Genomic DNA, 72,089 nt, shown 5'->3' on the forward strand with positions numbered 1-72,089 from the left:
TTCATTATTTTGCGTAGAGATATGTTTCAATGCAAGTGACCCATAACATAATCGCCTGATCAGACTAAACCACAGTATTGGGATGACAGGGGCGAACCCACTGCCACATACATGAGATCCCCATTCATGCTTTACCGCTTTCCAATCCTGATCTAAACCTGTTCATGCATTAACGGGGTGGGTTGGTTCCCGTTCATGATTTAACCCTTTCCAACCCCATACATACATTAGCCACAAAATATTTTGCATACCGCAAAAACTTGAAAATATTTTCTTTGCACGTCAACCATACTTACTTGACGTTAAGGGATTCGTTGGACTTCGATTGGGGCCGTTGCTGCACAAACTAATTGAATTTGTAAGGCCTGAGATTTATTAGTCTTCATTGATGCGATATTTCAAAGATATGAGAATGCATGACATGTAATGAGAAGCAATAAATGAGATGGGGGAAGGAGAGACATGAAAAATTAGAATTTTGAATGAAGGGCAGACCGCACCCGCACCATGAAAGATACCGCACCCGCGGTGCATGGACATAAAATTGGTCATTTTTACAGTAGGGTCACCGCACCCGCGGTCCAAGAAAGAGTGCACCCGCGGTTGATGGACAGAGATTTGGAAATTATTTACCGAAATGACACCGCACCCGCGGTTCAAACGTAACTGCACCCGCGTTGATGTCACCGCACCCGCGGTTTTATATGTAGCGCACCCGCGGTCGTCAATTTTGGAAAATAAATGGACTGCCGAAGCTTGAGCGCACCTGCGGTCTAGAGGGAGCGCACCCGCGGTGCTGCATGCGAGAAAGCCACCTTTGTTTCTCAAGTTGACACATGGCATGTTATATATATAGAAATGTGCTGATTCATTTCTCTCCACTTCCATCAGCTGAGAAACGAGAGAGAGTGGGGAGAAGCTTCAATTCCTTATGCTTCAAGGTTATGATTTTGAAAGAATTACACATCCAAACTTCATTCCAAGTATAGATTCTTACTCCTTGCATCATAGGCTACAAAAGGATGTAAGTATGGTTCAATTATAGCATGTTTCGAAATCTACATGTTGAAGAAATTGTGATTTTAATTTAGATATGTGTTCTTGAGTAGCTAGGAACCGAAATACCGTGAACAGATTTATTATCAGATATTGTATGCGATTTATATGACATTCCAGAATGTATTGGGTGGAACTTATGCAGATTTTCAGAATTTGAAATGGTTATGATATTGATTATGATGTGGAGACATGATTCTTGTAATTGTTATTGTTATGAAATTGACCGGTATCGAGAAATTACGTCGTTATGCCGTCAAATGGTACCGAGGTCAAGTATTGAATTGGATATGTGTTGATTGAGATTAGAGATTGATAGGATACGTATCAACATTTCCATTTCAGATTTGATATTGACAGAGTCGTCATCGAGACTTCGACATCGACAGACATTGTGCGACGAAAGGTATCATTCATGTTTTGTTTGGGGAAGACACAATTCAAATGAGATTCAATTTGAGTTTCCCAACCAAATCACATACTAGAATTGTTGTCTATCTTTTTATATGATTTTGATTTGTCTATAGAATTATATTTAAATCTCTTGATATGATTATGCCTTGTTTATAGAGTTATATTCAAGCATTTGAGATAGGAGAGTCATTGGCAGACTTTCCAAACTAGACGTTCGGTGATATCGACGCTTCGGATCAGATTCAATCCGATTGTAGACATTCGATACAGACAGGGCCGAAGTCTAGGAATAAGACGTACAATTACCCCGATTGGGAGGGTAGGTGACAGACATTGACGTCTTATTCACACCGGGATCCCTAGAGTAGAGTCGAGTCGAGTCAAGACATGATTTGATTTGAATTGCATGCTCATATAGATTGGTTTCATAGACTATGGAACCCATTGTTATTGCTTTCATGCATGATTTATGATTATGTATTAGCATGCATACATATTTTATACTGGGATTTGTTCTCACCGGAGTTTCCGGCTGTTGTTATGTCTGTATGTGTGCATAACAACAGGTGGGGCAGGATCTGGGTCACGACAGAGATGAGTTCGAGATAACGTGGTGACTTCGGGCGCAGAATATTACTAGTTGTTTCTTACTAGACTTGTACTACTTGTGATTGTAGTTTGTATTAAACACTGGTTTATATGAATGTATTAGAACAAGACATGTAATTATGTTTATTGAAATAAAATGAAGAACTATCTTGTGCTGTTTATATACATTTGAATTAATGTTAAAAAGAAAAATTTTGACCCACATTTTTGAATAAAGATCCGATTAATCCCGAAAAGAATTGAGTTAGAGCCCGGGTCCCCACAGAATTCAAAATACTTAACTTGCATTGCTTAGACATAGGTACTCATGCTCACCACCAAACTCCATAAATAACTTAAGATGTTCTAAAACACTCGGAAATTGACCTCGTTTAAATCAATGTACTAAACCCTCACACGAAATCCCAAAGCAAACAATTAAGTTTTCCCAAAACATGAAGTGCACTGACCCCAGGACTGGGTCCATGTACGGGTCCGTCTGTGTGCGCAAAGAAAGTACCAGCAAAAGGAGGGGACACGGACCCCGTGCATAGGTCCGGCTCCGGGTCCGTGTAGACTCGGTAAAATCTGTCGTGCAGAAGGGGAAAGGCACGGACCCCATGCCAAGGTCCATGTAGGGGTCCGTGTGGGCTCGCAAAAATGGCATCAAGGAGAAAACGAAGGCACGGACCCCGTGCAAAGGTCCGTGTCCTGGTCCGTGTACCAGCGGGAAGTGCAAACTCACGAAATTCCAATACATGCTATGCTTATCATTCTAGACTCGATCGTACGGACCATGAACCGACACCCCGAGACCCATCCTAGCATGCCATGACATCGACCCAACTTCGTACAAGCACCCAAAGCAACGATTTCCACCCTACGACACATATAATTCAAAAACGTGGCAATTGACACCAACTTGTTTCCTAAGACTTCTAATGCCTTCACATACCTACCGACACTAAACGACATAACAAATAATATCCCAACATCATACTACGCATACCTAGACGCAGCAGCGATCACCCGTCGATCTCCAACGAAGCCTGCAACAATAAAATATCAAGAACCCATCAATACATAATTTTCTGAAAAACGAAGTTTGAGCAGTCCCACGAAAAACGTCATATATCACTCAATTTTCATCCAAAAATTTTGAATTTACTGTAAAATCGAAGGTATCGAAAGGTTCTACAATTTTTGTGTTGAAAGTTTTCTCAAAAACGCGACCGAAAAATCGCAATATTTAAAATACAGCAAAAAACGAAATTTTAGATCTAAAAATGGTTTCAAAAGTGTTCTGAACATAATTGCTCAAACTCTTACGCATCGCACATGTATTTTTACAAATAAATAACAACACACGCATAATATGACGAGATTGATTTAGCAATAACAGAATATACGTGCCTTTAGATGATTTGAAATACCGTAATGACGATACCGAAGCGGAGATGGCGTGAGGGTTGATCCGGGACGAACGTGGCGCTAAAATCTTTGAGTAAACTCAACAAAACTTACTGGAAATTTAGAGGAGGGGGCGGGTGCACTAGTTCTCCAAAAACCCTAGTGTTTTCTCTCTTAAAGAAAAATCTGAAAAAAAGATGTGTAGGGTGTGTTGTGTGTTTTAGTGTGTGTAAAAACGTGTAAGTGTGTGTGAAGTGTGTGTAACGTGTGTGTGGGTTTTTAATTACTAGAAATTAGTGCTAAATTAACTAATTAAAATACTAATTAAAGGTTAACACACACTAATTTAGTCAAACTCCTCAATTAAAATAATTACATACTAATTTAGAAAGTTCTAAACTCTTAAATTACTAACTACATAAATAAGGCTTTTTAAAACACTAAAAACATAATAAATTATTTAAAATGCCCCATAACCAACTTAAAATAAAATAACACGTTTTAAAATTACCAAAAATTCGTCCCCGGACTCATCTCCTCAATCCCGCCTCGAATAATCGCCTGAAACATGAACTCGAAAAAATTTTAACGTGCATCACAAAAACATGAATAATTTTAAAATAATGCATTTAAATAAATCATGCATGGTTAAAAATCAATTTAAACTTAAATAAATGCTCTAATAATTAAATAAATGCATGAGTTATACGTATACTGAATTCGGGCACTACAGTTTCTCCCCCCTTATAAAAATTTCGTCCTCGAAATTAAATCTTATCGAACAACTCCGGGTAGCGAATTCTCATATCTGCTTCGGCTTCCCAAGTGGCTTCCTCCACTGATTGATTTAGCCACCGAACTTTGACCAGCTTGGTCACCTTGTTCCGAAGTCTACGCTCCTGTCTGTCTATGATCTGGACAGATCTCTCCTCATAAGATAGGTCTGGAGCCAACTGTAACGGTTCATAGCTCAACACGTGTGAAGGATTAGCTAGGTACTTCCTCAGCATCGAGACGTGGAGCACATTGTGTACCCCGGCCAGATTCAGCGGAAGGGCAACACGATAGGTTAGTGTCCCAACTCTATCCAGAATTTCAAACGTTCCATTAAACCTCGGACTGAGCTTGCCTCTCTTCCCAAATCTCATAACACCCTTCATGGGCGCTATCTTTACAAAGACGTGATCACCCACAGCAAACTCTAGATCTCTTCTTCTCTAATCAGCATAACTTTTCTGACGACTCTGGCCAGTCTTCATTCTGTCTCGGATCTTGACCACCACATCTGCAGTCTGCTGAACTATCTCCGGACCAAGTTCTGCTCTTTCTCCAACCTCATCCCAATGAACTGGTGATCTGCACTTCCTTCCATACAACGCCTCGTATGGAGCCATACCTATCGATGATTGGAAATTGTTGTTGTATGTAAACTACACTAGAGGTAGCTTCGATTCCCAAGTGCCCTGAAATCGATCATACACGCTCGCAGTAAATCCTATATAATCTGAATCACTCGCTCAGACTGGCCATCTGTCTGCGGGTGAAAAGCGGTACTGAAAAGCAACTTCGTCCCCATGGCTGCATGTAGACTCTTCCAGAAGGACGATGTAAACCTCGGGTCCCTATCGGACACAATAGAAACAAGGATCCCATGCAATCGCAGTATCTCCTTGATATAAAGCTCCGCATACTGCGTCATGGAGAAAGTCGTCTTCACTCGCAAAAAGTACGCTGACGTAGTGGGTCGATCCACTATAACCCAGATAGAATTTGATCCCCTGACTGACCTTGGAAACCCAACCACAAAGTCTATTGTAATATTCTCCCATTTCCACTCTGGGATGGGGAGTGGCTTAAGCATTCCTGCTGGCCTCTCATGTTCTGCCTTCACCTGCTGACAAGTGAGGCATTCAGTTACAAATCAACTGGATGTCTCGCTTCATCCCTTGCCACCAATACAAAATCTGCAGGTCCTTGTACATTTTGGTACCTCCTGGGTGAATGGAATACTGAGATGCATGTGCCTCTGTCAGAATATCCTCTCTGATCGAATCAACGCTAGGCACCCACACAGAATATCCTCTCTGATCGAATCAACGCTAGGCACCCACATTCTGTCTCTGTATCTCATGATACCATCTGACACTGTGTAGAGTACACTTCCCTTAGCCTCGTCCTTCAGCCTCCATTTCTGTAACTGCTCGTCTGAAGGCTGACCTGCACGAATACTGTCAAGCAAGGAAGATTGGAATGTCAGATTAGACAGCCTCGGAGCTCTACCCTTGCGATAAACTTCTAAACCAAACCTCTGAATCTCACACTGAAGAGGTCTTTGAACTGACAACTGAGCTATGACTGCAACTTTCCGGCTCAAGGCATCTGCCACTACATTAGCTTTCCCCGGATGGAAGCTAATCTCACAGTCGTAGTTTTTATCAACTCTAACCACCGTCTCTGCCTCATATTCAGTTCTTTCTGTATGAAGAAATACTTGAGACTCTTACGATCCGTGAATATCTGATACTTCTCGCCGTACAAGTAGTGTCTCCAAATCTTCGATGCAAAGACAACGGCGGCTAATTCTAAATCATGCGTCGGGTAATTCTTCTCATGCACCTTTAATTGTCCTGGAAGCATAAGCTATCACCCGACCCTGCTGCATAAAGACTACGCCTAAACCGAGTTTAGATGAATCGGTATAAAGCACAAAATCACCTTGCCCCGTTGACATGGCTAACACTGGTGCAGAAACAAGAGCTGGCTTCAAAGTATCGAAGCTCTTCTAACACTCATCACTCCACACAAACTTACCATTCTTCTTGGTCAGTGAAGTGAGTGGCACTGCTATTGAAGATAACCTCTGAATTAACTTACGCTAGTAACCGGCTAAACCCAGAAAACTGCGGATCTCAGAAGCATTCTTTGGTTCAACCCATTCCTTAACAGCTGCTACCTTTGCTGGATCCACCTCAATTCCACCGCTAGACACTAAGTGACCCAAGAACGCTACCTTTTTCAACCAGAATTCACACTTACTGAACTTCGCGAATAACTTGCGACTCTACAAGGTCTGCAAAACTGTCTTCAAGTGCTAGCTATGCTCCTCCTGGCTCTTCGAGTAGATAAGAATGTTGTCAATGAACACTATGACGAATTGATCAAGGTAAGGCTGAAATACTCGGTTCATCAAGTCCATGAAAATTGCTGGAGCATTCGTCAGTCCGAACGGTATCACTAAGAACTCGTAATGCCCATATCTGGTCCTAAAGGCGTCTTGTACACATCTGCTTCTTTCACCTTCAGCTGCTGATACCCTGATCGAAGATCTGTCTTAGAGAACACCGTGGCTCCCTGCAACTGATCAAACAAGTCCTCGATCCTAGGAAGTGGGTACTTGTTCTTAATCGTTACCTTGTTCAACTCCTGGTATTCGATGCACAGCCTCATGCTCCCATCTTTCTTTTTCACAAACAGCACTGGTGCGCCCCACGGCGAGAAACTCGGATGGATGAATTCCTTGTCGAGAAGCTCCTGTATCTTCTACTTGAGCTCTAACATCTCAGCTGGAGCCAATCGGTACGGTGCCTTAGAGATTGGCACTGTGCTGGCATGAGATCGATTGCAAATTCCACCTCTCTCTCTTGTGGAAGACCTGTAACGTCGTCAGAAAAGACGTCTGGGAAGTCTCTGACTACTGGCACATCTGATAGTGACGGAGCTGGTATGTCAGGTGTTGAAATGATGCTGGCGAAGAAAGCCTCACACCCCTTGGAAATAAGTTTCCGCGCCTGCATGCAAGAGATCATGTGCGGGAAACATCTCCACCTGTCTGGCTCAAATAGAAACTGCTCCATTCCCATCGGTCTGACCAACACTGATCTCTTCTGAAAATCAATCAGGACGCTGTTCTTTGTCAATCAGTCCATACCCAAGATAATGTCAAACTCTGGCATCAGCAATATTATCAGGTCTGCATACACAAGGTGGCCCTGCAGCTAGATCAATGTCTCTGACCACGCTGGTAGCTACCAGTTCTTCCCCTGATCGGACTGTCACTAAATAATTCACATCAAGGCCGATGGACTTGATGTCCAAATGATTAGCAAAGGTCTCCGAGAGGAATGAATGAGTGGCCCCTGAATCTATCAGGGCCTTCGTGGATAACCTCTTGATGAAAATTTTCCTGAGGGACGTTAGCACAATACAAAACTTATGTCCCCACTATTCTAACATTAACCTCAACATAGCAGAAAATTAATATCTCAAGTCACACAAAATATCACTATCACACTAATAATCCCGAATAAGATTACAACATGCAAGGCATGAATTTAATATTGTACTGAATTAAACAAGTTACCGGTTAACAGTGTAGTATCTGGGTTCGCCTCCTGTGCATGCATGGCGAACACTCTGCCCTGGGTTGGCTGCTTCCACTGTGGTTACTCCTTTAGCATGTGGTCACTAGCTCCACACTTGAAACACTTGCCTGACCCATACAAACACTACCCTGGGTGCTGGCGATTGCACTTCGGGCACACCGGATACTCTCTCGGCCTCTGAGGAGCCTTTTGCTGAGGAACAGGGCCATTGCCTTTCGATGGTCCCTGATAAGGCCGCTTCCCTTGCTGCCCTTGGTAAGGCTTCTTAAATGGGGGTCGTTGTTGATGCTACTGTGGTTGCTGTGGGGCCTGATAGGGCCTCTTGCCCTGCCTGTCGTTATCGATATCCCGCTGATCCTGTTCTGCCGCCAAAGCTCTAGACACGGCAATTGCATAAGTTGTAAGACCAGCAACTCGGACGTCATGGCGCAAGATCGGCCGAAAACCATCCATGAAATGCCTCAACTTTCCCTGGACATCATTCGCGATGAGGGGTACGAAGTGACACCCCCTCTCAAACTTCCTAACAAATTCTGCAACACTATTGTCACCCTGTCGCAGCGTCACGAATTCCCGGGTTAACCTGGATCGTACTTCTTCAGTGAAGTACTTGGAGTAAAAGATCTCCTTGAAGCCATTCCATGATAGTGTCTGCAAGTTTACTGACACGAACGCACTATCCCACCAAAGTCTGGCGTCCCTTGACAGAAGAAACGTAGAGCACCTGACCCTGTCTGCATCGGTCAGCTCCATTAAATCAAAGATTACTTCGATGGACTTGATCCATCCCTCAGTTATCATCAGGTCAGTGGTACGCGAAAACTCCTTCGGACTCATCCTCCTGAATCTTTCATACACCAGCCTCAGGTTGGGGCCTCGCCCTTGCATCTGCTGTTGCCTGGTTCTCCGCAAATTGTGCGAAGAACTGAGTCATACCAGCAAGCATCTGAGCTTGCATATCCGGAGGTGGAGGTGGAGGATTGGCCCTCTTCTCATTTCGGGCCTCTTTGTCCTCTTCCCTTGCCTCTCGGTTAATCAAGCGTCTAGGAGCCATACTGTTCCAATAAATTTCCCAACAGGTAAACCCAATGTGCATGAATATCATAACAATAGCATAGGATGCACGTAATTTGAACTAAAACGTGAACATGCTGAAATCAGAACTTCATGCTTACTACATAACATAAATTTAAAACTTACAGACTTGAGGTGTGACTTCGTGAGCTTCTTGCCACTGGCAGTAGGCGTAACCCTTTACAAGAACACAGCTCTGATACCAACTGTAACGTACCTAACTTTTACTACTAAAAAAATTTTTGCGGAAAAATTTAAACTTTTCTTAAACATAAAATCCCCTTTCAAATTGCTATCAGATACAAAGTTTGCTAAAGATATTACTTGTTCAAAGCATCATAAATCAAGACATAAAATAAGAGTTTTTGATCATTTCATAAAAATTTCAAAACGTGGGCGGTCCTCGGGTTTAGCCTCCCACTCAGTCCAAGTCTGCTCCTTGCTCCCTACCTCCAGCCTCCTCATAAACATCCTCACCTGCATCGATCAAGCCTAGTGAGTCTAAATACTCAACTTGTATAAACTGGGAATAACGAATAATACATAGTAAAACCACATGCAGCTTAAGAATAGAACATACATACTTGAAACTTGAACTTAAAGTAACCTTGAACATTCATACATAACATAGACGTGCCATAATGTGAAAACTTTGATAAACATGCTTGCATACTTGTGTATACATAAACATACATGAACTTCATTATTTTGCGTAGAGATATGTTTCAATGCAAGTGACCCATAACATAATCGCCTGATCAGACTAAACCACAATACTGGGATGACAGAAGCGAACCCACTGCCTCATACATGAGATCCCCGTTCATGCTTTAACGGGTGGATTGGTCCCCGTTCATGCTTTAACGCTTTCCAATCCTGATCTAAACTCGTTCATGCTTTAACGGGGTGGGTTGGTCCCCGTTCATGATTTAACGCTTTCCAACCCCATACATACATTGGCCACAAGACATTTTGCATACCTCAAAAACTTGAAAATATTTTCTTTGCACGTCAAACATACTTACTTGGCGTTAAGGGATTCGTTGGACTTCGATTGGGGCCGTTGCTGCACAAACTAACTGAATTCAAAATACTTAACATTGCATTGCTTAGACATAGGTACTCATGCTCACCACCAAACTCCATATATAACTTAAGACGTTCTAAAACACTCGGGAATTGAACTCGTTTAAATCAATGTACTAAACCCTCACACGAAATCCCAAAGCCAACAAATAAGTTTTCCCAAAACATGAAGTGCAAGGACCCCGGGACTGGGTCCGTGTATGGGTCTGTGTGTGTGCGCAAAGAAAGTACCAGCAAAAGGAGGGGACACGGACCCCGTGCCTAGGTCCGGCTCCGGGTCCGTGTAGACTCGATAAAATCTGTCGTGCAAAAGGGGAAAGGCACGGACCCCGTGCCAAGGTCCGTGTGGGAGTCCATGTAGGCTCGCAAAATGGCGTCAAGGAGAAAACGAAGGCACGGACCTCGTGCCAAGGTCCGTGTCCGTGTCCGTGTACCTGCGGGAAGTGCAAACTCACGAAATTCTAATACATGCTATGCTTATGATTCTAGACTCGATCGTACATACCATGAACCGACACCCCGAGACCCATCCTAGCATGCCATAACATCGACCCAACTTTTTACAAGCACCCAAAGCAACGATTTCCACCCTACGACAGATACAATTCAAAAACGTGGCAATTGACGCCAACTTGTTTCCTACGATTTCTAATGCATTCGCGTACCTATCGACACTAAACGGCATAACAAATAATATATCAACATCATACTACGCATACCTAGACGCAGCAACGATCACCCGTCGATCTCCAACGAAGCCTGCAACAATAAAATCTCAAGAACCCATCAATACATAATTTTCTGAAAAATGAAGTTTGAGAAGTCCCATGAAAAACGTCATATCTCACTCAATTTTCATCCAAAAATTTCGAATTTTCTGTCAAATCGAAGGTATGGAAAAGTTCTACAATTTTTGTGTTGAAAGTTTTCTCAAAAACGCTACCGAAAAATCGCAGTATTTAAAATACAGCAAAAAACTAAATTTTAGATCTAAAAATTGTTTCAAAAGTGTTTTAAACATAATTGCTCAAACTCCTACGCATCGCACATGTATTTTTACACATAAATAACAACACACGCATAATATGACGAGATCTGTGGGGACCCGAACGCTAATTCATTCATTAATCGTCCTTAGGAATAATTCAAACAATTATAATAAACAGGGTCTAATTTTTATTTTTTTTTAAAATACAAAGCGGAAATGTAATGTAATTCAATTCAAATTACATATTAAATATAAACATACAAATCTTGTATTATCTACAAGAATTTAACTAGGTTCAACTATATATCAGTGCTGAATCCTAAGTTGCTTCGAAGCCCGGATCTCCACGCTATCTAGTCCAGCCTCGTTCTCTTCTTGACCCTGATCCTATCCCACATGTTGTCATGCACACATACAAACAAGACAACAGCCGGATAACTCCGGTGAGAATTACATTCTCAGTATAAATCATATATACATGCAATTATAAAAACAATACAAAAGCATATAACAGATATGTCTAACATGTATTCAAATCAGAATATAAATTCATATCAAAAATAAATCTTATTCTAAACATGTACCATCATCAGGAACATAATTCATCATGTACCATATTCAGGAACATCATCAATATAACTCCATATAAAGTGTCAATTAAACTCATGACTCCACATTTAAGACTAGACTCAATCCTAGTCTAGGGATCCCGGTTTCCAGAAGTTGGCATTCCCATATCGACCAACAGTAATAGAAAAGACTCCAGTTCTATCCACGTCGATAGGGTATCGATCACCAGTAACAGAAGAAGCTCGGATTCTATCCACATCGGTATAGTATCGATCACCAGTAATAGAAGAAACTTCGATTCTATCCACATCGATATGATATCGATCATCAGTAATAGAAGAGTTACGATTCTATCCACATCGATACGGTACCGATCACCAGTAATAGAAGAAGCCACCTTTCTATCCACATCGATAGCCAAATATCCGGATGTAACGATGTCGGTATTCCTATATCGACCATCAGTAATAGAAAAGACTCCAGTTCTATCCAAGTCGATATAACCAAACATCTAGTGTCCTTACCTAACCGTCATGGACTGTGGTCCTATCGGCAATACACTATCTTGTGACATCGTGCAATGTTCCCGTGGCGATCCCACCACTATCAGGCACTTCTGTCACAAGATTACTCATCTAATACCTGCTGTCTATAAATCAAGAGAACAAGTACATCAATCAAATCAATACAATAAGGTAAAGTATGTGATTTAGGAAAACTCTATCCAAACCTCACTCAAACTGTGCAATCCCAACTCAACAATAATTTATACCTTTCTCTTCTAAGTCTGACGAAGTCGAAGTCTCAAAATCAAATCTGTCCATATCCAATCTGAAATGACAATATCGGATAGACTATGTCAATATACAGCTCAATTCACGGCCTGTTCTGATCAATACGCAAATCAAGACATAATCTGATCAATATCGAATCACGATACAATCTAATCCATATCGACGATATCACGATATAATCGAAGTCACTACTGAATCTGATCAATACCAATCTACTGATATTTCGACGGCATAATAATACAGTCTCAGTAACTCCGTCAATTTCAATATCACAGATATAATATCACGAGACATGATCGATATCGATACAACGCATAATCCCAGCAATAACAGAATATAATCTCAAATCTGTACAATCTCAGTCATATCATTTCAGAAAATCATAACAATAATATATACAATCTGCTCTTTGATCTGACTTCGATTATACAATGTCTGATATCGCAATAACAACATATATGGATTATATCTGATTCCGGCAGTATCATAATTTCAAGACATATCAAAACGTAGTAAAATTTACGCCCAATTGAAGCTTGCGTCGATAGGAACACAATACTGAAGTCGGATTCAAAATCGGACGGGCGGATCGTTCACAAATCACAAATCTATACGCTAAAACGCGTAAGGATTTCTTAGAGAAAATCCTCGACTCCTCCTGATAAATTCTAAAGAAGGAAACTTATATATATATCTCATGCATGTAAAGATACGTGTCCCATTCTCCCTGATTTTCAGTCGGCGCTCGGGCGGTTATAAACTACCGCTCGGGCGCCGAACACTCTGCCCGGTACTCGGCTTGTTATCCATTGGTGCTCGGGCGGTAATTTTCTACCGCTCGGGCGCCACAGGTTCTGCCCGAATGGTATTCTTATTGAACACTAGCGCTCGAGCGGTCATTTCCTACCGCTCGGGCGCCAACAGTTCTGTCCAAACATTGTACTTTTCATATGTTTTGCCTAGTCTGGTCTCGGAATGGCCCGGCTATAATCACCTTAGTTCATAATCAATAAATCATCTCAAATTACAATAGTCAAATTCTCGGGCATTACAAGATCGATGCAGCAATAACAGAATATACGTGCCTTTAGATGATTTGAAATACCGTAACGACGACACCGAAGCAGAGATGGCGTGAGGGTTGATCCGAGACGAACGTGGCGCTAAAATCTTTGAAGAAACTCAACAAAACTTGTTGGAAATTTAGAGCAGGGGGCGGCTGCGCTAGTTCTCCAACAACCCTAGTGTTTTCTCTCTTTAAAAAAAATCTGAAAATAAGATGTGTAGGGTGTGTTGTATGTTTTAGTGTGTGTAAAAATGTGCAAGTGTGTGTGAGTCTGTGTAACGTGTGTGTGGGTTTTTAATTAGGAGAAATTAGTGCTAAAGTAACTAATTAAAATACTCATTAAAGGTTAACACACACAAATTTAGTCAAACTCCTCAATTAAAATAATTACATACTAATTTTGAAAGTTCTAAACTCTTAAAAAACTAACTACATAAATAAGGCTTTTTAAAATACTAAAAACTTAATAAATTATTTAAAATGCCCCATAATTAACTTAAAATAAAATAACACGTTTTAAAATTACCAAAAATTCGTCCCCGGTCTCATCTCCTCGATCCTGCCTCGAATAATCGCCTGAAACATGAACTCGAAAAAAATTTTAACGTGCATCACAAAAACATGAATAATTTAAAAATAATTCATTTAAATAAATCATGCATGGTTAAAACTCAATTTAAACTTAAATAAATGCTCTAATAATTAAATAAATGCATGGGTTATACGTCTACTGAATTCGGGCACTACATCTATGGTGGAAGAACCCTAGGTTTATCTTTTTAAAAAAAAATGAAATTCTGAATTGTAATATGTGTGTGTGTGTGCATACGTAAATGTTGGTGTGTGTTAGTTGTGTGCGTGCGTGTGTTTAGTGTAGGTAATTAGGGTAATTAGAGCTAATTGGGTTATTTAAATAAATAATAACAAATCACAAGATAATTAAAATGCCAATACCCCAAAAGTAAAATAATGCACACAAGTGTTTAACTTTAAAAATTTGAAACTCTTAAATCACTAAATAAATAAATTTAGGCTTTTAAAATGCTAAAAAAATAAATAAATCATTTAAAATGCCCCCAATTCTAAATAAAACACCACATTTTAAATTGACAAAATCGTCACCGGTGTCTTTTCCTCGATCCCGCATCGAATATGAAACATGAAACTCGTGAAATATTTTAACGTGTATCACATAAGCATAAGTAATTTAAAATAAAGCAATTTCATAAATCATGCATCGCTAAAAATCATTTTAAAATTAAGTAACGATTTAACAATTAAAAAAGTTCATGGTTTTACGTGTACTGATTTTTGGCTCTACAGATGCCATATATGCCAACTGTTGGTTAGGGAATATATTGAATCAATTGTAATAAACAATCTTTATCTTAATATAATTCATTAATTCATGGGTTTTTATTTCTTTATCTATATACCAATTTGATCAGCATAGTTAAAGACATTTATTATACTTTAATAAAAGTAAATCGTAGTTCGATGTTGAAACTCATTTGTAAACATTGTATAATCTAAATTCGTTCTTAGTCGATTCAGCCGCCTAAAACATGTATAAAGGTCGCTTGAGCTAGAGACTAGCATCTGTGATGTTGTGTACCGCGTTTCTTGGTAATTGCATAGAGATTTCCAAACATGCAGATGTGTAGTGATATGATGATTATACCGAACTGCCCTCAATAAGATTTTCCAAGTGGTTATCATTTATCGAGAAGATAAGTCTATGGTTATGATTCTACACCATTAGTCCTTATGACCTGAGACAACAATGAGACTCTATATGCTAGAGTTGTGCTTTGACTAGTTTACCGACTCCATGAGGGTCATCAGGTTGCGAGATTGGGTACAGTTACGAAAAATGTAGGAGCCAGTACATTGTAGTCGGGAATTCATCGCTCACCTACGGGTGTGAATATCATGTGATCTGATGAAATAAAAGTGTATGAAATCTCTAGCCAGAGTAAGAGATGTACGTCATAGAAAGGGTTCTCCAATTGTACATGTGATGACACTATTTATTCTCAAATTTGTGACACATGGTTATCGAACGTCTTATACAACCCTCGATTAACCAATGATTGCAGATTCGATCGAGATAAATGAGATGAAGGGACCTTACTTTACGTTAATCATAATCGACTTGTTTTTGTAGAAACTATTAGTAATAACTAGGGAATCATGAGGCAATGCCACTAGACGCTCTTACCATGATTCGATGGGTTTAATCAGAGATATTAATTATGAAATTTTAATGATCAATTGTTCATACATAGAATGTGAAAAATTAAGGTAAGCCCGAATAAAGGATTATGTCCTGAATCCCAAAGATTTGTGAACCAACGGCTAGCTATATCCCTGAACCATTGAGAGTCACACAAGCACTGGATCATTTTTTCCCGTTGAGAGAATAAATTCAAGAAGTTGAATTTATTAAAATTATGATATAGTAAATTCAAGGAGTTGAATTTTTGATTTATTAAATTTTTAGAAAATAAATTCAAGGAGTTGAATTTATGAGATAGTAAATTCAAGAAGTTGAGTTTATGAATTTATAAAATTTGGAGAGAATAAATTCAAGGGGTTGAAATTATAAAATTTGAGAATTTAAATTATTAAATTCAAAAGTTGAATTTATTAAATATTAAATTATATATAATTGGAAGTATGTTTAATTGGTTTGTAAGAGTACAAGTCCAACATACCAAATAATTAAAGTTCTTAATGGTATTTGATTAATTAATTAAATTAGTTGGACTAGTCCAATTAATTAATCAAGTCCAATAATGTTAAATATGGAAACTAGGTAATGGTCTGACTATAAAAGATAGTAGAGAGTCCACAAACCCGAGCCTCCACACCATAATTTCGAAAAACCTCATCCCTTCTTCTCTCCAATTTTCTGCCATTGTCATAAATTTAGGGGATTGAGCCGTCTCTCGAATTTTTCTTTCCAACGTTAGAAGTTCTTCCATATATTCTAGTGTTATTTGAATGAACAACTAATCTTCTAGTCGTAGACCTAATTCGAAGATTGAAGAAAAAATTATTGAAGAACGTACGTAGAGATTTACAACAAGAGTTACGTTCGCTCATACCGGCGTAGATGGAGCCAAGTGAAAAATTCATTAAGGTAATAGTTTTAAACATCCTATGTATGTTTATTCGATCCAAACCTTACGAGTATCCAAATATTTTGATTGTCAAAATAAAATAAAAATTTTAAAGTTTTCGCTGCGTTTGGGCACGAAAAAACACGATTCACAACATGAAACTCAATTTCTGTGTCCCAAAAATCTTGCATGCTCTGATACAACCTAATGTAACGTCATACTCAGAATTCTACCATTGATTAAATGATGAATGCATAATTAATACTTAAATAACATAATCCAAGACTCAACATCAATATAAAAATGTTAAACCTACTTCTAATTAGAGTATGATCTCGTCTAGGCGATGCTATGTTCATCTGGCTCGTTTAACCTAAAACATGGAAAAAGTGTTTTTATTATATAAAAAATGATAAATATTGACTTTTGATATTTTAATTTTCTACATAACAGCGTTTAGCATTTGTAAACGCATAAAAAAGTTTGCATATCACAAAAAAATTGCAACGGAAGGCTTTAACTCCATCGATCTTTTAACCATGCAGGAGGATCTCAACTCATTAATTTTTTTTTAAATCTTCATTATACGTGATAAACAGTAAATTTTACTCACTAATTTTTCATGAAGTGTTTTAAAATGTTTAAAACAGCACAAGAGGTTTATTTTGCAAGTTAACCTTAGATATATAAAACTCGTGGTTAATACCATACTGACTGTCGACGAACAAAATTCGGCTGCTTGCGTTGAAAAGGGACTAGTAACTTTCCATGGCTTTGGGAAAGAGTTTTGGGCTCTAACTTTATTTAATTATTTATTAAAAAAAATGTAGAAGACAAAGAAGTATAGATTTTTTTCCGATTTAGACATTTGTATAATTGCATGTTCAATGCTGAAAAAGTCAATAATTTTGTTACACAAGGATTCTCTTTGTTTTATGATTCCTAAATCCTACTATACGTACGCAAAAATCGATAATAAATTGCTAGTCATGTGGCCATTCCGATTCTGATCACCCGAACATAATTAATTTACCGAAAAAAGATATTTTTTATATTGATGGGAAATTATATGCTATTTTTAGAGTATTACTTGAATAATATACTTAAAAATGAATGACGTGTTCCGGTTAAATCAGGTGAGTAAAGTCGGGACAATATACCAGATGGTGATATAAGTGTGATGTTTTAGGAAAATGAGCAGGAAGATATATCTTTGATGAAGGAATATCTCGGGCTTCCACCGCAACCTGCAAACAAAAAGATAAACTCGTGAATTGGCGTCGGAGGGGTATCCGACATATCTACCCCGATGCTTAAGTCAGCAGGTGAAGAAGAAAAATGAAGTGTCTTGTATATGTTTTGATATACGTGAAAGACTCAAGAATTCAGAAATGAAGAATCTGTAAATGAGAAATATACCTGCTATTTATAGTAGGAATCCCATAATTACCTAGTTTTCAGTGCTCATCTGCTAAGTATGGTAAGGCGGCTGCCCATAACCTACTTCTGATGACTTCTATGAGACGCCAAACCCATGTAGCTCTGACAGTAATGATTGTCAAACATAAGGTAGCCCATACTGATACACTCAAGTGAGGTGCTTTTCTCGAGATAGCCAGGGTAGAACGTTCGTGGGAGCTTGCATGAGAGCCCGGGCTCTTGATTGTCCGGGGAGAAAATATCCCGGGGTTTCCTTGCCCAGATGCTGAAGAAAACACTCTGCATATCGGCTCTGATTTGGGCTATCCCTTTAATTTCTCGGGTCATGGACTCGGGCTCTTATGGGGTTATCGCTACCCATCCTCTAAATAGTCGGTCTAGAGTCTTACTCGTTATACCGCTCAGTCACGCTTCGGCTTTGTAATGCTCGAGATTTTTATTCTGTTAATCGAAAATTATTGATTTGTGAATTGATTTGATTATAGACGGAAAGGATAAGACCGAGAAAGACAAAAGAAGACTTGAATTATGTGCGAGATAGGCAGAGAACCTCGAGCATATGCGCGGCAGAGAACCTCGTGCATATGCGCGACCAGGACCCGCGCATATGCGCGACCAGGACCCGCGCATATGCGCGAGTATGGCAGAGAACCTCGCGCATATGCATCGAGAGAGAGCGCGCATATGCGCGAACTAAGGAAAGGAAGACGATAATAAACTCGTCAATAGGAACACGATAATAAACTCGTATTGGAATTCTGACAGTTGGATCTTGTACAATCTAATCTCTAATGCTTGAGAATTCTCCAGAGCTTCCTTCGTTTTCCTCTTTTCCTTTCTAATTTCTGAAGGAATTACGTTGCTTATTATATATAACATGCATGGGAATGACCAAGTGGCTTGTTCTACACTCTGCACGTCTCGCGCATATGCGCGACCTCCTTCGGCGCATATGCGCGAGACACTATGTCTCGGCGCGTGTAGTCTCGGCAGCTCGCGCATATGCGCATCCTCACCCGGCGCATATGCGCGAGGTTCTTCACAACTCTCTTCCATCCTCGCGCATATGCGCCGGTCCGTGCCGTGCATATGCGCGAGGTCTTCTGCCTACCTCGCGCATATGCGCTCGGCGCGGTCGCGCTTATGCGCAAGGGCTCATACTCGCACATAATTTCAATCTTCTTTCCGGCTTTTCCGGTCTGATCCATTCCGTCTATAATCACCTCAATTTATCAACAAATCATTTCAGATTACCATAATCAAAATCTCGGGCATTACAGCACGCATATGCGCGAGCTGAAGAAAGGAAGATTTGCCGAGACCAGTAGGTCTCGCGCATATGCGCCGTGGGAGGTCGCGCATGTGCACGAGACGTGAAGGACATGGAATGAGCCACATGTCTTCACCATGCAAATGATATATAAATTTTTGAATCTTTCCTTCAGTTCATCGGCAAAGAAGAAAGAAAGAACTGAGCAAAAATCTTCAAAGCTTTTCCTGGTAGAAATTTGAATCTTGCGAAAGATCTGTCCGTCCGATTTTCAATCCGAGTTCAGTACCGTGTTTCTATCGACAAGACTTCACGAATATGTAGTTTTCTTATGATTCAGCATGGTTTGAAAATATGATATGGAAGAAATACTGATATGACTGATATTATATGTTCTTGAGATTGTTGTCATTGTATAATTGAAATCAAATCAAAGAACGGATACCGTATGAAATTGTTATCATTTTCAGAATTGATTTGATTGAGATTATACAGATTTGGTATCAGATTATGTCTGTTGATTGATTATGAGTCAAGATTTATATTTGTTGATATTTGTATTGCTGGGTATATCGAGATTGTGCGGTTATGCCGTTGAAACAGAATTAGATTGAGTTCTGATTATATCCAGTATTGATTTGAGTTGTATATTGATATTTTACTCCTCAATATTGTCATTGCCAGATTGAATATTGACAGATTCGAATTCGAGACTTCGACTTCGTCAGATCGACAGAGAAATGTATAAATCAATGTTGAACCGGGAAGATACGACTTAGATCTTACTTGAGTTTCCCAAAAACCACATACTTTATTTATTGCATTGATGTTTGCAATTCATGAGATTTATATGCTTAGTCTATTGATTTATAGTAAAGTATGTATAGAGTCTTGGGCAGATGTGCCTAGGCTTTGGCAGAGCCGCCAAGACACTGGACTTTTGGTGTATCGATGTTTCTTAGGAGTAGATCGACTTCTATTGCTGAGATTTGTTACAGAATGCCAATGTCCAGGAACCGGGATCCCTAGATTAGAGATGAGTCGAGTATGAGAGTATGAATCAAGAGTTTGAATTACAGTTTTATATCGATTCATGTCTTTCAGATTACGATACATGTTATTGATATCTGTTTCATGCTTTTATATATGTTTATATGATTGCATGTATACATTGTTTATACTGGGAATATATTTCTCACCGGAGTTATCCGGCTGTTGTTGTGTCTGTATGTGTGCATGACAACAGGTGGGACATGATCATGGTCAAGAAGAGGATGAGAGATCAAGATTAGCGTGGAGATCCGGACTTAGAAGTAGATTGGCTTTCAAAACTTGATGTATAGTTGTTGAACCTTTGTTTGAGATAAATGTACTTTGTACAAGACTTGTACTTTACCGTTGATATGTATATCAGAGTGATTATCATATGTTCCGCACTTACGTATTTTAAAAAAAAATTTAGACCCAGATTAATTAATTGATCCACTTAATCCCAGAAGATGAATTAGGTTCGGGTCCCTACAGCAAGTGGAATCAGAGTAGTAGGTTCCTTAGACTGAGATAGAAGCTAGTGAGCGGGGTAGATTGAATTTTCTTTCCTGCTTTTGTGATGCTAGCATGGTTATTGTTTTGTTAATGCATGTTTACCTGAATATCTGAATTGATTGGAAACATGTGTTGTGGAGAATGAATCAGAACCGATTCTTGATCAGCAGTAAGATGAGCAGAGGAGGAGTGAAACAGATTTGTTGTATTGGGTTACTAATCTTTTTGATAATCAGATATGCCTCCTAGAAGAATCCCAGAACAGGGTAGTACCTCGACTAATTAGATGGATGTTACAGCAACTCCGATGGAAACACTACTGAAGAGATTTCAGTCGTTTAAACCGCCGACTTTGAATGGCACAGAGAATTCTGTTGAGTACAAAAGTTGGCTAGATGATATAGAGATGTTGTTTGATTCATTGGATCATACAGACGAGCAAAGAGTTATATTGATTGGGCACCAATTGCATGATGTTGCGAAGAATTGGTGGCTCACGACGGAGAGGGCTTTGGAGCATCGAGGTACAATCATTACTTGAAAAATCTTTAAGACTGAGTTTTATCAAAGATTTTTCCCAGTATCGTACAGGAAAGACAAGGGGGCAGAGTTTGCCAATCTGAGACAGGGTCAGTTGAATATTGAAGAGTACGTGGCCAAGTTCTTTACCTTGTTGCGATTTGATCCACATGTTGCTGAGAATGATGAAGCTGTTGCTGATCAGTTTATCAATGGGTTGAATGCTGAGATTTTTATATTGGTAAACACTAGAAGACCGAATAACTTTGCTGATGCCTTGAATAGAGAAAAAGGAGCTGAAGCTGGCCTGATTAAGTAGAAAGGAGCTTCGCATGTTCCTCCAGTACCGAGACAGCAACCACCTTCTACTCAGTTTCAGCAACTTCCGCCTAAATTTTATAGCAGCAGTAGCAACGATGGAAAGAAATATTATCTGAAAACCCGAGGAAAATAGTTTAAGAAGTCAGGGAGTAGTTCATCTAGCTCCAGTGGTTCCCGACACAGCCAGAGTAGTACAGGGGTATATTGCACAACTTGTGGAGAAAGACATCCTACAGAGCAATGCCAAAGAGTATCTGGTAGTTGCAACATCTGCAGACAGCAGGGACATTTCGCGAGAGTATGTCCATAGAGATTCTCAAAGATCCCAGGGAGCATAATCATCTGGATCAGTGGCTCAGACTGATAGACGATCATCTGCTGTTCACTCCTTCCAGCCACCACCGACTACTATTCAGTCACAACAGAGGCCAGGAGGGAGCCAGACTGTTAGCCGGCCTCCGAGACAGCAGGCCAGAGTATTTGCTTTTGTATACTACAGTATGACGGGCATGAGATCGAGTTAGACTGTATTGTACTTGGTTTGTCTGATTTTGACTGTATTATTGGTATCGATATGCTGACCAAGTACAGACCTATCATAGATTGTTTACAGAGGATTGTAAGATTCAGACATGAAATGGACGATGAATGGAAATTGCACGGTAAGGGTTCTAGATCTAGAATTCCTTTGATATCTTCATTATCTATGACTTGATTATTACAGAAAAGAGCAGAGGGATTCCTTTTGTATTCAGTAGACGTACTGAAATCGAGCCCATCATTGGCAGATTTACTAGTGGTATGTGAGTTTGCTGATGTCTTCCCAAATGAGATTCCGGGTTTGCCTCCAGTCAGAGAGATAGACTTTAACATTGAATTGGTACCAGGTACAGTTCCGATTTTTAGAGCTCTATACAGAATGGCACCGATTGAACTGAAACATCAGTTAGAAGATTTACTGGCCAAGGATTACATCAGAACGAGTGTTTCTCTTTAGGGTGCTCCAGTACTGTTTGTGAGAAAAAAGGATGGTTCAATGAAACTTTGCATTGACTATCGGCAACTGAACAAGGCAACTGTAAATAACAAATATACTTTGCCTCGTATAGATGATTTATTTGATCAGTTGCATGGTTCTTTTGTGTATTCCAAGATCGATCTGAGATCTGGATATCATCAGCTGAGAGACAGAGATTCTGATATTTCGAAGACAGCTTTCAGAACCAGGTATGGCCATTATGAGTTTATTGTCATGCCGTTTGGTTTAACAAATGCTCCAGCTGTATTTATGGGTTTGATGAACCGGGTGTTTCAGAAGTATCTCGATGATTTTGTGATTATCTTTATTGATGATATTCTGATTTATTCGAAGAATATGATTGATCATGCTGAGCATTTGAGAACTGTATTGAGAATTCTAAGAAATGAGAAATTATATGCTAAGCTTCCTAAATGTGAATTCTGGCTAAAGAAAGTTGTATTCTGGGACATATTATATCTGGAAATGGTATTTCTGTTGATCCCAGCAAAGTTGAGGCAGTGATCAGTTGGCCTAGACCGACATCAGTGCCAGAAATACGCAGTTTTATGGGTTTAACAGGCTATTAGCGTTGATTTATTAAAGATTTCTCGAGCATTCCTATGCCGATTACGCATCTGACACAGAAGAATGCACCATTTGTTTGGTCTGAAGAGTTTGAGTCCAGCTTTCTAGAGTTGAAGAAGAGATTGACCAGTGCTCCAGTGTTGACTATTCCGTCAGGTACTGGTGATTTTGTTGTTTATTGTGATGCTTCTCACAGAGGATTGGGTTTTGTTTTGATGCAGCGAGGACATGTTATTGCCTATGTCTCAAGACAATTGAAGCCACATGAGTCTCGCTACTCAATTCATGATCTTTAATTGGCAGCTATCGTGTTTGCACTGAAGATTTGGCGACGCTATCTATATGGTTAGAAGTTTGAAATCTATTCTGATCACAAGAGCCTGAAATATTTTTTTCACAGTCAGAACTGAATATGAGACAACGAAGATGGCTTGATTTATTGAAAGATTTTGATTGTGAAATCAAATACTATCCGGGAAAATCTAATGCAGCAGCTGATGCACTGAGTTGAAAGGTATGTTCTTTATCCTAATCGACGATTGATGTTTCGAATTTGATTGAAAATTGCTGTTTTTCTGGATTAGCATTTGAGACAGATTGTAAACCGTTGAGACTCTATAATATTCAAGTCGAACCAAAACTGATTTTGAGAATCAAATAAGTGCAAAAGGTTGATCAGAATGTTCAGAACTCGATATCGATGGTCAGAGCAGGGCATCGATAAGAATATTAGGTACGTGATGATGTACTGTATGTGAATAATCGTCTTGTTGTGCCAGATGTTTCAGATTTGAAACAATAGATATTGTCAGAAGCGCACAGTAGTCGATTCATTATTCATCCTGGTGGCAGAAAGATGTATAATGATTTGAAAAGACAGTTTTGGTGGAAACAGATGAAAGCAGATATCGTAGAGTTTGTATCAAAATGTCTGAATTGCCAACAGGTGAAAGCAGAAAGAAAGAAACCAGGAGGTTTGTTGCACAGCTTGTCTATTCCTGAATGGAAATGAGATCACATTTCTATGGATTTTGTGACGAAGCTACCGCGATCCTCCCGAGATGGTGATGTGATTTGGGTCGTGATTGACCATCTTTTATTCCGTACAAGATGACGTACAGACATTACCAGATGGCAGAGATTTATGTCAGAGAACTGGTCAGATTTCATGGAGTGCCGAAGTCGATTGTATCAGACCGTGATCCTCGGTTTACTTCGCACTTTTGGCACAGTTTGCAGCAAGCTCTAGGTACTAAATTGCACTTGAGTACCGCATATCATCCACAGACTGAGGGATAGTCAGAGCTGACTATCCAGATATTGGAAGATATGCTTAGAGATGTAGTGCTAGATTTTGGCACTAGTTGGCAAGATTCTTTGCCTCTTTGTGAGTTTTCATACAATAACAGCTATCAGACGAGTATAGAGATGGCTCCCAACCCACAATAACAGTTATCAGACGAGTATAGAGATGGCTCCGTTTGAAGCGTTGTATGGCAAGAAGTGCAGATCCCCTCTTTATTGGGATGATATCTCCGAGGTACCTGAGATTGGGCCTGATATGATTCGAGATATGACAAAGAAACTGAAGCTGATTCGTCAGAGAATGAGAACAGCTCAAGACAAACAAGCCAAATATGCGAATATACAACGTCGACCTCTAGTGTTAGAGGCAGGAGACAGAGTATTTATGAAGATTTCTCCTTTCATAGGTGTTGTCAGATTTGGCAAGAAAGGAAAGTTGTCTCCACGATATATTGGGCCATATGAGATTCTCGAGAAGAAAGGAGATCGTGCCTATCGACTCGCCTTACTGTCTTCTCTATCTGGAATACATGATGTCTTTCATGTATCTTTATTGCGGAAGTATCTTCTTGATGCATCTCATATTCTTCAGCTAGACGAGGCAGAACTTGATGAGACACTGAGTTATTTTAAAAAGCCGATCCAGATTCTCGATCGTAAAGAAAAGCAACTCAGAACGAAGACTATTTTGCTTGTGAAAGTTAAGTGGAGTCGTCATGGCATTGAAGAAGCTACCTGGGAGACTGAATCAGATATGAGACAGAAATTCCCGGAGTTATTTCACTGATGTTAGTTTTCTTATTTAGCTTCTATTCTCCATTTCTTATGGTATCTAATTTGCTATCTGATTTGATTACTTGCGATTTCGAGTAAGAAATCAGATCTTAGAGGGGGAGAATTGTAATGCCCGATATTTTTATTCTGTTAATCTTAAATTATTGATTTGTGAATTGATGTTATTACAGACGGAAAGGATCAGATCGGAAAAGACAAAAGAAGACTTGAATTATGTGCGAGGTTGTAATGCCCCGAAAATTTGAAGGTCCACGCGAACCACATGCACGAATTATTAAATTCTTTTGTATTTTAATTGAATGTTTTAATTGCATAAATTAATTATGTTGTACATATTTGTATGTTTAAAATGTATTTTCTAGATGGTTGCATTAAATGTATTTTTAAAGGTTATTCGAGTTGCGATCGAGGAACTGAGATCGATGGCTGAAAAAATATAAAATGTTTTTATTGGTTAATTGTTTTTTTTATTATTTAAAATATGGGTGATGATTTTTCTTATTTTTTAAAAATATAGGGTTTTCAGGTGATTTTATACGCCGTGATGTAAATTTTATCGGTGTTTGATTTTCAACAAAAATACGAACTTTTTGGCAACCCGACTAATAAATTCACAAACTTATTTAAGCAAAATTATTTTTAATATTTTAATTAAGCACTAATGGGCTTAATTGGTCTAATTAAATTTATTATTGGGCTTAAGCCTTATTAGTAGATTAATTAAGTATATAATATATAAATTAAACCCCAAACCAAATCACAAACCCTTCCCCACCCTCATAAACTCACGCCCCTTCCCCAACAAATACCAACCCCTTTGTTCCCCAAGTACACGGCACACACAATAGTTTGGAAGGGTGGAGTTCGAAAATTGCAAAGGTCTTCAAGCCATCGTCTTCGTGCCACAGCTCTTCGCAATCGTCAACGTTTATTCGTGCTTAAAATACGCAAAGGCACGTCTATTTTTTTCTTCAAAACATCATCACACCATAGTATTTGTTTATGCATGAATTTTAAGGAAAAACATAGCACACAAGTTAAATTTTCGTAACTACCATTACAAGAATAAATGCTTATGGTGACATTCATAAATGTCATCATATTCAATATTTAGTGACATTTAAGTTTTAGTGACATCTCCAACAAATGTCGTCTATTCCAATGTCGTCTTAAACTTCCTGAAATTTTTTTATGTCATTATAAGAAATTAATGACAACTTCATACGTGTTACTAATTATTCATATAATGACAATTTTAAATGTCAAGAAAACTCATGTTTTAAAGACATTTATACATGCCTTGCTATTATAGCAATAATGACAAATTTATATGTCAGGTAACATAATTTATAATGACAACTAAAAGTGTCGTGTATATTATTTATAATGACAACTAAAAGTGTCGTGTATATTATTTATAGTGACATAAAAAATGTCACTAATGATATGTTGTAAGGTTAATTTAAAATGTCTCATTATGTAATCTGTAATGACACTTACAAATGTCTTCTATACTAGTATATAAGGAGAAAATTGTCATTAATAGTTGTTTATAATGACTTTTTGAAATGTCTCCATATGAGCTTTACAATGACATTTTTTATGTACATGATTTAATGTTCTATTGTGACATAAAAAATGTCATATTTTATGAAATGCCATCGATTTTCAATATTTTCATGATATAATATTCAAGGATATAACAAATTAACATAAATACAAATACAAAGTTTTAAAATAGAAATTAAATTGCTAATCAATAATTGTCATTAATTTTGCAATCATTAATGTATAAGACTGAAAAATTTGTTATCTCGAAAAACATCTATATCACAACAAATGTACCAAATATATTTAGTTTAAGAACTAACAAACAATTAAGACTTCTAAAGCAATACATAAGCAAACTTGTGACGCATCTTCATTATTCAACCATCTCATCTTAATCAAAATCCAATATTCTTGTCACCTACAATAAAAATTCATATATTTGTATGAATGAAATAAAATTAAAGAAACACAAAATAAAAAGATTAAAATTTAATTCCAACTAGTGAATATCATACCAAATGATAAACTGGAAAATTATTATTTATCCAAATGCACCTAGTAGAAATCTTCCTCATTAACTGTCAACTGCAAATATAATTGATATTGGTTTAAAAAGATACTAACATGACGGACATAATAAGAAATACTAGTTAATTGAAAAGTTGAATATCATACCAAATGACAAGGCCAAGCTATCATTCCTCCAAGTGTATCCCCAACCTTTTGTAAAAGATTATATGGCCTAATCAAACTCTCTTCCCGTTCTAGGACAACTAGAACTTGTATTTCACACCAATTTGGTCCCAATGTCTGTCTTCCTACTTCGGTATTTGGATCCATGCTACGAACCACTCCTTTTGCCACAATTTTCGTCGAATCAAATAGACTTTTTATTGAGACAGAACATCCAATCTATGTGAAAGTGCAAAAGAGAAAGTTTTGATAAAAACAATTATAAAGTACAATCATCAACAACCATTATGCTAATGAGTATATCCAGCTAGCCAGAAAACAAAAAAGCATAAAGAAACATCATTCAAATTAGTTAACTCATGACAGCAAATATACATGTAATATATATTCTCAACCAAAATATACTATCTTAATCAATAAATGGCTAACTCGAGATAATTATAAGCTCACACAAAACATAGCTTACAAAAAAGCAATGCAGTATTAAGAAAGAAGACTTGGAAGGGATCTTAGCAATAAATAAAGAAACTTGTCATCATCATACGAGATCAATGTTGGAATTTATTAGTCTTCTTCATATATACTATATACATATATATCCATTATCTGTAATCGAATTAATTCCTTCTTATTAAATTAGTACTATTAACACAGATTTGTACTCTACTATGTACTGTGAGGACAATCAACAAGATGATATTGCAAGATGATATTGGAACCACCTTTTCTGATGATTTTCCCCATCTTCAAGATTTATATGGTGAATTTGATGAAGATGACACTAAAGTCTACTTGATTTTCCCCATCTTCAAGATTTATATGGTGAATTTGATGAAGATGACACTAAAGTCTACTTGTCTTCGTCACTTACATTGGAAGAAAATGAATGGAGTCTTTGCTTTTCCTTGCAATCTAGCAAGAATTCAGAAACATGTTTACTAGTGGATGAAATAAATCTGGACAAAGAATCCAGTCTTCTTCACCTACTAAAGGCTTATGGAGAGGCTGTTGAAAAAGGCGAGAGTGAGTTAGCAAATAAGTTTCTAAAGATGGCCAAGGACTTACTAGCTAATTTTGCAGGAATTGTAATTATTGGTGATGGAGAAGTGCAGGATATGAACACTTGTTCTAGTTTCAGTTCATTTTTTGACAAATTTGTGAGACACCACAATGCTCTCTATGAAGCTTTAGAGAGTAGTTTCTCGGTTGATCTTGCAGAAGCAAGAACAACCATTGAAAGTCTTTTTCAATAGGCCAAATTTTTTTTTAAATAGGCCCGCCTAGGCGCGCCAGGCCTACTAGATGATCTAACGTATATTCTTAAACCAAAAAGCCAATGCTAATCAATAAAGTACTAACTCAATATAATAATAAAGTAATAAAACTAGAAAAAAGACTTTACCCTTGGAGATAATGGACTACTAGAGGATGCTGTGTGTTGTATATTGTTGTAATTTGAACCAAGGTTTTGGTTTGGTTGATTGCAAATCTTTGATTCTAACATTGCAATGTGTTAGCCTTGTTTTCTAATTTGCTCATCCATTTTTTCTAACTTTGTTTTTTGCTCCATCACTATTCGATTGCATGTACTATGGCTTGGAACTTCTCCCCATAAATCAGATGGGTTAACACCATCACCAAGCATACGCACTCGGCCTGATCTATCTGGTCCAATGATTTGAGCAAATACGTCATTTTGACCAATTTGATCATCCTCATCTTTAGGAAGTTGATTTTCTAGTTCTTTCATTGCAGCCTTCACCAAAAAATCAAAATCCGTAATTTATTCATAATGATTATGAAAACAAATATCTTTGAAAGTAATCTAGTTAAAGTTTCTAAAACAACTTACCAATTTTTCTGCCACAATGTTGCCTGAGGGACTTCCATTAGCATGAGTGAAACAGGCATGAAATAATTCAACTCTTGATGGAGGTCGTCCTTTTTCTTTTTTCTAATATGTAATTGGTTAAAAGTTTATAGATTCTAATGCATGTAGAATTATAAGATTAATAAGATAAATTACCAATTTTTGTTGCACTTGAGCGAAAGATCTTCTTCAAGTTGTCTGATTCATTATCTTTTGGTTCCGAGCAATCTTATTTTTTTCACTTCTCTCCTGATACATTAAATTCAACTTGGTACACAAGACAAATGTCTACATGAACATTTTTCTAAACATATAAAATATTGTATACCTTTGATTTTTCAGAGTTCCACTGAGCAACTAGTTTCACATATTGTTCTACAAAAGCTCTTTTATCTCTTTCTTCAAAAAGAACTTGCATTGGCAACTCAGGATCATAATACTTCTTTTTTAGTTCTGCCTTCCAGTTTCTCCATTTTGTTGCTATTAAACGTAGCGTCCAACTTTCTGTTCCAGGAGGAAGGTCGTACTTTTCCTACAAAGGAATTTAAACAATTTACCATCATAGTAAAAAATTATTTAATAATAAAATTATTCAATAACATTTCAATTACCTTTATAACATCTAGCATTTTTTTCTTACTATCCAGGGGCATTTTATGCCAATCTTCCACGTCAATCGGACAAAATTTACCATTTCTTGCCAAAGTACCCAAAAAATCAGTAAATTTATTTCTTCTTGATCCAATAGGACGTCCCATATCATCACATCGAATCTTAATACGTGGCAGCGTGCTAGGTCTACCCCAAATTTCTTTCATAAATGTAGGGCCTCTAGTTTTCTTCTCAGCGTTAAGAGATTCACTTACGCTATCTACATCTAGATGCAAAAAAGAGAAATAAATGATTGAATAAATAAAGTGAAATGAGTTATTACATTTTTCGTATAGGTTACCTTGATCAGATTCTTCGTCCATAAAATCATTTTCAACATGTGGGTTATTGTTGAATGTGATCCTAGAAGTCAAACCTGTATGTTTTTTATATGGATAAATAAAGGATGAAGTAAGTATTATAACAAGTTATATCTAAATGTAATCATCGGAACTAAAAAACTATAATTTCATGTCTTTCTATATCTTAATTTTTAGGATGTTACCTTGTAATTCAATGTCGATTTGAAGCTTCATCTATTTGGTTTCTTGATGCACCTTGAATGCTTTGACAATCTGCACAAGCATTATTTCAACAAAATATATGCAAATTGAGTTTATAATTATAAATAATATGCTACCTCTTTCTTTTGAATTTCGAGTTGTGTGATTGTCAATCAAAATCAGTGGTTGAGTATTTGTCTCATCTTGAAGTTGAAAATGAGTTTTTCCAACATTTTTATTTTTAAGAGTCATTCCTATCAAAAGCAAGTTATATAAGATAAATAAAGCATTAATAAGCAATATACCGAATTATATCAAAATTTAATCTTCTGAAATAAAAAATTCTTAAGTTTCATATATTTTTATATATCATACCTTGTACTCATTGTGTTGCTGCTTTGAAACTTTATCCTTTTGGTTATTTAGCATACCTTGTATGTTTTGACATTCTGCACAAGTATTGACTCCACCAAAATATAAGCAAGTTAAGTTTTAATTATAAGCAACAAAGTTCTAACTTTTTTCGCTAGCTACCATGTTGTTACCAAGTTCTCTTGCAAGACTGACTTGAACAAAGTATACAACATTCATACAATGCAAAAGGTCAAATAAGAGTTATACACAAGCAACAAACATATTGTTTTTGTGTAAAATGCAATGATACCTCTTTTTTTTGAATTTCGAGTTACATGATTGGCAGATATAATACGTGGTTGTGTATCTTCCTCATCTCGAAGTTGAAAATGAGATTTTCCAAAAAATTTACTCTTACGAGTCATTCCTATCAAAACAAAAGGTTAAAAATTACAAATGCTTTTATATAGAATAAATAAAACATGTAGTAAGCATTATACATATCCAAACTTAATCGTTTCAAATAAAATGCTATAAGTTTCATATCTTTTTTATATTTATTACCTTGTAAATCATTGTGTTGGTGCTTTGAAACTCCATCCATTTGGTTATTCAACATACCTTGTATGTTTTGAATTTCTACACAAGTTTTGATACCACCAAAATATATGTAAGTTGAGTTTTTAATTATAAAAAGAAAATGCTAACCTTTTCCGCTATCATTCATGCTACTGAGTTCTCTTGCAAGACCAACTTGAACAAAGTACATAAAATTCAGACAAAATCAAAAGGTCCAATAAGAGTAATACAAAATCAGCAAACATATCCTTGATGTATAAAGTTACATGCTACCTTTTTTTGAACTTCGAGCTGCGTGATTGGCAATCATAATTCGAGATTGTGTATTTTCTTTATCTTGATGTTGAAAATGAGGTTTTCCAACAGTTTTACCTTCACTAGCCATTCCTATCAAGAGCAAGAACCACAACTTGAAGATAAAAAAAGTTAGTTATATCCTTTGATATGATAAATAAAAGATCCATAGTGAAAAATGAAATTAAAATATATAATGTTATTATTATTCTAGTATCCGGCAAATCCACTCTACTAGTTTCACTTTATATCATATTAACTAAACATAAAAAATTATATATGCAAGAAAAAATCTCATCATTATCTAAATCTCATCATGCATCAACGTCAATTTCAACTCCTGCAACATCATCCCGAACCCAAACGACTTCTTCATGTTCATTCTCGTCTTCAGGATTACAAATACAACTTTGAAGATATGTATCAACATCTGCTATAGGTTGCATTTTATACTTTGCTCGTGCATCGGTGGTGATAATTACATGCCAATTACAATCAAATGGATCTTCCACATAAAAAACTTGCATGGCTTGGGATGCTAATATATAAGGCTCGTTGTGACGCTTCACATTTGTAAAATTGGCCAACATAAAACCATCTTCATCCAGTTTTAGTCGTTTGCCTTTGGAGACCCAATCACATTCAAATAAAACAACTCTTCGACCTCCCTCATAATCTAACTCAATCACATTTTGCAAAATCCCATAATAATCAAGTTCACTTGATACTGGATTCTGATATCTTATACTCGAATAACTTGAAGTGGTAGCCCGAACAATTACACCACAATTCTGAGTTTTTCTTTTGCGTTCCACTTCTTTTGTAAGAAACCTAAATCCATTGGAAATGAATTTTTCATATCGTATCCCTATGAAATTTGGGCCTCTGGCAAGTGATTTCAAATCCTTTGATACTGGATCATCTTGTGAAGGATTTTTATTTTCAATCTATCACACAAGAAAAAATTGATAAATTATGTATAAAAATCATAATATTTAACCTTAATGACAATTACAAAAGAAACTTACATGTTTGGCAAACCAAGAGGCAAAAGACTCACTATGCATGCGTTCAATTTGGTGTGGTGGAAGACCGGAATGTGTAAGATTCAAAATCTGACGGTGTTCACTGCAAATTAACAAAGATGATTTGATAAACATCGATGATTATATATTTAAACACAATGAAATATATAATCACATACTCTATATAAGATTGTACGTGATGACAGTTGAATAACACATATTGATGTGCCTTCTTTAATGTCTCATCATCAAACTTAGTTGCAATGGGCTTTCCAAGTGCATAACCAGAGGCCATAAACACGTCCAATGCGAATGTTGAGCCGATAGTTGTCTCATCATTTCTTTTTGATTGATTGAATTTTGTCTCTACATAATCAGCTAAATAAAAAGAACAGAATGTCAAACATTCCTCAGCCAAATATCCCTCAGCAATGGATCCTTCTGGCCTACTTCTATTTCGAACATATGACTTCAATGTCCCCAAATAACTTGTACCAAAAACATAAATTTTGTATTATTTAGTGAAAATAATAATTTAAATAAAACAATATCAATAATATTTGTTTTTACCTTTCAATTGGATGCATCCAACAATAATAAACTGGTCCAGCAAGTTGTACTTCAGTAGCCAAATGTACAGTCAAATGAATCATTATGTCAAAAAATGAGGGAGGACATGTTTAGACATTGTTTTACATGAGTTTAGAGTCCTAAAATAAGCCACAAACAATGCACAAAACCGAACACGCAAAGCTGGAAGCTAGGTTGCTGTCTTATGGAGTCTAGGTTCGTTTTTCGGTTCTTCATGGTCCGGCTGGGCGTTGGCTGGTTCCAGGGGCTAACCAAGGTCATGAGGGAGTCAAGGGAAGAGTCCTAGCCATGCTAGGACTCGAGACAAGAGGCTGGGAAGGAGTCCTACCCGTAAGTTACAAGAGAAGCTGCGCAGGTACAGCAGCTGGTTCAGGGAAGAAGGGGCTTGGCCTGGGGGTTCTGGGTTCGGCTAGGTCGACTCTTTAGGGTCCTAAGATGGTGCTTGAGGGGCTGGTGCAAGGGTTGCCTCGGTGTTTTGGACCCTAGCAGCAAAAACGTAGACTCCATGTTAAGGGGGTTTCTCCGCCAGTTTGTGTTGCTGGTTGGTGGGCTCGGTTTTGGAACTTAGGTTCAGGCCCTATGGATTCTAAGGGTCCAAGGGGGTGCCTAGAAGGGCTGGTCAGGGATGGGCTTGGTGGTGGCTCGGCTGGGAGAGTCCTAGTTGGGTTAGGAGTCATAAACATGCAAGGAAGCACACACACTCAAACATGCAGAAATATGGGCCGAGTTTCAGGAGCTTTTTGAGCGGGCCAGGGCTTATTTTACGGGCTGGGCTTGGTCAGTAGGGTCCCTAGGTGGGTTGGCTAGATTTTGGCTCAAGGTAGCTCGGGCGTGGCTCGAGTAAATTAGGAGATGGCTCGGTGTGTTCGGTTAAGGGTCAAAAACGAGATTTAAGAAATAAAAATTAAATCCATGGGTCCAAGGGTGTGGCTCATGATTTGGAAGGGTAGAATAAATTCTAAAACGGTTATGTTTAAAATTTTGGGTCAAAATAACGAGTTTTGGATTTATCCTGGATTTAATCGCTGCACGAAACGCTAATTAACGAGTTAATTGAAACGTCTAGTTTTATGCTTTATAAAATTATGAAAAAATAGTTTTAAGCTTAAATAATTATTATAAGTCTAAGTTTTTAGTTTGGGAATTATATATTAAGGTTTGGTTTAATTCGGGATTAAAACGCATTAATAAGTCACATTTAAAGATTATTTTAAAAGTCATCGATTTAAGCTAAATAAAAATATGAAAAAATTCATATATACTTAAATATTTATTTGGGACATGTTAGAGTCAATGAAATTAAGAAAATGTCAAAAACGTGAAATTTTACGTCCAGGGGTAAAACGGTCATTTTACACCTAGAAATTAGTAAACGTCATGGCAATGTCCTGAAGGCTGTTTTATATGCTAAGATGATTATTTTAAATGTTTATGGATGCTTTTATAATTTCATATTTTAAAATGTTATTTTAAAATTATTATGGAATTTTATACGTTTATGGATTTTTATGTCAAAATGTTTATTTTAAATGTTTATGATATAAAATGTTAAAATGTTCATTTTAAATTTCTATGGATTTTTATGATGAAACGATAACGTTAAAAGACATGTTGCATGCTTGGTTTAAAATGAAAAATGTTATATGCATGATTTTATTAAGTGATGATAACATGTTGAAGGATGTGAAAGGATTCTGACTCATACTCTCTGACTCGACTCATTCCTAGTCTAGGGATCCCGATCTGAATAAGAACATAACAATCTCCCACCTACTCTCCCAATTGTGGTGGCGGTACATTCTTATTTACGGACATTGATCCTGTCCATATCGAATCTCGACAATAGTAGTTGCTCCACTCCTAGGCAACATCGATATGACCAAACATCCGGTGTCTTGGCATATCCGCCACAGACTTGGCATATCCTGCCAATTGGCATCTCCGCCAAATATCAGGCACATCAGCCCAAGTACTAGGCATATCCGCCCATGACTCCTCACATAACATATGCTTAACTATAAATCAATAGAATCTGCATATCATTCTCAAATATTGCAACTTATCGAGGCAATGACACTTCAGTATGTGATTTTGGGAAACTCTAGTTAAATCAAACTCGAGTTGTGCAATCCCGGATCAATATTGATTTATACCTTTCTCTTCTCGGTCTGACGAAGTCGAAGTCTCGAATTCAAATATGTCCATACTCAATCTGGTAATAACAATATCGAGGAGTATAATATCAATACACCAGTCAAATCAATACCGAATATAATCAGAACTCAATCAAATTATGTTTCAACGTACGGCATAACTGCATAATCTCAGTATACGCAGCGATACAATATCAATCAGATATCAGTCCCAACATCTCATAATCGATAGAAATACAAATCTGATATCAAATCTCAATCAAATCAATTTTGATAATTCATAACAATTTTGTGTGGTATCCGTTCTTCAATCCGGTTTCGATTATACGATGTCTACTATGTCAAGAACAACATATATCAATCATATCTGATTCTTGCAATATCATAATTTCAAAACATATAAGAACATAAGAAAACTTACGTCCAATTGAAGCTCTCGTCAATAGGAACACGATAATAAACTCGTATTGGAATTCTGAATGTTGGATCTTGTACAATCTAATTTCTAATTCTTGAGAATTCTCCAGAGCTTCCTTCCTTTTCCTCTTTTCCTTTCTAATTTCTGAAGGAATAAAGTTTCTTATTATATATATCATGCATGGGAATGACCAAGTGGCTTGTTCTACACTCTGTACGTCTCGCGCATATGCGCGACCTCCTTCGGCGCATATGCGCGACCTCCTTCGGCGCATATGCGCGAGACACTATGTCTCGGCGCGTGTAGTCTCGGCAGCTCGCGTATATGCGCGCCCTCACCCGGCGCATATGCGCGAGGCTCTTCACAACTCTCTGCCATCCTCGCGCATATGGGCGAGGTCTTCTGCCTACCTCGCGCATATGCGCCCGGCGGGGTCGCGCATATGCGCGAGGGCTCATCCTCGCACATAATTTCAATCTTCTTTCCGGCTTTCCCGGTCTGATCCGTTCCGTCTATAATAACCTCAATTTATCAACAAATCATTTCAGATTACCATAATCAAAATCTCTGGCATTACATTTCTCCCCCCCTAAGATCCGATTTCGTCCCCGAAATCACAGGCAATCAACTCAGATAACAAATCAGATACAATAAGGAATGAAGAATAGAAGCTAGATAGAAAACTCGCATCAATGAAATAACTCTGGAAACCTCTGTCTCATATCTGATTCAGTTTTCCAAGTAGATTCTTCGATAACTTTCACAAGCGGGATAGTCTTCGTTCTGAGCTGTTCTCATCTCTTGACAGATTAGTTTCCCTCTCTCTATCATATCTCTCGTATCATATCAGGTCCAATCTCAGGTATCTCGGATATATCATCCCAATACAGAAGGGATCTACACTTCTTGCCGTACAACACTTTAAATGATGCCATCTCAATACTCGTCTGATAGCTGTTGTTGTACAAAAACTAACAAAGTGGCAAAGATTCTTGCCAACTAGTGCTAAAATCAAGCACTACAGCTCTAAGCATAACCTCCAATATCTGGATAGTCCGCTTCGACTGTCCATCGATCTGAGGATGATATGCGGTACTCAGATGTAACTTCATACCTAGAGCCTGCTTTAACTCTGCCAAAAATGTGAAGTAAACCGAGGATCACGGTCTGAAATAATCAACTTCGGCACTCTATGCAATCTGACCACCTCTCTAACATAAATCACTGCCATCTAGTCATGTCTGTATGTCATATTGTCCGGAATAAAACATGCTGATTTGGTCAATCTGTCAATCAAAACCCAAATCGCATCACAACCTTGGAAGGAACGTGGTGGTTTCGTTACAAAATCCATGGAAATGTGATCCCATTTCCATTCAGGAATAGACAACTCTATAATAATCCTCCTGGTTTCTTTTTTTCGGCCTTCACCTGCTGGCAATTCAGGCATTTGGATACAAATTCAGCAATATCAGCTTTCATCTGTTTTCACCAAAACTGTCTTTTCAAATCATTATACATCTTCCTGGTACCAGGACGAATAAAAAATCGAATGCTATGCGCTTCTGACAAAATCTGTCGTTTCAAATCCGAAACATCTGGCACAACAATACGATTATTCACATAAAACACACTGTCACCAACCTGATACTCGGGTCAATGCCCTACTCTGACCATCAATATCGAGTTCTGAACATTCTGATCAACTTTCTGAGCCGCTTTAATTCTCAAAATCAGCTCTGGTTTGACTCGGATAGCATATAATTTCAACGGTTGACAATCTGTCTCAAATATCAATCCAGAAAGACATCAATCTTCTATCACATTTGAAACACCAAGCGTCGATAAAGATAAAAAACATGCCTTTCGACTCAGTGCATCCGCTGCTGTATTAGATTTCCCCGGATTGTATTTGATTTCATAATCAAAATTTTTCAATACGTCAAGCCATCTTTGCTGCCTCATATTCAATTTTGATGGTGAAAATGATATTTTAGACTCTTGTGATCGGAATAGATTTCAAACTTCTCACCGTATAGATAGTGTCGCCACATCTTCAGTTCAAATACGATGGTTGCCAATTCAAGATTATGAATTGGGTAGCGAGATTCATGTGGCTTCAGTTGTCTTGAGACATAAGTAATAACAATATTCTCGCTGCATCAAAATACAACCCAACCCTCTGTGAGAAGCAATGCAATAAACAACAGAATTACCCGTACCTTACAGGATAGTCAATATCGGAGCACTGATCAGTATCTTCTTTAACTCAAGAAAACTGGACTCACAGCCTTCTGACCAAACAAATGGAGCATTTTTCTGAGTCAGTTGCGTAATAGGCTTAGCAATACTCGAGAAATCTGTAATAGATCAATGATAATATTCTGCTAAACCCATAAAACTGCGTATCTCTGATATAGATGTCGGTCTCGACCAACTGATCACGGCTTCAACCTTACTGGGATCAAAAGAAATACCGTCTCCGGATAAAATATGCCCAAGAAATACCACCTGTCTCAACCAGAATTTACATTTCGACAGTTTAGCATATAATTTCTCAGCCTTCAGAATTCTAAACACAATTCTCAGATGTTCGGCATGATCAATTCATATTCTTCGAATATATCAAAATATTATCAATAAAAATAATCACAAAATCATCGAGATATTTCTGAAATATACGGTTCATCAATCCCATGAATACAGCTGGAGCATTTGTTAAATCGAACGACATGACAATAAACTCATAATGTCCACACCTGGTTCTGAAAGCTGTCTTCGAGATATCAGAATCTCTGACTCTCAGCTGATGATATTCAGATCTCAGATCGATCTTGGAATAAACAGAATAACCCTGCAACTGATCAAATAAATCATCTATACGAGGCAAAGGGTATTTGTTCTTTACCATAGCCTTGTTCAGTTTCCCGTAGTCAATACAAAATCTCATTGAATCGTTCTTCTTTCTGGCAAACAATACTGGAGCACCTCAAGGAGAAACACTCGATCTGATGTAACCCTTGGCCAGTAAATCTTCCAACTGTTCTTTCAATTCTTTCAGTTCAATCCGTGCCATTCTGTACGGAGCTCTAGAATCGGAACTGTACCTGGTGCCAATTCAAAGCTGAAGTCTATCTCTCGAATCAGAGGCAAACCCGGAATCTCATCTAGGAAGACATCAGCAAACTCATATACCACTGGAAAATCAGCCAATGATAGGCTCGATTAAAGTAAGTCAACTGAATACACAGGGAACCTCTCCGCTCCTCTCTGTAATAATCGAGTCATAGGCATAATAGATATCAAAGGAATTCTCGATCCAGAACACTTACCGTAAAATCTCAATTCTTCAGCCATCTCAGGTCTGAATCTCATAATCTTATGGAAACAATCAAGGGTCACTCTGTACTTGGTCAGCATATCAATACCAATAACACAATCAAAATCAGATAACCCATGTACGATACAGTCTAACTCAATCTCATGCCCGTCATACTGTAGCATACAATATTTCACAGTATTCACTGATATCAAACCTTTCCCCAAAGGAGAAGAGACAGATACTACAGCAGATAAAAACTCAACAGGTAATGCATGAATCAATGCAAATCGCTCAGAAATAAATGTATGGGATGCACCCGTATCAATCGATACATAAGCAGGATAATCGCACAATAACAGTTACTTGCAATAACGTCATCTGGTGCTTCCTGAGCCTGTTCTTTAGTCAAAGCAGATACTCCGGTCTGCTGTCTCGGAGGCTGGCTAACAGTCTGGCTTCCTCCTGGAAACTGCTGTGACTGAGGAGTAGTCGATGGTTGCTGGAAAGAGTGAACAACTGGTGATCGTCTACCAATCTGTGCCACTGATCCAGATGATTCTGCTCCCTGAGATCTTCGGGAACCTCTCTGTGGACATACTCTCGCAAAATGTCCCAGCTGTTTGCAAATGCGGCAACTGCCATATACTCCGTAGTATTGCTCTGTGGGATGTCTCCCTCTACATGTGCTAAAATAGAGTCCGGTATAACTTTGGCTTTGTCGTGAACCACTAGAGCTGGATGAACCACTACCATATTTCTTAAAATGTCTTTTTCTGGCTTTCAAATGATCTTTCTTCCTCCAAGTGCCACTATCACCACTCTCAAAATCACCAGATGTCTCAGTGCCCTTCAAAATCGACGGTTCAAACAACTGAGAGCTCTGCGGTAGTGTTTCCCTCGGTGTTACTGTCTCATCCATCGGATTATTCGAGGTACTTCCCTGTTCTGGGATTCTTCGAGGAGGTATATCTGATTACCAAAAGGATTAGTAACCAAATACAAAAAACTTGTTTCAGTCCTCCTCTGATCATCTTACTGCTGATCAAGAATCGGTTCTGATTCATTCTCAAATAATACATATTTCCAATCAAATCAGATAATCAGATAAACATGTATTAAAGCAGTAAATAATGCTAGCAATCAAAAGCAAGGAAGAAAACTCAATCTACCCCGCTCACTAGCTTCTATCTCAGGCTAAGTTAACCTACTGCTCTGATACCACCTGCTGTGGGGACCCGGACGCTAATTCATTTCATAATCGTTCTTGGGAATAATTAGATCAATTAAGATAAACAGGGTCTAATTTTTTTTTAAATACAAGTGCGGAAACGTAATGTAATCAATCTGATATACATATCAAAAGTAAAGTACATGTCTTGAATTAAATACATTCATGTCCAACTAGGATTCAACTACTATATATCCAGTGCTGAATCCTATTCTACTTCTGGGTCCGAATCTCCACACTAACTGTAATCTCTCATCCTCGTCCTGACCCTGATCCTGTCTCACCTGTTGTCAAGCACACATACAAACACAACAACAGCCGAATAACTCCGGTGAGAAATACATTCCTAGTATAAATCATGTATACATGCAATCATATAAACAGATATAAAAGCATGAACAAATATCAATAACATGTATCAAATCTGAAAGACATGAATCGATATAAAACTATAAATCAAACTCTGACTCATACTCTCTGACTCGACTCATTCCTAGTCTAGGGATCCCGATCTGAATAAGAACATAACAAACTCCCACCTACTCTCCCGATTATGGTGGCGGTACATTCTTATTTACGGACTTTGGTCCTGTCCATATCGAATCTCGACAATAGAAGTTGCTCCACTCCTAGGCAACATCGATATGACCAAACGTCCGGTGTCTTGGCATATCCGCCACAGACTTGGCATATCCTGCCAATTGGCATCTCCGTCAAATATCAGGCACATCAGCCCAAGGACTAGGCATATCCGCCCATGACTCTTCACATAACATATGCTTAACTATAAATCAATAGAATCAGCATATCATTCTCAAACATTGCAAAATATCGAGGCAATGACACTTCAGTATGTGAATTTGGGAAACTCAAGTTAAATCAAACTCGAGTTGAGAAATTCCGGATCAACATTGATTTATACCTTTCTCGTCTCGGTCTGACGAAGTCGAAGTCTCGAATTCAAATCTGTCCATACTCAATCTGGTAATAACAATATCGAGGAGTATAATATAAATACACCAGTCAATTCAATACTAAATATAATCAGAACTCAATCAAATTCTGTTTCAGCGACATAACTGCATAATCTCAGTATACGCAGCGATACAATATCAATCAGATATCTATCCCAACATCTCATAATCGATAGCAATACAAATCTGATATCAAATCTCAATCAAATCGATTCTGATAATTCATAACAATTTTGTGTGGTATCCGTTCTTCAATCCGGTTTCGATTATATGATGTCTACTATGTCAAGAACAACATATATCAATCATATCTGATTTTGACAATATCATAATTCCAAAGCATGTCAGAACATAAGAAAACTTACGTCCAGTTGAAGCTCTCGTCAATAGGAACACGATAATAAACTCGTATTGGAATTCTAACAGTTGGATCTTGTACAATCTAATTTCTAATGCTTGAGAATTCTCCAGAGATTCCTTCATTTTCCTCTCTTCCTTTCTAATTTCTGAAGGAATTAAATTGCTTACTATATATTATGCATGGGAATGACCAAGTGGCTTGTTCTACAGACTGCACGTCTTACGCATATGCGCGAGACACTATGTCTCGACGAGTGTAGTCTCGACAGCTCGCGCATATGTGCGCCCTCACCCGGCGCATATGCGCGAGGCTCTTCACAACTCTCTGCCATCCTCGCGCATATGCGCCGGTCCGTGCCGCGCATAAGCACGAGGTCTTCTGCCTACCTCGCGCGTATGCGCCCGGCGGGGTCGCGTATATGCGCGAGGGCTCATCCTTGCACATAATTTCAATCTTCTTTCCGGATTTCCCGGTCTGATCCGTTCCGCCTATAATCACCTCAATTTATCTACAAATCATTTCAGATTACCATAATCAAAATCTCGGGCATTACAGCGCGCATATGCGTGAGCTGAAGAAAGGAAGATTTGCCGAGACCAGTAGGTCTCGCGCATATGCGCCGAGGGAGGTCGCGCATATGCGCGAGACGTGCAGTACATGGAATGAGCCACATCTCTTCACCATGCAAATGATATATAAATTCATGAATCTTTCCTTCAGTTCATCGGCAAAGAAGAAAGAAAGAACTGAGAAAAAATCTTCAAAGCTTTTCCTGGTAGAAATTTGAATCTTGCGAAATATCTGTCCGTCCAATTTTCAATCCGAGTTCAGTACCGTGTTTCTATCAACAAGAGCTTCAGGAATATGTAAGTTTTCTTAAGATTCAGCATGGTTTGAAAATATGTTATGGAAGAAATCCTGATATGACTTATATTATCTGTTATTGAGATTGTTGTCATTGTATAATTGAAATCTGATCGAAGAACGGATACCGTATGAAATTTTTTTCAGAATTGATTTGATTGAGATTATACAGATTTGGTATCAGATTATGTCTGTTGATTGATTATGAGTCGAGATTGGTATTTGTTGATATTTGTATTTATGGGTATATCGAGATTGTGCGGTTATGCCGTTGAAACAGAATTAGATTGAGTTCTGATTGTATCCAGTATTGATTTGAGTTGTATATTGATATTTTACTCCTCAATATTGTCATTGCCAAATTGAGTATTGACAGATTCAAATTCGAGACTTCGACTTCGTCAGATCGACAGAGAAAGGTATAAATCAATGTTGAACCGGGAAGATAAGACTCGAGTTAGATCTTACTTGAGTTTCCCAAAAACCACATACTTTATTTATTGCATCGATGTTTGCAATTCATGAGATTGATATGCTTAGCCTATTGATTCATAGTAAAGAATGTATAGAGTCTTGGGCAGATGTGCCTAGTCTTTGGTAGAGCCGCCAAGACACTGGACTTTTGGTGTATTGATGTTGCTTCGGAGTAGATCGACTTCTATTGCTGAGATTCGATACAGAATGAAAATGTCCAGGAACCGGGATCCCTAGATTAGAGAAGAGTCGAGTATGAGAGTATGAATCAAGAGTTTGATTTACAGTTTTATATCGATTCATGTCTTTTCAGATTACGATACATGTTATTGATATCTGTTTCATGCTTTTATATCTGTTTATATGATTGCATGTATACATTGTTTATACTGGGAATATATTTTTCACCGAAGTTATCCGGCTGTTGTTGTGTCTGTATGTGCAGGATCAGGGTCAAGAAGAGGATGAGAGATCAAAATTAGCATGCAGATCTGGACTTAGAATTAGATTTGTTTTCAACACTTGATGTATAGTTGTTGAACATTAGTTTGAGATAAATTTACTTTGTACAAGACTTGTACTTTACAGTTGATATGTATATCAGAGTGATTATCATATGTTCCGCACTTACGTATTTAAAAAGGAAAAAATTAGACCAAGATTAATTAATTGATCCACTTAATCCCAGAAGATGAATTAGGTTCGGTTCCCCACAGGCTTAAATAGAAAGATAATAAATTTAGATTACAAAATCATCGGGAGCTTTGAATATCCCAGAGATGGGATGAGGTGCCGGGATGTCGGGTCCTTATGTCTCTTGGACTTTGAATAAGATGCCGGGGCCTCATGTCTCTCAGAATGTAAATAATTTTGTTGTTTAGTATTCTTCGAGTAGTCAGGTTGATGTCATGATGACGTATACCCTGGAATTCCATCAGTTGGAAAAGATTCGTATTCCGAGAATTTTGTAAGTCTTACGCTTTGATATCCTTGCACGTCATTTCATATTCTTGCACAATTTCCAAGATGCATCCTAGCCATCCAATTCAAATTTAGATCAATGGTGGAGATCACACCTCCCTTTTCCTATTTATAACAACTCACACTCTTCATTTGTCACTTTCTGAAATTCAAATTCTCTCCAGACCTCTCCGACGAACGGCGCTTCCCTCCGGTCTCCGACGAACTTCAACCACTGTTATCTTCATCTCCAATCTACTCACATAAGTTCCTTCTTTATTTCTAAAATGTCAAACTCTACCTCCTCTACCTCAAGAGCGAACGCGCAAGGTTCATCGGAGTATGAATCAGCGGCGGTTCGCTCTGATTCCTCCTCTTCCCCTTCTCCCAGAATTTCTTTAACTATCCCTCCCCCGAAATCGAAGAAACCGAGGGATGAGCCTTCTGCTGCGGGCCCCTCTAGAGTTTCTAAGAAGGGGAAGGGCAAAGCCCTAGCCCCCAGCCCACCCTCTTCTGAGGCCTCGGGTGTCCCGTGGTTTTCTACCATGGTAAGAACTCTTCGTCCCGGGGACGAATAGGAGCTTAGAACCCTATGATCTATCCTTTTTTCCTTCTTCATTCTTATCCCTAGACTTCGGATAGGGCAAACAAGCCCTTGAAGGGTTTCTATACTTTCTTTAAATACTAGCTCCATAGTTGTCTTAGATTCCCCATCCCTTCTTTCTACACTAATGTGGCCAATTTCTTTAGGGTCCCCATAAACCAACTCCACCCCAACTCATTCTGTATAATGGCCTCAGTATTCATTCTTTTTAAAATGCACAGCCTCCTTATCAACCCCCTCATCCTCTTTTACATCTTCATTTGTCGCTTCGGTGACAATGCTTTTTCACTCTCAGCCGGGATGAAAAGCCGATTCCTTGATGACATCCCTTCTTCTCAGAAGGAGTGGAAAGGCATATTCTTCTTCATAACCCTTCTTTCCCATCCTCCCTGTCTAACAGGCTTCTTACCCACTTTTCCTCCCCAACCCGAGCTTCCTCGCGACTACAAACTCGGAGAACTCTACACCCGGAGCCATGATCTGGTTGGGGAAAGAAAATTTGGTTACAGTTGGTATCAGAGCAAGGGTTCTGTATAGGGTTGTGCCACTGTAAGCTTTTGCCCCTCGGTCTTCAAGCCTCAAGTCTATAAGCTTTTATGTTTAAAATGATATAAATGATTTACTTTTATCACCTGCATGTTACATGATTTATGCTTTACGATGATTTACTGTTCTTGTTTAACTACTTTTACGATTTAAGAATTTACGGTTTTAAAAACTAGATTAATTGCATGATGTGTTACGTTTATAAATTGGACTGTATTCAGTTCATGCCAGACATGACCCCAGTGTTGAAAGACAGGATTTTATTCCAGGAGATGGCAGAGGCCCACCACCTCCACCGCCAGGGGACCCAGCAACCCGAGTTTCGGAGGGTATGGCTTGGCTACTGAAGCAAGTACAGCAGGCTCCTAGGCCTCAGACTGATGTTTTTTAACAGTTCCACAGGCTCAACCGGAAGAGTTCGGGGATACCACTGATCCATTCGTTGTAGAGGGATGGATTAGGTTTCTGGAGTTACATTTTGATTATCTAAAAATGAGAGATGGCGACCGGGCCGGGTCCGCAATTTATATGCTGAGGGATGATGCGTCCCTACGATGAGAGTGAGCTGCACATGCTGTGGATGTGACTACTCTCACGTGGGCCAGATTCAGGGAGATGTTTTTCGGGAAGTATTTACAGCTTATGTTTGGTGCCGCCTGACCAGAGAGTTCATGAGCCTCCCCCAGGGGGACTTATCTGTGGCGGAGTTTATCCGCAAGTTTGATAGGGGGTTCCATTTTTTGCCCATGATAGCAGTAGATGCCGCCTAGAAGCTGAGGCATTTCCTTGATGGACTAACACTCACTCTTCGCCAGGACATCATGATCATGAGGCCGACAGATTATGATGAGGCCACTGCCTGTGCTTTCACGCATAGCAGGCACTACAAGACATAGACCATGAGATGCATAGGAAGAGGCAGCAGTCTCAGTCCGGTTCCCAGCCTCACAAGTATTAGTTTACTGGGCCACCGAGGCAGCAGGAACAGCAGATACCCCAAGGACAGGGTAGGAGGCCACAGCAGCAGAGACCTCATAAAGCGCTAAGGGCGCCTTAGACATATGGCAGGTAGCCGTGCCCTCAGTGAAGCAGGTTCCATTTCGGCGATTGCAGATGGGGAACTTTCAAGTGCTTTGTTTGTGGATATGAGGGCCATAAAGGAACAAATTGCCCTAGGAAAAAGGGCCCCACTATTGGCCGGGCTTATGTTATGCACGTCGAGGAGGCAAAGGTAGCACCAGACATGACACTAATTACCGGTAACCATTTGGTTTAAGATTTTAAATTACTGCACAATTCCTTAGGTTTTATGCTTGTATGAGGATTTAAGTATTGGAATTGATGACTTAGAAGGAATTAGGTTGCATGCTCTACCTAGTTGAGAATAAAAATATAATTATTTGATTTAGAACAAATTTATCGACCAATGATTTTATGGGGTCAAATTGCAATATTCGAATAAATCAAGGACCAATGTGCAATTTTCTTAACTGTAAGGGATATTTTGCAGTTTTCGATTTTTCTAAGGTTGAATTTCTAATTTTTGGGATTGATGTTTCGTTTAATTCAGGGATTTTACGAGGACTTTGAGTTAATCTCCGATAAGAAATTCCTTAAGTTCAACACTATTTGATTTGATGGTATGTTTTGTCGCAGGGAGGATATATATTGCAGGTGTAGCCATGCTTGCATTGCTAGATTCAGGCGCTATGCACTAGTTTATATCCGAATCTTTCGTGAAGCGACTAGGTATCATACCTACAGTGATTGATTTGGGTTTCAAAGTATATATCCCATCTGGGGATCAGATGTTCACTTCTCAGATAGTGAAGAGATTGGAGCTCCGATTACAGAAGTATGTGGTGCACGTAGATTTGATAGTGCTACCACTATCGGAGTTTGACATCATCTTGGGCATGTACTGGCTATCTTCTCATGGAGCAGTCATAGATTTCTTACAGAGGTCAGTGTCTGTCAGACCGCCCAGTGGGAAGCCATTTGTTTTCGAGGCAGCTAGACATCAGCAGATGCCGCACGTCATTTCCTGCTTGTGCACGAGGAAGCTGATGAAGAGAGGCTGCCAGGTGTTTTTGGCCAGCATCGTGTCAGTGTCTGAGCCAGTCGAGCGGAGGCTAGAGGATGTTGATGTGGTTAGGGAGTTCTCCGGTGTTTTCCCTGACGATGTTTCAAGCATCCCACCAGACAGAGAGGTGGAATTTACGAATGAGCTTATGTCATGCACAGTCCTGATATCTTAAGCGCCCTACCGGTTAGCACATATAGAGATGAAGGAGCTCAAGATCAAATTCAGGACCCCCTAGATAAAGGTTTCATTCGCTTTATTATTTCTCCTTGGGGTGCACCAGTGCTATTTGTTAAGAAGAAGGATGGTAGCATGCGACTGTGCATTGATTACCGAGAGCTGAACAGGGTCACAATTAAGAAAAAGGATCTGCTGCCGAGTATCGTTGACTTGTTTGATCAGCTTCAGGGTGCCTCAGTGTTCTCTAAGATAGACCTTCGATCTGGATATCACAAGCCGAAAGTGAGGGATTCATATGTTAATAAGACAGCCTTCTGGACGCGATACAGGCACTACGACTTCTTGGTGATGCACTTCAAACTGACAAACGCGCCAGCGATCTTCATGTGTTTGATGAATTGTGTGTTTTTGCCATTCCTGGATTTGTTCGTCATAGTCTTCATTGACGATATTCTGATTTATTCGAGGAGGAGGGAGGAGCACAGTCAGCATCTGAGGACAGTGTTACAGACTCTACAGGATAGATGACTGTATGCCAAGTTCAGCAAGTGTGAGTTCTGGCTTGATAGAGTGGCATTCTTGGTCCACATTGTATCTCAGGATGGCATAGAGGTCGACCCTAGCAAAGTGGAGTTAGTCAGAGATTGGCCAGTTCCTAAGAGTGTGAAAAAGATCCGCAGATTCTTGGGATTGGCGGGCTATTACAGGAAGTTTATCCAGGGTTTTTCTTCTATTGCGGTGCCTATGACCGCCTTGACGAAGAAGAATACCAAGTTTATCTGGGGACTTGAGTGCCAGGAGAGCTTTGACAGACTGAAGCTAGCATTGACCGCTGAACCAGTACTAGCTATGCCATCAGGCAAAGAGAGTTTGTGGTCTATACATATGCATCTAAGCTTGGGTTGGGCGCAGTTCTGATGCAGTAAGACAGAGTGATAGCCTATGCATCCAGACAGCTGAAGGTTCATGAGAAAAACTATCCGGCTCATGACCTCGAGATAGCAGCAGTGATATTTGCCCTGAAGATCTGGAGACATTATCTGCATGGAGAGAACTGCAAATATTTACCGACCATAAGAGCCCGAAGTACTTCTTCACACAAAAGGAACTGAATATGCGACAGAGGAGGTGGCTTGAGCTGGTGAAGCACAAGTAGAAAAATCGCTTTTTACTTCGCGTATTCAATGAAGTAATAAGGTAGTTAAGTGCCGAAGTATATGGACGTGAAGTAATAGATGTACCTTTTACTTCGCATAATAACCGAAGTTGTATGATTGAAAATACTGAAGTCTTTGGCCGGTTTTCCTTCGAAAACCGGTCCAGAATTGGACCGGTGCCGAAGTAGAAATGTGTTTTACTTCATCGATTATTGTAAGTAATGAAGTAATATATTATATATAACTTCGTCTTAATTATTATTTAGCGAATTAGTTTATAATATTTTACTTCACAATTTACATTGAGTGACGAAGTAATTCATCTGAAAGACTTCGTAGTTATGTATTTTGGTGAGGCAATAGTCACAAACAACTTCACAATTTATCCTTTTTGTTGAAGTAAATATAATTTATAACTTCAGCATTTATCCTATTTGTTGAAGTGTTTTATATTATGTTACTTCACAATTTGCAAATAACAACGAAGTAATTTACCTGTTACACTTCATTATTTTTTATTTTGATGAAGTAATTGTTAAAGAAGACTTAGCAATATATGACTTAATACTATAATATAATTAAATTCATAAATTATCCATCTAAAAATTATGAATATCCACGAATCCACAATTACATATTGATCAATCCACAAATAACACAAAAATATATCAACAAAACTAAAAGTATATCCAAATATCCACAATGACAAACAAAATATTTATCCCAACATACACCATCCATTTAAGCATCTACATAGGAGTAAACAAATTCACTCCATTCACTTCTCACCTCGTCATATTGAGATTGGGTGTAATATTGGTTCTTGATGCATCATGCAAACTGAAATTTGAAAAATAAAATTCATTAGATTCTCCTTTTTTTATCACTAATATAAAATATATCACAATGACAACAATTCATCTCAAGCAATTTTCTCAACAATAAAACAGCAAAATCTAATCTCCACCCAAGGATCATTTTTGCACAAGATTGACTCCATATCAACCATTTTGTAGAGGTAGACAGATGTGGCAAAGATATCTGCAATCCTCTACATGTACAAGTGGAAAATAGGGAAGGCACACAAACAAACATACACAGTTGCATAATACATTGTTAACACTTCAAAAAAATTAAGGGTGAAACAAATTTAACAAGTTAAAACTTCATATGAGGAAACTAACACAAGCTATGATACATCACTAAGAATAAACAGGTAAATTAATATCATGTTAATAACTTGTCAAGTTTAAATGACAGTGAACATAAAGCATAAAAGATAAGTGTAGTCATATGAAACCATTTAACAAACCTCGCTGATTACTTCATTAACCAACTATTTAGCAGCCTCAATCTCTTCACTAGTGCCATCAATCTGTACGGTCCTTTCTTTGGATGTATCACCAGGTGGCAAGTGGAGAGGTATAACCTGAAATATTTGGTAACAGGCAACACTCACGGCACCAGAAAAAAATCAAAACACAGATACAATATCAGGATTTTAAGAAAACTAGAAGTAGCAGCTCTATCAGATATTCAAACCACATAATAGCATTATAAACCGAAAGGAAAACCAACCTGAATGCGAGTGCCAATCCTTGCTTGCATGTTCTTAATGGTTTCACCTCCTTTGCCAATAACAAGACCCACCTAAAAATTGCCATTGACCCTAATTAAATGAGTAAAAATAACATAAAAAGAAGCATCATTGTTACCTTGTTGTTGGGAACCATAAACACGTATGGATCAGTTCCTGATTGTTGCCCAGTCATTCTTCGAGAAACAACACCAGAACCACCTGCTTCAGCCTGTTCAAGCAAATGTTAGCCATAGTGATGTGGCAAGAGAATATTAAGCAAAAAAAATTCCAGCTTAGTAAAAATAAAAATATTTCATCAGTTTGATCCAAAAATTAGCAGTCGAATTGTTTTGAACTACACAAACCTCAGAAAGAACATCATTAATCAACTACTCAGCCCTTGCTACCTGGTCAGGAGTACCCATGAGCTCAACACCTCTTGAAACAGAATTTGGATCGGCATCCATGTCTCTGGTCACCTGAATCTTGGCACCAGACTGAAGCTAAAGGTATTTAATGGTCTCCCCGCCTTTTCCAATAATCACACCTACCCTTCCATTTGGTATCTCAATTTTCTTGCTTGGACCTGGATAACAATAGGATGCACCTGTTGGTGGACCACTCAGACCCATGCCCATAGGCTTATGAACAAAACCTACATTCAAACCAAATGACATCAGGGTGCAAGCCCTGTAATCTGATCCTCATGTATGGCATCGCATGCATACTTGAACATATACGTATAAACTAAAGTAAGACTAAAAGTAATATTAATCAATGCATAAATTATAAACCAAGTAGCAAAAGATCCAAGCCCGGTAAAAACTATATTCTCGGAGACCAAGAAACGTAAGCTCATATCAAAGCAATACGAGATTAAACAGTTAAGTATAAACTCATCGATACATTAAACTCGAGTTTATTAAGCACAAGAATAGAAGATCACCACGTAATCCGAGCACAAAGCTTGTGTTAAAACATTGGATACCAAAGATGAGACGATGTGTGAACATAAAATGGTACTAAAGCAAGTAACGGATCAATTAAGCAGAAATCGAATGGAGAATCACGTAATGTAAGTGACAACGAAAACGAAAACGAAAATGAAAACAAAAACGTAAACACTAGTTAAAGAGAAAACCGTCACCAGCATCAGTTGAATTAAATCCCGCACCCCCAGCTCCGTTTTCAACTCTCGCTCTTTTCATTGGATCCACGTTATTCAAAAGCCTAGCGGCAATTTCTTGAGCCTTCTGTTTCGCCAACTCGATCTCGCTCATAGGAGGCGGAATGCTGTTATAAGATGTAGAGGGGGCGGATGAGTCCGGGCCTGACGAAAACCCCGTAGCCCTAGGCGGTGCGGGTGAAGTCGAAGTCTGGTGATCTTCGTACTTGAGCTTGTTCGATTCTCCACCGGCTGACGAATAGTGCACATCATCCGCCATTTGAGTAGACACGGAGGAGCAAAAACCCTAGATGGCGAATGGAGAGGAATAGATAGTGATTAGTGTGTGTGGACATATTTTTAATTAAACTTATCGGTTCATCTTTTTACTTCAGTATGAACTTATTTTCCTTATTTTTTACTTCATCAACATTGATATGCCGAATTAAAATATAATAAAAAAATACATTGAATCCCGTGTTTTTAAACATCCGAAGTAAAATATATTATTTTACTTCGCTTGTGTTATTACTGAAGTTATTGGTAATGTATTACTTCGTAATTTATTATTGCCGAAGTAACGCCTGCCGAAGTAAAATCTGATTTTTCTACTAGTGAAGGATTATGATTGTCACATTAGCTACTATCCGGGTAAGGTTAATGTGGTTGCAGACGCTTTGAGCAGGAAGCACGTAGTGATTTCTCATCTGCCAGTTCAGAGACCGCTCCAGACAGAAATTCAGATATTTGAGATTGCAATTTATTCCCGGGGCGAGGCCCTAAATCTTGCTACTCTACCAGTACAGTCGACTTTGAGAACTAGAATCCGGACAAGGTATACTTTTGACGAACAATTACAGAAATGGAGACAAAGGGACGAGGCTAAGAGCCAAAGAATGTATACAGTTGTGGACGGAATAGTCAGATATAGGCACCGCCTATGGGCTCTTGATAGTGATACCCTTCGAGCAGATATCTTGAGCGAGGCCCACAACACCCTGTAATCCATCCATCCAGGGAGTACAAAGATTTATAAAGATCTACAGACTGTATTGGTCGCCGAGCATGAAGCAGGATATTCTCCGTTTCGTCCGAGTTTTGACTTGTCAGCAGGTCAAAACAGAGCATCAGAGTCTTGCAGGGAAGCTGAGACCACTCCCAATTCCCTAGTGGAAATGGTAGAACATTAATATGGATTTTGTGACAGGGCTTCCGAGGACTACTGGATGGTTCAAGGACATCTGGGTGATTGTTGATCGGCTCACTAAATTAGCTCATTTCTTACCGATTAGGAAGACATTCACCATGACTCAGTACACAGAGCTGTACATCAGATATATAGTTAGACTGCATGGGATTCCACTGTCCACCGTGTTAGACCGGGACCCGAGATTCACGTCTTCATTTTGGAAGAGTCTCCGCTAGGCACTGGGGACGAAGTTATTTTTCAGTACTGCCTTCTATCCTCAGATAGATGGTCAGTCAGAGAGGATGATTCAGATTCTGGAGGACCTACTCCGAGCATGCATGATCGACTTCCATGGCAGTTGGGAGCCGAAGTAACTTCTTTTGGAGTTCACATACGACTACGGTTACCAAGAATTGATAGGTATGGCTCCATATGAGGCACTGTACAGGAGGAAGTGTAGGTCGCCAGTGTATTGGGATGAGGTAGGAGAGCGAACAGAGTTGGGTCCGGATATTGTCAAACAAACAGCAGATTTAGTGGTCAGAATTTGGGACAGGATGAAGACTGCACAGAGCCGCCAGAAGAGCTATCCTGATCAGAGGCGGCGAGACCTTGAGTTCGTAGTAGGGGATCATGTGTTTCGGAAGGTAAAACCGATGAAGGGTGTGATGAGGTTCGGGATGAAGGGCAAGCTCAGCCCTATATTAATCGAACCATATGAGTTCCTAGAGAGAGTGCGGACACTTGCGTACAAAGTTGCCTTACCACCGAATCTGGCTGGAGTTCATAATGTTTTCAATGTCTCCATGTTGTGGAAGTACATGTCGAATCCTTCGCATGTGCTTAACTATGAGCCACTTCAGCTGATACCCCACTTATCATTCGAGGACAAACCCACTCAGATGGTCAAGATCAAGTGGCTCCGGAATAAGGTGATCCAGATGATCAAGGTCAAGTGGCTGAAGCATTCCGAGGAGGATGCTACTTGGGAGACCGAGACAGAGATGAGGAGTCGCTACCCGGAGTTATTCGGTACATTTTAAATTTCAAGGACGAAATTCAGTTTAAAGGGGAGAGAGTTTTAAGGTCCAGGAATTTAATTCACGTAACCTAAATGCATGCAAACTAGGGTTTAATTTTAAATTATATGTTTAATTATTTTTATGCATAATGCATGCATGGTAGGATTTATTTAATGAAATTTTAAAAGTTCATGCATTAGGGTTTCTAGATGAATTTCGTGCTCGAACGAGAATCGGAGACCGGAGAATTTTCAGGAATTTTTTTTTTAATATACGATTAATTTTTGTTAATTATTTTAAGATGTTTTAAAGGAATTTTTTTCAAAATATGATTTATTGGTTATTTTTACCCGCATGATTTTAAATTTTAACGGCAAGTAAATTTTATCGAATTGAGGGACTTTTTCAGGGCTCGGCTAATATATTCATGAACTTCCCATCACGAAATATTTTTACAGAGTGTGTTTGGATTTAATGGGCCTAATTTTAAGCTTATTGGGCTTAAACCTCTTTTAATTCTTTTAATTTAAAATTTGGGCTCATTAGCTAATTTTAACCTATATATTCAACACTTAATTATTCCCCTAAGCACTCTACTAAACCTAATTACTCTACATTAGCCGCCCACCTCTTTCCACTCACAAACCTCCTCTTGAGTTAATGCTGCAAAGAAGTCGTTGTCCCCATCTCCTTTCAAGCAAGAGCCTTCCCTTCGGCAGTGTGCTTCATTTCATCTTCTGTTCATAAAAACATCAGGCATGCCACGTATCATCATCTTTGCATCCTACACGTTATATGTATGTCGTCATTTGTTTTTTTATGAAGCTTTTTCGATCTAACATAAAGCATGGAGACTTCACGTCAGATTGCAAGTTTTCTCTTTTTTTTTTTTGTTATCATCCATTCACATTTCTGGTTTGTTGTGCAAGGGATTGAGGTTGCTAATTCTAGGGGGTGAATCACAGCATGATTTATGTGACTGGGTGTTAGGGTCGAGCATGAGTGCAAGGGCCGTCGGATTTTGGGGCTAAGCTTCGGTCGCATCACGTTGGGGACTAGATCGGGTGTTTGGGGAAGCCTCGACCGTGATAGGGACATCCCAAGCCCTGGGACAAATCAGTAGGGGTTAGAACCACGGCCAAAGGTGGTTAAAACATAGCTGGAACTAGGCTAGGAGTCGCTTGAGCATAGGCTCGGAGTGGTGATCAGGTGCACTTCGTGAGGGGATAGAGGTTGCGTGAGTTGTGGGGGTTGCATGGGGCTGAATCCTTGGGTTGCTTCAGTCCAGTAGAGTCCTAGGGTGGTCTAAGAGAGGTGAGTCTGGAGCTGGTTTGCTTGGTGGTGGACTAAGAGCGAAATCGTGGGGAGGCGTTGAGCTTAGGGTTCGAGTGGGGCTATGGTGAAGGGCACAACAGCTTTTGGGTTTTGAGGAGTTAGGGTGTCTATTATTGAAGAATTTAAGGCAATATAGATGTTTATTAAGTGTGGAGAAAATTTGGTTAAGTTTCGAGTCGATTCGGATTAAAACATGTACCCCTGGTTCAAGTTTTAAAACGAATCGAGTAAGTTTGATATCGAGCTCAAGTTTACGTCCAGGAATACTTTCAAATATGTTTTGGGATATTTTAAAGAGTTTGGTAAGCTTCGGGTCAATTCTTGAGGTCTAGGGGTAAAATGACAATTTTTGGGTTTCAAGGGGCAAATTGGTCATTTTGCACTCGATGTGAGATTTTGGTACTGGCAGTGCCCTGAGCACAAATTTATGAAATTTTAAATTTTTATGCATCACGTTTATGATTTTTATGAATTGATGGTAAAAACGATGCATGATTGGATTTAAGGAAAAGTTACGTAAAATGCATGTTTTTTAAGTGGTGAATATGATGATATTTTGAAGGATGGGAATTGGTTGTGACTGACGATGTATATGTATACGATGACATGAGATATGATGAGCTGATGCCAGGGCTCAGTGGACGGGTAATGCTGTCATTAATGTCCCCGTCGCCTGGTACCGTAGTTACATGTAGATATATCCATCGATAGAGCTGATACGATAGAGTATATACGAAAGTCACAACTAAAAAACTGAATTCAATTAAATGAAAATGTATACGTATATGATGACACGAGATGACAAGATTTGACATGATATGATTTTACACGACACGTTTATGTTATGCTTTTAAGCTCATGAAAGATATGTCGAGTGTGATATTTTTTTCACTGTTGTGTGCCATGTATATGTACTTGTTATTCCTGGAACAGGTGTGTTGAGTCTTTAGATTCAAAAGGCGTGTGTGATGCAGGTGAGTTTGATGCTGAGGAGACTGGAGGTGCTGAACTCTGAGTAGGCAGCTCTGGTGCAGTGACATAACCTGAGGACAGCATGTTTGTTCGCATTTGATTTATGAGTTTTGAGAGGAGTTAAACATTTTTATACGTTGATGATATTACGATCTTCACTCGTTTATGTTTACGTTTGAGCTTGAATGACGTTTTTTATTTTTAAACTGCGGTATTTTTTTCTCAACTAAATATTATTATTTTAAATGTCGTTACGTGAATACGAGCTTTTTAAAAAAATGATTTCCGCACTTTTAAAACGAGTAGACGTTACATGAATATCACACACTTCCTCCACTTCCCGGTGGATTTTGGCACCAACACAACATTCAAGAGCTAGATGGGAAATTGTATTTTCCGAATGTGGCCGGCCTTCAACAAATCTTTAACATGTAAATCAATCACTTTGTCCTTTTCAGGACCAAAGTTTCTCTTATTTTCTTTCACAGTTTGAAATCCCAGGAGGATGTTAAACTGATGCTCCGCTATCAGGGTGAGATCCCTACCAAATACTGCTGGTACCAGGCAAAAATATTAAAATTAGTTTTTAAAAAATTTATCAACTGACCTGGGTGGATAAATCAAGGTCTCGAGCCACCCGGATGTCCTTGCCTGGACCGATCTCTACCACCTCCTGCTCTTCTTCTGCTACGAAGTGCACTTCTCCATTCTCTGCCCCTCTATCCATCTCCTCACAACACTTTACTTTCTTCCCCTTCTTTCTTTCTCTCTTCTGGTCCACCAGGACCTCTTCTACATAACACTTACGAGAAAAATGCTGATCCCCCCAGACTTCCCCCACTTGGCTTCCCACCGGTAACTTAATCTTTTTGTGATAAGTGGATGCTACGGCTTTTAACTCATTCATGGTTGGCCGCCCCAAAATGATATTATATGATGACGGGGCATCCACCACAGTGAAAGCGTCTTCTTCAGCTCCCCGGTACCCAAAGATAAGGGCAGGACAATCTCCCCTTCTGGATAGACAGCAAAAAGTGTTATGTCTACTGCTTCCAAATGGTATCCTTGCAAATCCATTTGTATGAGGGTCTCCTTGAAAATAACATTTACAGATCTGCCCGAATCTACAAAGACCCTCATAATATCATAATTTGCTACCATGGCTTGTGTTGCGACTTTGATTGTTGCACTCCCATGAGCAAGTTGTCCACAAGTAGTATAATTCGGTGAGTCCGAATATCATATCCACAGGGAAGCTAAGGTAATTACAATTCCACTACAATGTCTTTTTGTTTTTGTTTTTTTTTTCTTTTAATGGTTTGAATCTTTAATTGATAATTTTTAATTGTTCAAATTTTAATTTAAGTAGTTGAGATTAAATGATCCACTCTTGGTATTTTAATATAGTTAACATTAATGAACATTATTGAATTCCACTTAATAAAATGGTTCCAATAAATATTAAATAATCATATATATATTATGTTATATATTATTATCTTATAAGTATATAATATATACCAAAACTTGTAAAGGTTTTCAAGTATTTATTGTGCTATATATGTATTTGTAAACACTAAATCAAGCTTCCCACTTTAAATAGTTGGTAAAACAAAACAAACATTTAAATGGCACCAAGAAATTAATAATATGATATATTCATATATAATAAATCAAGCAGTCCACTTTAAATGGTTGGTAAAACCAAACAAACATTTAAATGGTACTAAAAAATTAATATTATGATATGTTCATATATAATAAATCAACATCTACTTTAAATGGTTGGTAATACCATACTAATATTTAAATCGTTCCAAGAATTTAGTGTAACATATAGCAACAATAAATCAAAACTCCCACTTATAAGTAGGGTATAATAATACTTAAAGAAATAAATATAACATAAACAATAAATAATGATTAAATAATATAAAACATAGATTCTTACCTTTTAATAACCTTATTATCATACCAAGAGTTTCACCTTTTCATCTCAACTTTGGAAAATTTGTTACTCATTATTCAAAGTGAAAAACTTTGAATATGAATTTAAGATGCTAATTATATTTAAATGAAGAAATAAAGGAAAAACAAAGATAGAAATATTATTAACTCAAAGGTTTGTTCATAAAATGAGGGATATCTCAATACATTACAATGCACCCCTATTTATAGCCAAATTTGGAGAGACAACCACAAATAAAATATTATTTTTTTACACAAAAGTCTTCATTGGTGTTCCAAGAAATTATATTTTAATACACATCACTTTAAAAAATCTTCTCATCCGAATTTTCTTCTCTACATAAAACAAAACATGAAGATATCTGAGTTGTTTGAATTGTGAAATTTTTTTAACTATTTGACCAAGTAATTTGAGAGATATGGTCAAAATGTTAGAGAATGGTAAAACTGCCACTTCTTTGATAACTTTATTTGTTGCTTAATTTGATCCCACTTGTGAGAATATTTTTATCTCATGCTTGCCACCAATATTGTAGATATTAACATCAACTTTCTACAGGTCCAAGAATCATCTTAATCCTATTTGCAACGCAAAGGTTATTCTTGTTTTAACGAACCTGTAAAAAATAGTAAAAACTTATAATTACACAACAACTTATATTTTATACAATTTATTATAAAACATATAATATTTAAACATTTAATAAAAATAAAACTATAAATTTATATTATAAAACATTTAATTAATATATAATTTTTATGTTTATCACACCCCCAACTAGATTATTGCTAGTCCCGAGCAATTTAAGCGTTAATAGCAACACAAAACATATTAATTAATTTAAAAAGAAATGTAATCAGAATTATCCAAGTGTTTAAATTAAATTTGAAAAATATCAAAATTATATCAAGATAATTATAAATATAATTTAAGAAATAATCAGAACTGATCAATTCAAAGCTTATTTTCAGGTAGTTAAATGTACATGGCCTTTAGAAATTCTTAGTAAGAGTCTCAACTTCATATTCTCACAGGTTAATAAATGTTTCAATTTATGGGAACGATTTCTCTCATGGAGTTGGAATACAGATAAATGTTTGGAAATGGTTTACAGAATGCAAACAGACAAACGAGCCAAACTAATCAAAAAAGAGGAAATCCATTGATTCAAAATCTAGTTGTTCTTATTATATTTTTTTTCCTGATGTTTTTTTTAACTCGTCGAATCAGACTAAGTTTATGCTTTTGACCACATATTTTTTTAATTTGTACAATAAATATCTCTTTTTTTTTCTTTTTTTTAATTTTTATGATAGATAAATGGGTCGTACCATATAACTTAAAAATTACATAGATCTTCAACATCTTTCTTTTTTTTTTTTCAGGAAATATCATTTTTTTTCCAAAATATTAACTCAAGATCTAAAAGATAGATAGCCTCTTTGATGATCAATAAAGGCTCGCAAGCTGTTTTCTCAATCCTCTCAACTCACTCACAAAATATATGTGAGTTTAAAAATTTTAGGCACTCTTATCAAGTATATCTTGGGCCATATACTTTAATAACTAATTTTATCACAATGGTTAATCATTCAAAAAGATTTCATAAATCATATTTTTATAGTGATCAGAATATTAAAATTGATTTTTTTTTTCAAATAAAAATTTTAACATCATTAGATAGATTAATACGTTTTCTAATTTAAACCTCTTAAACTTGTAATGTAATGATATTTTTGCAAAAATTACTAAGATACAAACAATAAACATAGTTTTATTTTAAAATAATATTTTTAATTTTTTATAAATATTTTTTTTAATTTTTTTAAAAATTTGTTCTCCCCCCAATCAAAATATGACATTGTCCCTAATGTCAAAATAACTATTAAGAAAGATTACATAATGAAAGAGATATCACCTGAAATTTTATTGAAGATAACAAACTGAAACAAACGCAAACCAATCCACGACTTTTGAATCAATGATCCAACTTTCTTTTCTTACTGTTTGATTGCGACCAATTGATATTTGTTATCATCGGATCAGGCTTATAGACAAAAGCTTCCAAATCATCAATTAATTGGTCAGCAGTCGAAGCTGTCAGGGCCCATGCACTTATTAAATATTTAATTAGTGCACGGGCCCTGACAGTTTGATATCAGAGCGTAACTGGGATACGCTCGAATTAGAGTCTAGGACACTCGAGTTTAGACACAAATAAAATGATTGTGCATGTTTTTTATTATTTGCTCTTACTTGTTTATATGTTTTGAATTAATTGTATTAGTATGACTAGAGCGTATAGTTGATTAAGTTTTGACCTTTAGTTTAGAAATTACCTGTTAGTTTAAGTTTATGCTCTTATACTCAACAATTTATTTTGTTTTCTGCCTGTGGATTAAATACTTTTGTCTTGTAGATGGCACCGGGACATAAGGGTAGAAAAGGAAAGGAAGTTGTTCAGGAATCTGAAGCTCCTAATGTGAGAGGACTTAATAAGACTGATTGGGGAAGACGAGGTCGTCGTCCTCGTGGTGAAGCACGAAATGTTAACGTTGAGCATGAATTGGATCAGTTGACCAGAGAAATGGGTGAAATGGAACTAGTGATATCCCGATTTCAGAACATGCGTCCTCCTCGATTCTTTTGGAATGAAGATGGTGAGAAAGCTGTAGCATGGTTAAAGAGTATGAAGCGTTTGTTTAATATGTTGGAGTAGACTCGTGATTTGCAGCTTAAGTTGGCTATTTGTCAATTAAAAGACCGAGCTCAGTTATGGTGGGAAACTACTGAGGAAGCTCCGAAAGAATCAGGTGAAAGAGTTACTTGAGATGTATTTTGCGCTCAGTTTGCTCGAGACTATTCACCGCCTTATTATTATTCGGCCAAGGAAGCTCAATTCAATAGATTGACTCAAGGTAACATGACTGTAGTGGAGTATGCCTCTCAATTTTCAGCGCTTCTTGCCTATGTTCCTCATGTTGCTAGCAGTGATCGGAACAAGCTATCTCATTTTATGCAAGGATTGAATCGAACCATTTGTACTTTAGTAGTAGCTGAAGCGCCTATAAATTATGCCGATGTTGTAGAGAAAGCCAAGAATGTGAAGGCAAGTCTACTTTTGGCAGAACCATAGTCAGTTCAACAAGGTTTTCCTAGGAGTTTCGGAGGTAATGTGTCGATGCTAGTTGGTGCACCACTATACCGTCCTTTACTGCCGTATCAGCCTTCACAGTCTTATCAACAACCAAAGCAGCAAAACTTTAAGGCCAAAGGAAAACAGTTCAAGAAACAGACTCGTAGTAGTTCTTCTAGTTCTGGCAGTCAGCGTGGAAGTTCAGTTGGGTCACCAGGTGGAGTATTTTGTGATCATTGTGGTGGTAAGCATTTCAGCACTCAGTGTACAGGAGTTCATGGATCTTGTAATATCTGTTGGCAAGTTGGACATTATGCTAGAGTATGTCCGAATGCAGCAAGACAACAATTTCAGCAACCTCAGTTTGGTCAGGGTTTTAAAGGACAAGCAACTAGACCTTTTGTTCCGACTCAGTCTTTTCAGCAGTCTAGCTATCCTCATCCTAGAGGTTCTGCACAACAGCGTTTTCCCGGCCCACAGCAGACTCGAGTTCATGCTCTAACTCAGGCTCATGTTCAAGACGCACCGGGCGGAGTTATTGCAGGTATCTGCCTTATTTTTAATCATCCTGCTCGTATACTGATAGACACAGGAGCATCTCATTCATTTTTATCTGTTGTATTTGTTGATGAGCATGAGATTGCTGCTACTCCGTTGATAGATACTGTGTCAATCTCTACACCTGCCGGTGTATGTTTGATGTCTCATGAGATAATTCTGAATTGTGTGATTAGATTCGATGATAATATTATGATAACTAATCTCATCAAGCTAGATATGTCTGACTTCGACTGTATTTTGGGAATGGATACTCTGTCTAATTATCGAGCTACCGTTGATTGTTTCCATGGAGTTGTCAGATTCTGGCCGTATTATGGCAGTAAATTGAATTTTTACGGTAGTGATTCGCAATCACGTATTCCATTAGTTTCAGCAATGGAAATGTTTAGAATCTTGTCGACAGGAAATGAAGGATTCATGATCTATATAGTTGATGCGACACAAGGAAAAAGATTTGAATTTATTGATATTCCTGTTGTCAAGGAATTCCATGATGTATTTCCCGATAAAATTCCTGGATTTCCACACCAGAGGGAAATTGATTTTAGCATTGAGTTGGTGTCCGGGACAAATCCTATTTCTAGAGCACCATATCGTTTGGCTCCAGCGGAATTGAAAGAACTCAAAGAGCAATTACAGGACTTACTAGAAAAAGGCTATATTAGACCAAGTATGTCACCTTGGGGAGCTCCGGTATTGTTTGTAAAGAAGAAAGACGGAACGATGAGAATGTGCATTGATTACAGGTAGTTGAACAAAGCTACTGTGAAGAATAAGTATCCTCAGCCGCGTATCGATGACTTGTTTGATCAGTTGCAAGGTACATCAATGTATTCAAAGATCGATCTTCGTTCTGGCTACCATCAGCTTCGAGTTCGAAAGGAAGATGTTCCGATGACAGCATTTCGAATACGTTATGGACATTATGAATTTCTATTTATGCCTTTTGGATTGACTAATGCTTCTGCAGTTTTTATGAATTTGATGAATCGTGTTTTTCGAGAATTTATAGACATATTTGTTATGGTCTTCATAGATGACATTTTGATTTATTCGAAAACAAAGAAGGAGCATCGAGAACATTTAAGGTTGGTCCTCCAGACACTCAGAGCAGCGCAATTATATGCAAATTTTTCTAAATGTAAATTCTGGCTGGATAGAGTAGTATTTCCGGGTCATGTTATATCAGCTCAAGGAGTATCAGTGGATCCTAGTAAAGTGGAAGCTGTTATCAATTGGCCAACACCGATGAATATTTCCGATATTCGTAGTTTCTTGGGATTGGCAGGATATTATAGGCGTTTTATTGAAGGATTTTCTATTATAGCAAGGCCTATGACTCAATTAACGCAAAAAGATCGTCGTTTTGTGTGGACTGATGAAAGTGAGTCAAGGTTTCAGACTTTGAAGGAAAAGTTGACAACAGCTCCATTGCTAACTTTGCCATCAGGCTCAGGTGGATATGTTGTTTATTCAGATGCATCTCTAAATGGACTTGGTTGTGTTCTAATGCAAAATGGGCGAGTGATTGCATATGCTTCTCGTCAGTTGAAGCCGCATGAGACCCGATATCCAGTTCATGACTTAGAGTTGGCTGTCATTGTGTCTGCATTGAAGTTATTGCATCATTATCTGTACGGTGAGAAGTTTGTGATTTATTCGGATCACAAGAGTCTTAAATATCTTTTCTTGCACCTGACTTGAACATGAGACAGCGTCGATGGATGGAGTTACTTAAAGACTTTGATTGTGACATTCAGTATCAACCAGGGCGAATGAATCTTGTTGCATATACTCTCAGCAGAAAAGTTTAGAATGCTATGCTGACATATTTGACTATCTCTAAAGTTCACGAGCACTTGGGAACTTCAGGATGGACCTATCAGATCAGTAGGAGACTACTTTATAGTATCATCGATTCAAGTTGAGCCACAAATTTTTTCCAGCATCAAAGCAGCACAGACGACCGATCCGCATATTCATAGATTGAAAGATTTGTCTCAAACAGGTCAGACAGAAAAGTTTAGTGTTGCCTCCGATGGTAGTCTGCGTTTTAATGGTAGACTTGTGGTTCCTAATTTGATAGATTTGAAAGAAGCTATACTACGGGAAGCACATTGTAGTCGACACTGTATTCACCCAGGAATTCGAAAGATGTATCATACCTTGAGAGCTCATTACTGGAGGGAAGGTAAGAAGAAAGATATTTCTCATTTTGTGGCTAAATGTTTAACGTGTCAACAAGTTAAAGCCGAGAGAATGAGACCTGGTGGAATGTTACATAGTCTTGAAGTGCCACAGTGGAACTGGGAGCACATTGATATGGATTTTGTGACTCATCTACCTCGTTCTAATCATGGTTGTGATGCGATTTGGGTGATTGTTGATAGATTGTCTAAATCAGCTCATTTTATTCCGTATGATCGTACTTGTACTTATTTGAAAATGGCGAAATTGTACATTGATCATATAGTAATATTGCATGGTGTGCCAGTAACCATAGTATCCGATCGTGATCCAAGGTTTGCTTTGAAGTTTTGGGGAAGTTTTCAATCAGCTTTGGGTTCAAAATTGGCTATGAGCATTGCCTATCACCCGCAGACATATGGTCAGTCAGAAAGAACCATCCAGACTCTAGAGGATATGTTAAGAGCAGTAGTGATGGATTTCAAAGATGGTTGGCAAGAATCATTGTCTTTGGTTGAATTTTCTTACAATAATAGTTTCCAAGCAACAATCGGTATGGCACCATTTGAAGCTTTGTATGGAAGAAAGTGCAGATCGCCGATATGTTGGGAAGATGTAGGAGAAAGACAGATGTCACAACCAGAATTTATTCAAGAGATTAAAGATAAAGTCGAATTGATCAGGAAAAGGATGAAAGCAGCTCAGGATCGCCAAGCCAGTTATGCTAATAACAGGCGTAGACCTTTAGAATTCCAAGTGGGCGATTATGTTTTCTTGAAAGTATCACCATTCCGGGGTACTATGAGATTTGGACATAAAGGGAAGTTAGCTCCGTGTTATGTTGGTCTGTATGTGATTGTTGAGAGGATTGGCACATTGGCGTATCGTTTGGATTTGCCGCAGAGTTTGTCTTTGATACTTAATGTGTTTCATGTATCTATATTGCGGAAGTATGAGCCAGATCCGTCTCATATCTTGAATGTCGAGAATGTGGAGTTGGACAGTTCTCTTAGCTATGTTGAACATCCAGTGCAAATTTTGGACCGCAAGGAAAGACAACTCAGGAACAAGACGATTTCATTGGTTTTGGTGCAATGGAGTAGGCATGGAAGAGAAGAATCTACATGGGAATTGGAGGAAAATATGCGACAAGAATGGCCTCATTTGTTTGAGAATGTAATGAATTACGCGATGTATTCCGAATTTCCTATGTATTATCAGATGTAATGTTGTGGATATCAGTTTTGTATTTGTTAGATTTCGAGGATGAAATCTTTTTTTAGTGTGGGAGAATGTGAGGCCCAATAACTCTAATTAGGCCCAGCCCATTTCCATATTTAATTTAAATAATCCAACCCAATTGATGGAATAGATCAGATCTCTCATTTCCATAAAAGTTCTTCCTCCCCTGCATTGCGTCCCGTCGTTCTCTTCTTTCAAGAGTGCAACGTCCCAGCGGCCAGATTTTTGTGCATTAGGTTAGCAATCTTCTTCCTCCTTTCCATTTGTTTCTTTCCTGCCATGAATCGGAAGGTTACGAGCTCGATCGGTTTGATTTCTAGCAGCTATGCGCGTGAGCTTCGATTCGGTTTAGGTAAGCTTTTGGCTTCGAATTTTGGTTGCTCTTGGTGTATTAATTTATATAAGTGAAGAATTTAGCTTTTCCCCTAATTTCCAGCTAGGTTTCCGGCGTGAACAGTTTTTCCGGCGACTTGTTCCGGCAAGCCACCTTTGCGAAATTACCGTTGTGCATTGTAGCCTCGAGTATTGAGGTATTAAGCTTGAATTCAGATTTTATAAGGGTTTTATAGGCTGTCTGGAATTCAATTTTTAACCGAGCCGATTTAAATTGTTTTAGTCAGTTGGAATGCATTATATTGAAGTGTATAGCGAATTTGTATTGTAGGTTTTATCGTTGGACGAGTTCATATGATATTCCTTAATATTTTCAGTGGTATTGTAAGTTATAGTTGAGGTACGCTCAAACCTGTATCATTATGACGCCTATATTGATGTGTAAGAATATTCGGTGAATGTTGTTTGATATTATGTGCATTGAATGTTTATTCTGTTGAATTCATGCATTAATTGTGTTGGCATAACATATTGAGACTTGACTACTTTGACGGCTATTTATGTTGATTCTATTGAGATATATTGAGTAATCAGAGGGACGAGTCGGTTAGGATTAGCCACATTCCCTAGATGACAGTTAGGGACGAGCGACTTAGCTACTCGCATTCCCGATGCTACGTGCATGGACGAGCGGCGATTTGATGATGCATTCCGGGCACATGTGGCCACTGTTACTGTTGATGATGCTATTCGTTTGAACTCCATTTGGTATCCGTTATCCCATTGTTACCATTCATGCATCGCATAGCATTGCATTTACTTGATATTATTACATGTCCTTTATTTACGTCGTGATTTTAGTGGTTTGATACATTTTCCATGGAGATGCCCTGTGTAGCGTCAGCGAGTGGTACCCAGTAGTCAGTCGATTTGTGTCAGAGTTCCCAGATATTTATATATATATTATGTTGGTTTGATACATTTGCCAGGGAGATGCCCTGTGTAGCTGTATGTTTATGTTTTAATGTTGTTTGGATTTTTATTTGTGGTATGTTGTGTCTAATCCTGGCCAGTGCGGCTGTAGGATGTTGGTGTGGTTGATTGTGAATTTGTGTTATTTTCGAGCGTATATTGTTATTGTTGTGTTTTGAAATTTTTGGGATGTCCTACTTATGGGGAGATCATGCCGAAATTTCTGTAGGCCCTAATGAACGTTTTAAACTCGTTTTCGATGTTTACACCAGTTTAATCCTTGTTGTTTGGTAATTAAATATTTAATAAGTGCACGGGCCCTGACAGAAGTAGAGTTGAGCATCCCTCGTGAATTTTCTGAAATGAAATTCTGTTCCACAGCTTTAACAAGAAATATCAACAAACTGTCATAATAATTATTCATATTCAACAAGCCCACATCTTTATTTTGTATATTAAGTTGTGCCCAAGAAACAGTGTGAAAGATTTCTTCTAATGTACCAAAGCCACCTGGTAGTGCAATAAAAGCATCAGAATTTTCAATCATTTTGGTGATTCTTTTATACATAGAAGAAACTTTTAATTCCTCCTAAATCGTAACACCTGTAATATTTCCTTCATCTAAAGTTGTAGGAATAATACCCAAAACCTGACTACCTCCAAGATGAGCAAATGTTGAAACAGATCCCATTAACCAGATATTACCTCCTCCATATACCAAGTGAATTTTTCTCTTAGCCAATATCTTTCCAAGATTATTCGCTGCTTCTACACACACTTTATTTTTTTCCAGAACTCGACCCACAAAATACACAAATATTTTTCAATGTTTGTGCAGAGGATTCAGCCATGTTTTTACTTTCTTTTTGGTCTGCGAAAATAGAGAGAAAGATGAGAAATTTTATCGGGGTAATATGTTATCATGACAAAACTATGGGTCACAGCTGCAAGCAAAATAAACAGTAAAAGCAATAACGACACACATGCATATAAATAGTAGTGTGATTATGGTTCACAATTTTCCTCTGGTTTTACGTCAAGAAACGGCTTCAACGCCTTCTATGAGTCGAGGATATGCTTCCCATCCAATTTTCTTATAAATTGGCAAACGGGGTTTTTTTTAGTCGGATTCCCAAGACTATGACGCTCATCTTGGAATCGTTTCCGTAAACGGAGAAGTTCAATATGCACGTGTCCACTAGAATGCGTCTCAAAAGTCAATAAGATGTTATCTAAAGACTCCTTACTCAGCTCATTCTTAATAAAACCAATTTTATCTTCTCTGTTATTAGAAACATATCCCAAAGATCTGCATCGTTTGTCACAAGTCCATCTTGCACATTTATGACAAACCCCTAACCTTTTGGCCCTTCGTTTTTCGCTTAAGTGCTTTTTCCTAATCTAGGCAAATACCGAATGAGCAGTGATTATAGAACTTCTCCTCCTAATCGGAACTTAGCTTCTATTATAAGGCGAGTATCTTCTGGAATTCCTTTTTGCATTAGCAATCTCAATCTTTTGCACCTACCTGCATAAATTTTTTTTAGAACATTTTCAGAAACTGAAGGAAATTATTTACAAATTTTCGAGAGAATTTCATCCATTTTGAAAAGAAAAAAAATGATTTTTTTTAAATTTTTGTATCAGCAATTGTGGGAAACAGATTTACCCGACTATGAGAGTCACGAAGTACCATTATCCACCATTTAACCGGGAAAATAAAAAGATTAAAGAAACCTGAAATAAAAACAAAAAAAATTAAATTCAACATAAAAATTTAAGGATCGGAAAGGGAAATAAACTCTTCTTGAAAGATTTTATTTTCTAAAAATGGTTTAAGCCTTTGTCCATTTACTTTAAAAACATCACCAATTTTAGAATTTTCAATATCCACAACTCCATAAGGATACACATGCTTTATAACATATGGGCCTGTCCATCTTGATCGTAATTTTCCTGGGAATATGTGAAGTCGAGAATTATAAAGCAAATTTTTTTTACAAATCTTAAACGATTTTCTAAGAATTGTTTTATCATGAAATGATTTGATTTTTGCTTTATAAATCCTTGAATTCTCATAAGCATCATTTCTAAGTTCATCAAGTTCATTAAGTTGCAATGTACGCAATTTGTTGCAATCATTCATGCTTGAATTAAAAGTTTTGATCGCCCAATAAGCTTTATGTTCCAATTCCACAGGCAAATGACAATATTTTTCGTAAACCAACCTATATGGAGACATATTCAATGATGTTTTAAAAGCTGTTCAAAATGCCCAAAGTGCATCATTAAGTCGCAGAAACCAATCTTTTCTATTTGAGTTAACAGTTTTTTCCAAAATTTTCTTTATCTCTCTATTAGCTAATTCAACTTGTCCATTTGTTTGAGGATTATAAGGAGTAGTTATTTGTGAGTAATACCATATTTTTTCATTAGTGAAACAAATGGTTTATTAACAAAGTGAGTTCCCCCATCACTTATCATGGCTCGAGGAATTCCAAATCTACTAAAAATATTTTCTTTCAAAAATTTGAAGACAATTTTATGATCATTTGTTCGACATGGAATTGCCTCTTTCAATTTGAAAACATAATCAACTGCAACTAAAATATAAAAGTATACAAACGACAGTGGAAAAGGTCCCATAAAATCAATTCCCCAACAGCTAAAGATTTCAATTTCAATGATATGATTCAAAGGCATCAAGTTTTTTTTTGAAATCGCATATAATTTTTTACAATTTTCACAGATCTTGCAGATTTCGTGGGTGTCTTTAAACAAAGTGGGCCAATAAAATCCACACTGCAAGATTTTTGCACCCGTTTTCTTTGAAGAAAAATGTCCTCTGCATTCTTCTGAACGACAAAATTTAATGACACTACTTACCTCATTGTCGGGTATGCAACGTCGAAAAATTTGATTTGGACAATACTTGAACAGTTACGGATCATCCCAATAAAAGTTTTTTACCTCATTCAAAAATTTTCTTTTATCTTAGGAACTCCATTGCGGTGACATTTTTCCTGTCACAAGAAAATTTACTATGTTAGCAAACCAATGTGTAGTAGTGACTGAAAATAGATGTTCATCAGGAAAATTATTGTTAATTGGTGTCATTTCACAAGGTCATCCTGTTACTAGTTTCGATAAATGATCGGCTACGACATTCTCGGTTCTTTTTTTTATCTTTGATCACAATGTCAAATTCTTGGAGCAAACAAATCCATCGCATCAGTCTTGGCTTTGCATCCTGTTTGGTCAACAAATATCTAATAGCAGAATGATCAGTAAACACAGTAGTCGTTGATCCAATCAAATAAGAACGAAATTTATCTAATGCAAATATTACGGCAAGTAGTTCTTTTTCAGTTGTGGTAACTCTCCAAATTTCAAAACCATGATGTGGACGAAGATTAAGCATGTAGAGCCCAAACTCAGTACACGTAAAACCCATGCATTTAATTAAATTGTTATATCATTTATTTAAATTTAAAAAGATTTTAGAGATGCGTGATTTATTCAAATGTATTATTTTAAATTGATTTTGCTTTTGTGATACACGTTAAAATGTTTTCTTGAGTTTCATGTTTCAGGCGATTATTCGATGCGGGATCGAGGAAAGGAGACCGACGACGATTTTGGCAATTTTAAAATGTGGTATTTTATTTTAAGTCAAGAAAGTGTCATTTTAAATGGTTTATTTAGTTTCTAGCTTTTTTAAAGCCTAATTTGATTATTAAGTGATTTTATGAGTTTTTAAACTTTTAAAGATGTGTCACTTGTGCATTTTAATTTAAATTAGAGGTGTTAGAAAAATTAGTATTAGATTAGTATTATTTTATTATTATTTACTCATGCATGATTATTCCCTAATTAAGCAATTAATTATTAATTAAGTACAATTTTGTCCCATTATTAATTATTTACCCATGCATGATTATCCCCTAATTAGGCAATTAATTATTAATTAAGCTAAATTAATTCCCCTAATTACCTACAAACACATGAACACACACATTATCACCCACACACAATTCTCCCTTCCGTTTCATTTCATTTTTAAGAGAAAAGCTTAGGGTTCTAGTGTACCAGCAGCCGTACCCTCCTCTTCAAATTTTCCAGATATTCTCGTTGAGTTTTCTTCAAGAAAAATCGGGCCATGTTCATCTCGGATCAACCCTCGCATCTTTCTCGCTTCGATGTCGTCGCTTCGGTAACGTTAAATATCAAAAGACATGTATATTCTTTCGTTTTGGCATCGATCTTATCATAGTAAATATTTTGATGTTTATTGTATGAAAAACAAGTCAATGTTATGCCAAAGTTTGAGCAAAAATAGTTGGATCGATTTTGAAACATTTTTGGATCTCAAAACTCGTAGTTCGCTATCATTTTAAAAACTACGACTTTTCGGTCGATTTTCTGGAAAAACCTTCAACATATAAAACGTAGTACTTTTTGATACCTTCGATTTGACAGTAAATTCGTAATTTTTAGATAAGAAATGAGTGAAGTTATGATTGTTTTCGTGGGACTGCTCAAACTGGACTTTTATGAAAATGCGTTTTTTAATGTGTTCTTGAAGTTTTTGTTGCAGGCTTCATTGGGATCTCCTGAATCCTTGCTGCTGTTGTTAGGGCAGCATGTCCAAAATGTTCCAACGAAGCCCTCGACGTATTTAAGTTTGTTCGACGTGCAAAAGAAAATATTTTAAGTTTTTGAGGTATGCTAAATGTCTTGTGGCCAAATTATGAACGAGTTTGGAAGTCGGTGAACGTGGCCGAGGACCTCTCCACTCCAGTAAAGCATGACCGGGTTTAGATCAGGATTGGAAAGCGGTAAAGTATGACCAGTGACCAATCCACCCCATTAAAGCATGAACGGGTTTAGATCAGGATTGGAAAGCATTAAAGCATGAACGGGGACCAATCCACCCGTTAAAGCATGAACGGGGATCTCATGTATGTGGCAGTGGATCTTCACTGTCAGCCCAGTACTGTGGTTTAGTCTGATCAGGCACATTTATGTATGGGTCACTTGCTTTGAAAAATATCTCTACACAAAATGATGTTATATATGCTCAAGTATGTATGATGTAAGTATGTTTAAGGAAAGTTTTATGATGATGGCACGTCTACGTTTATGCTATTACGTTCAAGTTTCAAGTATGTAAGCCCTACTTTAAAGATGCATGTGGTTTTATTATGTAGTACTTGCTATCAAGTTTCAATTATGTAAGCCCTACTTTAAAGATGCATGTGGTTTTATTATGTAGTACTTGCTGTCTCTAGTTTATACATGTTGAGTATTTAGACTCACTAGACTTGATCGATGCAGTGAGGATGGCTTTGAGGAGACGAGGAGTGCGAACCAGTGAGCTGGCTTGGACTGAGTGGGAGGCTAAACCCGAGGACCGCCCATTGTTTTTAAGATTTCACGCACGAGAAATTTTATTACTCTGATTTCATGTTTTGGGTTACGAGGTTTAAACAAGTATTTTAGCAAACTCTATTTACGATCTTTTTACTACAATCATTTTTGGATGAACAGTTTATTTTAAATCGTAATTTAAGAGTTTATTTCTTATGTAAGAAAATTTTTATTTTTTCGCAAATTTCAAAGTAGTTAAAAAAATATG

General features: G+C 37.8%; 5 protein-coding genes across 6 annotated transcripts; all 5 read right to left on the bottom strand.

Moving 5' to 3' along the window:
• Window positions 1-8,138: 8,138 nt before the first annotated feature.
• On the bottom strand, window positions 8,139-8,738 carry LOC142541932 (uncharacterized). The gene has a single exon (XM_075648379.1). The coding sequence runs from the start codon at window positions 8,736-8,738 to the stop codon at window positions 8,139-8,141; it is 600 nt and encodes a 199-aa protein (XP_075504494.1).
• Window positions 8,739-29,624: 20,886 nt separating this feature from the next.
• On the bottom strand, window positions 29,625-30,655 carry LOC142541933 (uncharacterized). The gene is made up of 5 exons (XM_075648380.1): window positions 30,625-30,655; window positions 30,421-30,495; window positions 30,080-30,345; window positions 29,797-30,000; window positions 29,625-29,717 (listed from the first exon to the last, which is right to left on the bottom strand). The coding sequence occupies exons 1-5, from the start codon at window positions 30,653-30,655 to the stop codon at window positions 29,658-29,660; spliced, it is 636 nt and encodes a 211-aa protein (XP_075504495.1). The 3' UTR covers window positions 29,625-29,657.
• LOC142543199 (uncharacterized) lies at window positions 30,641-32,751 on the bottom strand. Of its 2 annotated transcripts, XM_075650299.1 has the most exons (7): window positions 31,829-32,738; window positions 31,685-31,729; window positions 31,541-31,615; window positions 31,287-31,403; window positions 30,998-31,071; window positions 30,760-30,876; window positions 30,641-30,694 (listed from the first exon to the last, which is right to left on the bottom strand). In XM_075650299.1, the coding sequence occupies exons 1-6, from the start codon at window positions 31,938-31,940 to the stop codon at window positions 30,871-30,873; spliced, it is 429 nt and encodes a 142-aa protein (XP_075506414.1). In that variant the 5' UTR covers window positions 31,941-32,738; the 3' UTR covers window positions 30,641-30,694; window positions 30,760-30,870. The 2 variants fall into 2 exon arrangements, with proteins under 2 accessions (XP_075506414.1, XP_075506415.1); XM_075650300.1 differs by lacking the exon at window positions 31,287-31,403 and having other exon boundaries at window positions 31,829-32,751.
• A 16,695-nt stretch (window positions 32,752-49,446) lies between these two features.
• Window positions 49,447-51,866, bottom strand: LOC142541604 (uncharacterized). Its single transcript, XM_075648095.1, has 6 exons — window positions 51,516-51,866; window positions 50,734-51,023; window positions 50,505-50,597; window positions 50,368-50,439; window positions 50,102-50,218; window positions 49,447-49,629 (listed from the first exon to the last, which is right to left on the bottom strand). The coding sequence occupies exons 1-2, from the start codon at window positions 51,811-51,813 to the stop codon at window positions 50,872-50,874; spliced, it is 450 nt and encodes a 149-aa protein (XP_075504210.1). The 5' UTR covers window positions 51,814-51,866; the 3' UTR covers window positions 49,447-49,629; window positions 50,102-50,218; window positions 50,368-50,439; window positions 50,505-50,597; window positions 50,734-50,871.
• LOC142541935 (uncharacterized) lies at window positions 50,126-50,835 on the bottom strand. Its single transcript, XM_075648381.1, has 4 exons — window positions 50,776-50,835; window positions 50,505-50,597; window positions 50,368-50,439; window positions 50,126-50,218 (listed from the first exon to the last, which is right to left on the bottom strand). Exons 1-4 carry the CDS (start codon window positions 50,833-50,835, stop codon window positions 50,126-50,128), a joined length of 318 nt encoding a protein of 105 aa, XP_075504496.1.
• Window positions 51,867-72,089: the final 20,223 nt, after the last annotated feature.

This window comes from Primulina tabacum, chromosome 4 (genome assembly GCF_025594145.1).
Source record: "Primulina tabacum isolate GXHZ01 chromosome 4, ASM2559414v2, whole genome shotgun sequence".
Classification (NCBI taxonomy): Eukaryota; Viridiplantae; Streptophyta; class Magnoliopsida; order Lamiales; family Gesneriaceae; genus Primulina; species Primulina tabacum.

What these genes read in the sequence shown, in the direction of transcription:
- LOC142541932 (XM_075648379.1), bottom strand. Translation starts at nt 8,738, where the DNA reads ATGCAAGGGCGAGGCCCCAACCTGAGGCTGGTGTATGAAAGATTCAGG.
- LOC142541933 (XM_075648380.1), bottom strand. Translation starts at nt 30,655, where the DNA reads ATGAAGCTTCAAATCGACATTGAATTACAAG. An exon ending in GGACGAAGAATCTGATCAAG is followed by an intron (nt 30,346 to 30,420) that starts GTAACCTATACG and finishes TTTTGCATCTAG; the next exon opens with ATGTAGATAGCGTAAGTGAA. An exon ending in GGAACTCTGAAAAATCAAAG is followed by an intron (nt 29,718 to 29,796) that starts GTATACAATATT and finishes TTAATGTATCAG; the next exon opens with GAGAGAAGTGAAAAAAATAA.
- LOC142543199 (XM_075650299.1), bottom strand. Translation starts at nt 31,940, where the DNA reads ATGGCTAGTGAAGGTAAAACTGTTGGAAAACCTCATTTTCAACATCAA. An exon ending in AGCTCGAAGTTCAAAAAAAG is followed by an intron (nt 31,730 to 31,828) that starts GTAGCATGTAAC and finishes ACTTTGTTCAAG; the next exon opens with TTGGTCTTGCAAGAGAACTC. An exon ending in CATGAATGATAGCGGAAAAG is followed by an intron (nt 31,616 to 31,684) that starts GTTAGCATTTTC and finishes AAACTTGTGTAG; the next exon opens with AAATTCAAAACATACAAGGT.
- LOC142541935 (XM_075648381.1), bottom strand. Translation starts at nt 50,835, where the DNA reads ATGGATGCCGATCCAAATTCTGTTTCAAGAGGTGTTGAGCTCATGGGT. An exon ending in TTATGGTTCCCAACAACAAG is followed by an intron (nt 50,440 to 50,504) that starts GTAACAATGATG and finishes GGCAATTTTTAG; the next exon opens with GTGGGTCTTGTTATTGGCAA. An exon ending in GGATTGGCACTCGCATTCAG is followed by an intron (nt 50,219 to 50,367) that starts GTTGGTTTTCCT and finishes CAAATATTTCAG; the next exon opens with GTTATACCTCTCCACTTGCC.
- LOC142541604 (XM_075648095.1), bottom strand. Translation starts at nt 51,813, where the DNA reads ATGGCGGATGATGTGCACTATTCGTCAGCCGGTGGAGAATCGAACAAG. An exon ending in ATTTAATTCAACTGATGCTG is followed by an intron (nt 51,024 to 51,515) that starts GTGACGGTTTTC and finishes GTTTGAATGTAG; the next exon opens with GTTTTGTTCATAAGCCTATG.